At 50.3% G+C, this 69,760-nt stretch overlaps 3 protein-coding genes across 5 annotated transcripts in view; all 3 read left to right on the top strand.

The window, feature by feature from the left end:
- LOC144270089 (cytochrome P450 2J6-like) overlaps positions 1–11,177 on the top strand; it is a 21,029-nt gene extending 9,852 nt beyond the window's left edge. The window contains exons 5-9 of the mRNA XM_077826313.1: positions 1,954–2,130; positions 4,010–4,151; positions 6,840–7,027; positions 7,902–8,043; positions 10,999–11,177. Of these exons, the coding sequence (XP_077682439.1) occupies positions 1,954–2,130; positions 4,010–4,151; positions 6,840–7,027; positions 7,902–8,043; positions 10,999–11,177 (828 nt within the window). The remainder of the gene's footprint in view (positions 1–1,953; positions 2,131–4,009; positions 4,152–6,839; positions 7,028–7,901; positions 8,044–10,998) is intronic.
- Positions 11,178–18,451: 7,274 nt separating this feature from the next.
- LOC144269929 (cytochrome P450 2J2-like) lies at positions 18,452–41,718 on the top strand. Of its 2 annotated transcripts, none has more exons than XM_077826006.1 (9): positions 18,452–18,745; positions 24,199–24,361; positions 25,211–25,360; positions 31,666–31,826; positions 33,785–33,961; positions 34,481–34,622; positions 39,211–39,398; positions 40,036–40,177; positions 41,511–41,718. In XM_077826006.1, exons 1-9 carry the CDS (start codon positions 18,575–18,577, stop codon positions 41,687–41,689), a joined length of 1,473 nt encoding a protein of 490 aa, XP_077682132.1. In that variant the 5' UTR covers positions 18,452–18,574; the 3' UTR covers positions 41,690–41,718. The 2 variants fall into 2 exon arrangements, with proteins under 2 accessions (XP_077682132.1, XP_077682131.1); XM_077826005.1 differs by having other exon boundaries at positions 39,193–39,398.
- Positions 41,719–47,486: 5,768 nt separating this feature from the next.
- On the top strand, positions 47,487–69,355 carry EIF4E2 (eukaryotic translation initiation factor 4E family member 2). Of its 2 annotated transcripts, XM_077826121.1 has the most exons (8): positions 47,487–47,636; positions 49,052–49,166; positions 49,910–50,044; positions 53,607–53,711; positions 55,989–56,141; positions 56,317–56,453; positions 66,009–66,085; positions 68,888–69,355. In XM_077826121.1, the coding sequence occupies exons 1-7, from the start codon at positions 47,617–47,619 to the stop codon at positions 66,052–66,054; spliced, it is 711 nt and encodes a 236-aa protein (XP_077682247.1). In that variant the 5' UTR covers positions 47,487–47,616; the 3' UTR covers positions 66,055–66,085; positions 68,888–69,355. The 2 variants fall into 2 exon arrangements, with proteins under 2 accessions (XP_077682247.1, XP_077682248.1); XM_077826122.1 differs by lacking the exon at positions 66,009–66,085 and having other exon boundaries at positions 47,506–47,636.
- Positions 69,356–69,760: the final 405 nt, after the last annotated feature.

Here is a 69,760-nt window from a genome sequence, read left to right as displayed (position 1 = left end):
TATAAAGAGGGCAGTGATTCCATCCACCCATCCATCCGTTAGTTCGTTCGGAACAGGCAGTGAACCCAGATTGCACTCAGTGGCCTTGGCATGTCCCTCGTCAGTTTTTCTTGGCCCCTTTGGGGACTTATTTTTGTTTTTTCTTACTTAGATTGTCAGCTAGTCGATCGCCTTTTCTGGGTTTTTTTAAAAAAAGGGAGTGCAAAGAAAGCCCTGAGGGTTCCCATATGCTGTGGGCATTGCCTAGATCCACCTCAGGTCCAGTAGGCTCAGTCTGACACTGTGATGCTCCAGTACTGATTTAGGAGATCTGCTTCTCAAAGTAGTTCTGTGCCAGTCTTTATCAGTCCTGAAACCTCTTCTTGCTCCTGAAGGAAAAGCAAAAGCAGTTCTTCAACAGAGCAAGATGCACAGTTCCTGGAGAAACTCCTCCCCCTCTGTCTGCAGCCTGGCTGTTGATCCACCCTCAGCAGCCATCTCCCTAGGATGACTAGATTGCCAGTGTGAAAAATTGGGACACCTTTTTTTTTTTTTTTTTTTGGGGGGGGGGAGGGAATATAGTTGCCTATAAAAGACAAAGCCCCCAATATTGAGACTGTCCTGATATTATCAGGACATCCGGTCGCCTTAAATCTTCCTGCCCCTTATAATTGCTCCAGGCTGGAGACCCATCACTTTTGACTTCCACCGCGCTTCTGACCATCATAAGTGTAGCAGTCTCCATCACAATTGACTTTTGCCCCTACTTAATGTTACTGGGCTAATTTCCTGTAGGTATCAGATTAGAAGTGGGCCTTCAGAATATGATAGCCCTATGGACTACCTTGGGGAAGGTATCCTGTATGTAAGAGGTGGCATGAAAGAAAGCATGAGGGCTGCTTTGGGAGAAGCCGATAAACCGGTGGTTGAGGCTGGCGTTGCTAGCAGAGGCAGATAACATGGTAATAGACAGGAGTGGATCAGTAGGGAGGAGTGAAGTTGAAAAGGGCCTTGAATCCTCCCGTCACTTGTGTGACCACAAGAGGGGGCAGAACCTGATCCCCGGACTTCAGGAACACGTTCAGTGCCTCTGGAAAGCTTGCTAGAAAAATCAATTCCAAATGGACTGACATGTAAGTGAAGTATAGCAAGCAAAAATGAACAGCGATGCATTGAGGTGCAGAGAAATATCTAATGGGGTGCTGCAAAGAGCAGCGTTCCATCTTGTTCCATGTACTCTTTGTTAAAGATCTAAACAAAAGATTTTAAGTACACATTACCTTTGTAGATTATACAAAGGGGAGTGTTGAGAAAGCAAGTAGATAATACAGGGGGCTGGGGGTGGCAAGATTGGTGATATGGGCAAGACTGATAAACTGACATTAAATACAAGGTTTCAGAGTAGCTTATGCTCAAATAAATTTGTTAGTCTCTAAGGTGCCACCAGTCCTCCTTTTCTCTTTATTAAATACAAGCAAATTTGTCAAGGAAAAAATACAATATCTAGTATTTAATCAGAGTCAGAAAGCTGAAAAGCAGAAATGACTGAAAGAACTCGAGGTGCTAACAAACAGCAGGAATTAGTTTCCAGCTGGCAGTAGGATATCGTGGCAGAAATGACTCTCTGGCCCCATAGGGCTTTTTCGGTCAGAGCAGAGGAAGCAGACAGCTGACGCAGAGCCTCTCTTTCTGAATCTGTCTCTGTTTACACTCAAAGGGTTCTCCTCCCTAGACTCTAGGGTTACGTTTTCCAAACGTTATACAATGGAGTTTTAGCCATATGTCCGAGTAATACCAACTGGAGTCCTGAGGCTGAAATCCCCGCACATGATGCTGAAAATGTACCCTGCTGAGTAATTAACTCACTGATCTCACTGGCTAAATTTCACCTGGATATTTTAACATTTTGAGAGACCCACCATGAATTTGTTAAAAGCAACGAATGAAAGCATCTCACTTGTGCCTCTCTCACAGCTGTATGATATTTTCCCCTGGTTCATGAATCATCTCCCAGGCGCTCACCAGAAGGCATTCTATTGCCAAGAGTTTCTCCGGTCTTTTGCAAGGAAGGAGCTCAGAAGCCACCAAGAGAGTGGGTCACCAGACGAACCCCAGGATTTCATTGATTTCTACCTGGCTCAGATAGACAAAGTAAGTGTCTGTGCTGTATATGACGACTGTGCTTTTGGGGCTTCACTGCTGTCCTCTGGTATAAACACAAACTTCCCCAGGATAAGATGGGAAAGAACCCTCTGAAATGTTTCATATGATTTTATGGTTCTAATCTCCTCCCATTGAAGTCATTACTTTTTTGGAAGTAGGATCACGTTCTTTGATTTTATAGACAATCTGTGAAGAGTTTATTTTAAAAAAATTCCAAGACCCTAATATTATGTGAATGTAGACTTAGAAATGATGACCCAAACAAATTGCCATGGAGACCAGGGTGATATCAAAGTAATGGGAAAAAAGCAAACAGGTGGTAAGGAGATTTTAAAAGATGGAAGAGAGCAATTACAGTAACTGTAATTTAAACTCTTAATAATATCATGGAATTAACAGTAAGGAGAAAGATATGCTGCAGTCAGTGCTCAGAGACATCAGTACTGGGAGTAGTAAATAGAATGGGGATTTAAAATATACATCATACTAGACAAACGTCATTGTTCTTTTTGAATGAATCACAAAACTATTGGATTCAAGGAACACGTTGGATCAAATATTTGATACGATTGAGAAAAGGCCTCATGAACTTTCACTTGAAAATGAAAATGTTGTTGGCTACAACAACACTGCACATGGTAAACAATGCCTAGCAGGGTTGGAAATAGGCCCTATCACATGGAGAAAAAACTGATGGAAAGATCCTAAACAAGTTCACTTTTGCACTGCCTTACAGAAGTGAGCGAATAATTGATATTGTTTGGTTTGGGGGCCAAACCAAAAACTCTGGGGGGGAAAAAAATCCATTTAGGCTGAAAAAGAAATGAAAACCTGAAAACAAAAATTATTTTTGGGTTGAATGAAACATTTTATTCGACACAAAATGGTTTATTTTTCAGTTTTTCATTTTGTTTTGGGATGTTTTGCACCCTTTAAAATTAATATAACTAGTTTTCAAAACAAAAAGTCAAAATATCTAGACCATCCTTCATTTTCTTGTCTTTTCCCCCCCCCCCCCCCACCCCCCGTTTCTTTCTTTGGCTGAAACTTTTCACCAAATTTGACCTGAATTCACAAATAGTTTTGGTGCCCAAAAAGATCCATTTGTCAGCAAAATTACTATCTGGAAAAAAAATATTTTTTTGGCCAGATCTACTTTTTTATTATTACCACAGCACCGAGGAGGCCTCACTATCTACCCCAACTAGGGACCATTTTCTAATCGGTCAGCGTGTCAGGCCTCGAATAGAATGTCTCCCTCTGTGAGGCACTGCCAGTCACATCCAACCATGCCCCCAGTTCCTCTTCCCTGCCTTTTACCACCCAAGAAAGTCAGAGATATAATTCGCTGGTCATAGCACAGATATCCCCACAGCACTTCACGAAATTCATGAGCTTCCTCTGGATTCAAGTCAAATAGAGGAGACTCTGCATTTGTCTTTTTGAGCCCTATCAAGTTCTGAATTTGAACAATGTTAACTGCAAAATAATTAGACAAATCCTGGCACTGTGAGATTCTGCCAGCAGATGCAAACAACCCAACTAAACCGCCCAGGACTATCTGTCACACAGAACAGTTCAGATGAGCAGGATTTTGCAACTCGTATGCTGGAAGCAAAGAAACTTTTCTTCACCTCTTGCTTGAGTGACAGGGCATGGCGTGTGGAAACGATGAAGGAGCATGGAGGGATGAAATCCTCATTCCTGTTTCTCAGTGTTCTTTTAAAAATACAGGTTTTTTTTGTTTTGTAAAGTTATAGACATTGCACACTGCTGGGCATCAAAACAGTACAGAGTGACCCTCATTATTACCCAGATTGTCCTACCTTCTGCACCCTAACCTCAAACCTCTGACTGTCACCTGCAGAGCAAAGCTGACCCTGATTCTACCTTTGATGAAGACAACCTGGTCCAGACTATTTTCGACCTTTTCTTGGCAGGCACAGAAACCACAACCACCACCATGCGCTGGGCAGTGCTTTATATGGTGGCTTACCCAGACATCCAAGGTGAGGGGGTGCACCATACATAAGATCGTGCATTTATGTAGAAAGTACCCACTTCTGCCCAATTTTATTAGGTGATTGTAAGTCTAAAACTGGCAGTTGGTGGCTGCAGCTCCAAGATGGGTCCCTGATATAAAAGCAGATGCCTAGACTGAGCTTTTAGTCAGGCCGCTTTGATTTCTGACCTCCCACTGCCCCTTGCTTCTTAGAGATGTAGGGTTTTCCACAGTTTGTGTCTGGTTCTCAAGCCAAGCTCTATCACCTTTCCACAAGATACTGGTGCTTCATTCCGATAAACTCAGACGTCCAAATAAACCACAAAGTCCCAACGCAAACAAACTTCACTCACTTGGGGCTTCTTCTTCCCAGTGGTTCCCTGAGCCACAAGTATCTAAACATTTTTTCCCTCCTTGGGATTCCTTCTCCAGCCATCTGACTTTATACACAGGTTCTCTCAAGGTCCTTTGAAGAGACTATCAGTAATCATGTCACCCTCTCTCTCTGTTATGAAGGAAGGGAGCTACTTATATACGCTGCCTCCTTCCCAGCATGCCTTGCAACACAGTCTAACTCTCAGGTGTCCCTCTGGGCCACAAGTCCCAGTGTGTGTTGGTGCTGCCAGGAACAGGGTAATGCTGGTGTGGAGGCCTCCTTTAGAGGAACATGATATTGTAGTTATGGTCCTCAATGAGGAAAATGCCCCTGGCCAGGGACTTGCTTTCAGAGTTGTTAGCTGGTAAAGTTGTCTTTGTGATTGCGCAAATGCAGGACTTTTAATTCACTAAACGCTAGTGTCCCCTACAGCACATGCAGATGGTACTTCCCAAGTATCTCTCTCAGTTATTGCTGCTCAGTCCCTTCCATCTTCACTTCCAGGCAGAGGTGATGTGTGGGTGGGGCTTGGGGGGATAAGGGGTCACATGCCCCCCACCCTCAGATTTGCTGTTTGGCTTGTACTGAGCATGCTCAGTAACACTGCTAAAGCTGGCTGCCCTCACTCCTTCTCCCCCACCCACTATTGGCAGGCACAGGTCATCTCTGCCTCCAGGATGGAACACCAACTTGCATTTCATACACACTGTTATGCCGGAGGGTGTTGGTAGCTGCCAGCAAGTGTGGCTTTGATCTATAGGCAATCACAGACCTTGCTGAGGCTGCTGGGTGTGCCAGCTGCCTTTCCTTTTGGCCAACTGAAAGAAGCACATTAAACTCCTTTATGGAGTCAGATAGCTGAAACAAGAGAAGTCACTGCCCAAAGCACTGGCCACATGGAACAGCGGAGCAAGAATTAATTCTGGGTGAATAAGAGGGGATTCCTGGGAACTGATTGAACATGTGGAGGTTGGTGCATTGATTGGCTTGTATCTGTGGGCTTTTGTCAGAAGCAGAAAGCAGTGAGAAAAGCCAGGAGAAATCAGAGAGCAATGGTAAAAGCATGGCCTGGAGTGGATGCAAGGAAAGAGCTTCTTTTGGTCAGAGTGCTGGAGTGGTCAGAGTGCTGGCAGGGAAGGCAAGCGTGGAAATTATGAGCAAGGGAAACTGCCTCTGGTTTGATCCTACGTGTTCAGGGAAACAGGACTTGGTGTACATTACTTGCAAATCTACAGGATTGCACCAAAGAAATACCGTATTTGTATAATCAGCTACTCTTAATGGAAACGAGCAGCGAGGCCCTGCACACTGGCTATCTGCTCAAGCCAAAGGGCAATGCTATGAAGCCTTCTCATCCTTCATTTATAAACAGGAACATCATTCAGATGCATGGCCAAAAGGGGGGCCTTGAATCCTTTGGCTGCCATTCTATATCCCAGCTATTGCTTTCATCTTGCAAGGATGCTTCTTTACTTTACATCTGTGAATGTCATTGCACTTTGCTAGCACTAGAGGTCTCCTGTTTCCAGCTAAGATAATGTCTTGATTGCTCTACATTTTGAATTCCTGCTCTGCTAAGCTATACTCCCAGCTGATCCCACTTCACATAAAACTGTGTTGTTCTCTCAGTACCTGAAATAAACTGTATGGGACAGGTGCTGGGCACGGCATAGAAACAGGAGTCTAATCTGTGAAACAAAGCTAGAGAAAGCTTTCCCTGTGCAGCAGCCTTGTTCCTGGCTGCCTCAGAAGCAAACATCATAGAATCGTGGGACTGGAAGGGACCTCAAGAGGTCATCTAGTCCAGTCTCCTACACAGTGCACTCCTGGCCATGAGTAGTTACTGAGGGTGCTGCCCCCACCATCAGTCTTTCTCTCAGAGAAAAGAAAGGGAAAAGCTCTTTACCAGGGCCAAATTTGGCCCTGACACTGGGTTTCAGCCATGTGTTGTCTGGGTCTCTGTGGAATGTGCTGATAATCTCTCCCAGTTAGTTGCTACATCTGTCCTGCTGGCAGGGCTTTCCCCTCGCACTAATGTTAACCCAGCAATAAAGGAGAGATTCAAATAAGATTCCAGCCAGGGAAAAGAAAAGGCTCCATGATTAGGGTGACCAGATGTCCTGATATTATTGGGACCGTCCCAATATTAGGGGCTTTGTCTTATATAGGCAACTATACCTATCCCCGACCCCAAAAAGAAAAGTGTCCCAATTTTTCATGCTTGCTGTCTGGTCACCCTATCCGGGATATAGAGACACTCACACACACTCTCTCTCTCTCTCTCTCCCCAAAATATGTATCCTTAATGTTTCTCTTTAGAGAAAGTCCAGAAGGAGCTGGACGCTGTGCTGGGTCCTTCCAAATTAATCAGTTACGAGGATCGGAAGGAACTGCCGTTCACCTACGCCGTGGTCCATGAGATCCAGCGCTACAGCAGCATCGTTGCCGTGGGAGTTCCTAGAGAATGTGTAAAAGACACCGTGCTGCAGGGCTTTCCCATTGAAAAGGTACAGAGCCATTCTCTATCTTTATAGCCCCTCCTTCCATCAGAGGGCCAATGTACCAGGAATCCAACTAATTGGTGTGTCCACATATACAGTGAACCTGATTCTCTTTTGCTTTACAGCTCCTTCGCTTTCTTCCAACACCTAAATAATAAAGCTGATGGATGAGGTCACTGGGAAATATCTCTGACTTTAGGGAGTTCCTCAAACATTACAGAATCAGCAAAGAGCTTGGGGTGACCCCTCTTGAAGTCTGCTGTGATTTGGCTATTCTCAGGTGCCAGTATGTCCCTTAGGGGCCTTGGCAACATTATGCTTTGGGCAGAGCCAAGAATAGGGAAAGCTCAAAGGTGACTTTAAGCCACCTTTTAATTCCCCCTCCTACATCCTACCTGATGTGTTTCTTGGCCAGAAAGAAGGCTTGGACTGTGTATCTCTTCTCCATTTATAAATCTCACACTGAATGTCCTTGCTTTTCAAATTCTGTATCAGCCCATTGAACTCTTGTCAGTGTCTTGCTGTTTTAACATCAGAAAAATATAACTTTGTCAATTTAAAGCAATGGCTTAAAAATGTTAAACATCACTCTTTTTGTTTCCATTGAGGAGTCAATATTAAAGCAGGGAGGATTCTGGGTATAAGACTTTTGCACTGGGCTCTCTGTTGCTGGTGTTTCCAGCAACATGACTGCTGTCATCAGATTCAAAAGGGCAAATAGAAATGTATTGTCCAGCAGACTCCCAATTTGTTCCTGAGGACACAGGGTTTTCTCTAGGTGACCTTCCATGCAAGGTAATAAATGAAAATTAAAAACTGTCTGTCCTTACCTATCTGTCTGATGGACAGACACCCAACTGAGTCAAATTTTCCCTTGCAGGGCACCATTATTCTCCCAAATTTAACCTCCGCCTTGTTTGACCCTGAGCAATGGGAGACGCCTCGACAGTTCAACCCAAATCACTTCCTGGATCAGGATGGAAATTTTGTGAACAAAGAAGCTTTCTTAGCATTCTCAGCAGGTAAGAGCATTTCAGGTAAAAGCAGGGCCGTCCTTAGGCATACGCCGCATATGCAGCTGCATAGGGCCAGAAATTTGGGGCACCACCAGGACAGGGTGTGCTGCAGCCTCCATAGGCAGGGGCCGTATTCACAGAGCCAAATGCACCGGCCCGGCGCATTCTGCATGAGGGATAGGATACGGGGGTCTCTGCAGGGAACTGTGACTCTCCATCGCTGTGAGGTGGGCCGGGTGGCTCGGTATCCTTGGCTGCCTCGTCTCTCCCCCTCCCCAGGCTACCGCAGCTGCTCCGTATGAAGCTCATTGTGTGTCAGCAAGGGGGAGGGGATTTTTTCTGGGGGTCTGCGGGCCCCAGTTTAATAATACTGCTTAGGGCCCCATAAATCCTAAGGACAGTCCTGGGTATAAGCTTCTTATTGCAGGGTGGACAAACTTTTTGGCCCTAGGGCCACATTGGGTCCTGAAATGGTATGGAGGACCGGGTAGGGAAGGCTGGGGGAGGCTATGCCTCCCCAAACAGCGAGGCGTGGCCTGGCCCCTGCACCCATTCCAGCCCCCAAGAACTCCCACCCCCATACAAACCCCCGTGCTCCCCACCCCGACCACACCCCGAGACCCCTGTCCAGTGATGAGCTGCCAAAATCTTAACAATGTGTTCCTTCCTCACCCCACGAGGGGGTCGTTGCCCACCCCCGCCCCCTGGGACTCCTGCCCCATCCAACCCCCCTGCGTTCCTTGACGCCCCCCCCCAGGACCCCTGCCTCATCCACCCCCTTCCCCTGACTGCCCCCAGAACCAGGCAGGAGGGTCTTGTGGGCCACCGTATGGATACCCACCCCATCCCTAAGAGCCAGAGGCACCTGCCGGGGGGCAAGATGGGGAGTCCCGGTGGTGCTTACCTGGGGCAGCTCCCAGGAAGCATCCGGCAGGTCCCTCTGGCTCCTAGGGGTGGGCGAGCGTAGCTGGGGGGGAGCAGGGGGAGCGGCTGCTCCTCTCACTGATCACATCAAAAGTGGTGCCTTAGGTGCCGACTTCCTGGATGCTCCGGGGCTGGAGCACCCACGGGGAAAATTTGGTGGGTGCAGAGCACCCACCGGCAGCTCCCTGCCCTGCACCTGGCCCCAGCTCACCTGCGCTCCGCTTCCGCCCCGAACGCGCCGCCCCGCTCTACTTCTCCGCGCCGCCCCCCCGCTTCCCACGAATCAGCTGTTCGGCGGAAAGCTGGGGAGGGCTGAGAAGCAGGCCGTGGCTTCACACTCAAGCCGAGAGTGGCGGAGGTGAGCTGGGGCGGGGAGCCCCTTGCGTGTCCCCCCCCACGGGTTACCTGCTGCAACGTGGGCGGCCCTCCTCACGGCCCCCCCTCCCCCCCCCGCCCCAGCTCCCCTCCGCCTCCCTGGGCCTGAGCGGGAAGCTGCAGCCTGCTTCTCCGCCCACCCCGGCTTCCTGCGCGAACAGCTGATTTGCGGGAAGCCTGCGGGGGCAGAGAAGCAGGGCAGGGCAGTGCGTTCAGGGGAGGAGGCGGAGCGGAGGTGAGCTCGGGGCGGGGAGCTGCCGGTGGGTGCTCTGCACCCACCACATTTTCCCCTTGGGTGCCCCAGGGCTGGAGCACCCGTGGAGTTGGCGCCTAAGGCGCCACTTTTGGCCGGTTAAATTTAGAACCCCTTTTAGAACCGGTTCTCCCTCGCGGAACAGCTGGTTCTAAAAGGGCTTCTAAATTTAACAACCGGTTCTAGGGAGCCGGCTCCAGCTCACCACTGCCCCTGTCCCTATCCAATCTCCCCTGCTCCCCACCCCCTATCCAACCGTCCCTGCTCTCCCTGCCCCAAGTTACCTGTGGGGTGGGGGAAAGAGGGACTCAGTCCTTTCCCTGTGCGTTTCCCCTGCTCGTTTGGCTGCTCTTCCTGGCAGTCGGGCAGGACTCGCTCCCTGTCTGGGCCTGGGGACGGGAGCCAAGCATGCTGGAGTTGGAGGGGGGCCCTGGCTTGCTCTGCCCCTGTCCCTGGTAGTAGGGCCCAGGCCCCTTGACCGCCCCCCCGCAAGCTCCCCTGGTCCTTGCCTCTTCCCCCAGCCAGAACTCCCCCTGGCCGCTCCGCCCTGGAGCCCCAGGGGCTAGCCTCCGCCCCGCTCACCATGCTGCAGGGGAGTTGGGCTGGCTCCTCTGCAAGCCTGTCCTGACCCCGCTCCCTGGCAGGAGCTCAGGGGCCAGAGGGAAGGGTCCTGCGGGCCGGATGTGGCCTGCCGACCGTAGTTTGCCCCCCTCTGTCTTAGTGGGTTTGATTGTGAGGGGTGAATTAATGGATTAGCAATGGGACCCTGCTAACCTTCAGACTTCGTAATTTACACAAAAACCAGCCGTCTCACCCCATTTCTCAGCAAAGATTTAATTACAGAATGCTAGCTGGACCATTGGTCTGGCCTCGTATGGCCGTTTTTATCTTCTTACTAATACTAAAATGAGAATTGTCAAAACAAAGGAAGGGTATATTTTGTGATGGATTTGAATTGTTCAGTTGGTAATCTGCAAAAATCCTTATTCTGCATTGGATTTCCCAATCATGAACACAAAGTAGTATAATTCTATTGTATTTAGAAATCAGAAGGCAATAAATAGGATCCTCAACCGTACAGTAACAGTTATGTGGAAAATGACCTTATCTCCTGTTCCTACATGGTTACTCAACAGCTGTTTGTTTCAGAGCCAGAATATATGGAGCTGCATGTGCACAGACCTACCCTCAGATCTTGAGAACTTCTGATGTACTAAATGCCTACACTTTACACAGATGGTGTTTTTCTTCCACCAGGGAGAAGTAGGATTTTGCCAGCTTTGAGCTTTGACCAGATCGGATACACAAGGATTAGAATACATTCAATCCAATTGTAATTCATATTTTCAAATGAAAAAAAACCCAATCCCTCCCCTCCCCCCCCAATCACTGTCCCTTTGTTCTTGCAGGGCACCGTGTGTGTTTGGGGGAGCAGCTGGCAAAGACTGAGCTCTTCATCTTCTTCACCAACTTGCTGCGGGTGTTCTCATTCAGGCTACCAGAGGGAGTGAAGGAAATCAACACCGAGTTCATTCTGGGGGGTACATTGCAGCCTCATCCCTATAAGATCTGTGCTGTTCCTCGTTAGGCTGCAGCACCCCCCAAAGCACGGGAGGAGCTATTAGGCAGGCACGCATGCCGTTGTGAATTTCCACCTTGTACCTCTTCCCCTCTTTCTACTTCCAGCTTTGACGACAGTATCGGTTCAGGCCAGTGGAGCCAATTTCTCAATCTGTTAGACCAGCGGTGTCCAATCCGTTCGCCACTAGCCACATGTGACTAATAGGCTATGGAATTGTGGCGAATGCATGTGGCTTTTTTATAATGTGGCTCATAAGAAAAATTCAGAACCACAAGAGTGGCTAGCCGTGTGGCTAGCACCGACCTTCTATTGGGCCCCGCTGTGTTAGACCTTGGGAAATTAATCTGCAAACCACTGCCACTTCCTTATTGGTCTGTGCCCAGGCTTTCCGTTTAATAGATTGCAGAGAGAGAAAATGTAAAACAAGGAATTCCAGAGTCAGGCTTTAGTTGGGTGGACCAGGAATGTGTTAGATGCGTCGCACTGAAGTTGGAGTTGTGGCGGCAGGAGAGAGAGGAGGGGAAAGGAGGGACATATCACGGTCTGTTACCAGGTTTAGCTTTATTCAGCAAGTTCTTAGCCACAGCTGTAATCTCTGCCAGAGGCTGAGACATCTGATCTGCTGCCCTGATTGTGTCTTATGCAGTGAACACGCAACCCTGAGAGTCATCTCCAAACTGAAGTGAGCTGTAGCCCACGGAAGCTTATGCTCAAATAAATTGGTTAGTCTCTAAGGTGCCACAAGTCCTCCTGTTCTTTTTGTGGATACAGACTAACCTGGCTGCGACTCTGAAACATCTCCAAACTGGTAATGCTGCCTCCGAAAACCTTTCCCTCTCTCCACTGTTCGTTTTGTACATGGATTCTAATGAAAGGCAGATTGTTGCTTACCAGTACTGCAAGCAATTTCCCATGAATACTCCTTTGAATTTTTCATGAATCTGCTTTAGCTGGTTTTGCACCTTTTGGTGGTTGCTTTTCACAGATGATGTAGTGAATAAGTTGACTGGCAAGAATGACAAAGCCGTTAGTTTTAGGTAAGTGTTGCAGAGTATCCACTGAGCGTGAATTTCACATTCATAATCACAGGTATTAGCATCGGAAACCTGATCCTGAAAGTGAACTCTTGCTGAGTCAGTGATCAGAGACATCCCATGTAACCTACTGTCATGGAGTCACAGTCTCCTGAAGTCAGGCAGGTCTCTAGTGCTGTGTGTGTCCCCCTCACCCACTCAACAGGGCAAGAACACTCCTGGGATTCAGCGCTTCCTGGGTCTGGCCTCAGAGCATTCAGCCCCCTTGTTCACAACGTAACTTCCTGCAGTGAGCCCACCTGGAAGGCACATCTGAGGAGGCCTTACATGCCCCCCAAAGGGATCACGCAACCCAGCTTGGCGGTCAGCAGTGACTCCCAGCCAGCTTTGTAAAACAAGTGTTTATTAGTCGACGGGAACACAGCGTAGAACAGATCTTGTTAGCCCGGAAAGCAGGAAGTTACAGCAAAGTCTATCTGCGGGGAGGAAGGGGAATCCAGAGCTCTGGGCTCTCCCCACTGAGTCCCAAACCAGGAGCCAGCCTCAGTCAGGACCAGCTGCCCTGCCTCCTTCCTTTGTCTCTTCCCCAGGTAAACAGGTTGCCTGGCCTCTCACTTTGTTCTCCAACACCCGGGTCTGATTCTTGTAGAGGAGGGCCCCCTGCCCCGGCCATCAGTTGTCAGGATACAAAGTGTCTCTTTGCCCAGACAGCCAGTCAGCAGTCACCACATCGGCCCTTTCTGCAAGGATCACACACCCTTGTCCCACCAACTAGATACCTGAGTAACACATAGAAGAAACTGAGGCACACACACAATATTCAGACAAAACATTAAGAACATTCCCACGTTGTCACACCTATATGGCCACTCAGAGTGAGCTTTTTTTATATCAATTATACACAACAAACGGCTTGTGAAGGATACACTGACCAAGAACTTATTCACAAGGTCAGTTCTTAGACATCTCACAAACAGAAGAGTGCTGATAAATTGTACAGTCAATTGCTTGACCACACTTTGGTTCATTATTTTGTTATGAAATATACTCAAGAGACCAAATAACCAATGTCAGTCATCTTATTATGGGACAGGGAAAAGATTCTATACCAGGGATGGGCAAACTTTTTGGCCCTAGGGTCACATCAGGTACAGAAACTGTATGGAGGGCCGGGTAGGGGAGGCTGGGGGAGGCTATGCCTCCCAAAACAGCGAGGCGTGGCCTGGCCCCTGGCCCCATTCCAGCCCCTGAGAACTCCCAACCCCATCCAACCCGCCCTGTTCCCCACCCCTGACTGCCCTCTGGGACTCCTGCATCCTATCCAAACACCCCTGCTCTCTGCCCCCTGACCATTGTCCCCCCCGGACGCCAGCCCCCTATCCAATCCCCGCTGCTCCCCACCCCCTGACCCCTGCCCCATCCAATCTCCCCTGCTCCCCACCCCCTGACCGCCCCCCTGGATCCCCCCATCCAACCCTCCCTGCTCTCCGCGCCCCACATTACCTGTGGGGTGGGGAAAAGGGGGGCTCAGTCCTTTCCCTGTGTGTTTCCCCTGCTCGTTTGGCTGCTCTCCCTGGCAGTCGGGCAGGGCTCGCTCCCTGTCTGGGCTTGGCTGCTGGGGACAGGGGCCAAGCATGCTGGAGGGGGGCCCTGGCTTGCTCTGCCCCTGTCTTCAGCAGCAGGGCCCAGGCCTCTTGACTGCCCCCTGCAACTCCCCCACCCCGCTCCCCAACTCCCCCTGCCCACGCTGCCCTGGAGCCCCAGGTCTGGCGGCGCTATAGCCGGGCCACCCGGCCAGAGCTGCAGCCATGCTGCCCAGGCGCTGGGGGAACTGTGACTGCAAGGGAGGGAGGCGGGGAGGGGACAGGGGCTAGCCTCCACCCGGCTCACCACACTGCCGGGGAGTTGGGCTGGCTCCTCTGCAAGCCCTGTCCTGACCCCGTTCCCTGGCAGGCGCTCGGGGGCCAGAGGGAAGGGTCCTGCGGGCCGGATGTGGCTTGCGGGCCATAGTTTGCCCCCCTCTGGTCTACGTCTTCTGAACCACATGGCCTCATGCACATCCAGCATGCCAGTCTTCACCTGGGGCCCATGCAAGTCTGGCTTGGCTTGGTTTACAAGCCAAGCAAACACCCTCTGGACCTGCTGATTTGCGTACAGTACCTGCACGAGTGGCCTCTTCCCTGGACTGGTGGATGGGTCCAGACGACGTCTGTAGGGGGGGTTCTAAGTACTGCCCACCGTGAGATCAAAAGTCCTGAGGTTTTTTTAAAGACTCTAGTGTGTTTCTTCAGTCTGTTTGAACTCCCCCAGCCCACCCCCAGTGCGTGTGTGTGTGTAATTTAGGGCTTGTCAACATGGGGAAGAAGCCCGGAATAGCTAATGTGGAATAGCTATTGCTGAATAGATTCCTCACTAGCTACCCATGTGGACGCTCTGACTCCACACTAAAAGTGCCTTTGTGCAGATTAGGTTAATCCATTTCCAAAGCAGATTAACTTAACCTGCACAAAGGCATTCACCGCAGAATAAGAGTGACCATATGGTTCGGAAAAGCTACTGTGCTTTAAATTCACAATCTAGCCACTTTGCACCAACTTCTCCATGAGCCATAGAAGGGAGCTGGAGCTGGGGAGAAGAGGGAGCTCAGGGAGCATGGAGGACAGTTGGAGCGAGGCTGAGGCCAAGCGGCAGTGAAGGAGAGGAGGGGAGGAGATTGGAGCAAACAGTTCATGAGCTCAGGGGACCCGGCCCTGTCACCAACTCTCAAGATTTGATCCCAAGTCTCATGTTATGTGGTGGTTTTCCTAAAGCCTCGGCTGCCAGTCACAGGGTGACAGGAGAACCTTTCTCTGAAAGGAGAACCTCAGTTTTCATTTCAAATAAGAAGGAAGTTCTCGCCTTCGTGGCTGTGGAAAAAGCTTGAAACTCGGGTCCAAGTGCACCCCAGAATCAGAGGGCAAACCAACAGAGACCCACCTTTAATGTTCTTTATAAATGTGATTTTTGAGCCACTCATGATATTGGGACCCTGGCGTGTGAGTTTTGAATACTCCATGTGGGCAAAAAGAGAGGCGTTTGGCATTCAGTGGGCAAAGAAATGTGATGGCATAATCCGGACCCGAGAGGCCCTGCTGCAGAACCAGCTTCTGTTCCTGTTCCTGCTGGCTGGAGCCTCTCTGGACCCCAGGGCTGGCTCCTCCCTCTTATTGCTTGTTCCCCCCAAACCATAGAGCTTGTTGTGGGAGGTGCGGTGAGCCCGAGTGCCTAGCGGAGTGAACCTGAGTGTCAAGCCTAGGGTGTGACTGGAGAGCCTGGATCAGCGATGATGCCAACAGCTCCTGCACGTCACTCGCGCAATTCTGGAGCCGGTGGCTGCATGCGCCTCCCCCCTACTCCCAGCAGCCACTTGCTCGCTCACCCCTCCCTGGCCTCTGCAGGTACCTGCTGCTCTGGGCCCTTCCCTCCAGCTCACCCTGCTCTGCTCACGGGTCGCTGGAGCTCCTGCTCCCCTGATCCTTTCCTTCTTCTCCCTTCGGTCTCACTGCCCCAGTGGCCCCTTAGTTCCATCCCCTCCCTTCCTTTTCTCTGAGCGCCCTTGTCTCACTGCCCCCAGCCCTGGCAGATACCCGTTCCCCTCCCCACCCTCCACCTCAAGCCCTTCCTATTCCAGAGTTTTTGCTCTCAGCCATCTCTGCTCCTCAGCCCTGGTGATACCTATCTTCTGCCTGGCTCCTTCCTTCCCCACTCTGGGTTCCCCAGCGGGTACCTGCTGCTCTGAGCGTCACCCCACTCCCGGCTCCCCAGCCCCCACAGCCACTTGCTCCTCCAACCGCCAAAGCTTTGTCCCCCCAGCCCCACTGTGATGCTGGCAGACCAGGTACCAGCTCATGCCCAGGCCTCATAGCTGGAAACCAGTCTGGCTCGTCTGTGTGTGAGCGCTATCAAAATAGATATTCGATGTTAAGTGGCTAAGAATGTATTTAGCTTTATGAAATGCTTGCAGGATGCGGCATGTACTGATCTCACTTATAAGCGCTGTAGCCCATGGTATCAAGTTATAGTGAGTGTTTGCATCATAAACCTCTGTAACCGTGTAACTCACCAAACGGGAAAAGAAGCGTTCACTCAGGTAGAGCGCTCGTCCTGCATATTCGCTGGCCCATTGAAGGCAAATGAGGCATTGATACGGGGCATTGCGTGGCACCAAAGGACAGAGGCTGTGTTGACTGCATTCCTAATTCCCGCCAGGAAGGCGAGACCTGAACTCATCCCATCAGTTTGGACTCTGGTGTTGGGGAGATAACAATCCCCGACAAGGAGAAACTGGATTTTTTCCTGCTGTCTGGACTCTGAGGGGCAAAGATTCCTAAACATAAGCAAGAACTCCCCATGCTGCTTGGCCTGGGGGAGCCCCAGAAGACATTCAGTGCGGAAAGATTGCTGCACTCTGTCACCTTTGGAAACCACAGACTGTAACTCGGCTGCGTATATACGCCTTCTGCTTTAACCTGGAAATAACTCTCATTTCTTTCTCCAGGTGAATACATCCTTAGTTAGTTCACTACAGGATTGGCTACCAGCCTTGTCTTTGGGGTGAGAGCTGAGGTACACATTGACCAGGGATAAGTGGCTGGTCTCTTAGGGCTGGAAGTAACCTGGATCTTTTGTGGTCATTGGTGTATGGCAACCAACTGCTGCCTGATTGTGTACTTCCAGTTCCAAATGAGGTGTGTGGTTGACTGGCAGTTAGTAATTCTGGGGTTCGTAACGCTGAGGTTCTACTGTATTTCATCGCAAACCAAAGTGTGGTCAAGCAATTGACTATACAATTTACCAACACCAGGAAGATGCTGGCAGGGACTGGTGGGCATGGCTCTTTCTTCAGGTCCCTCCTCAGCTCATCACACAAGTGCCTGATGGCCTCAGGGGTTAGCCTATGGCACTGTGAGGCTCAGTGAGTCAGAAACAGTGCGGCAAGGCTCATAGGCCCTGTCAGGAAGGGTTGTGACACTTTCATCCTGGCCAGCTCTGAACTTGCAGCAGCCTTCAGTCCTGTGGAAAGATGGGAGCAAAAGGGCGAGAGCACCAGCATAACCAGCCAGTTGAAAGGACACTGGTTTTACTCTCTGACAGCTTTGTTTCAAACGCTTTTTGTAAGGATTCCAAGCACAGTTTGAAAAGCTTAGTTTGTTGTATTCCGTGTGAAGGTTGCACACTAGGCAGCTGGGTGCTATTTCCCTCTTCACGGCGACTGGTTGGCATTAATGAGACCTGGATTCAGGTTTGAATGCAGTGGCCCTGGGTTTGATGCTGCATAATGCCTTGTGAGAGTACAGAATTCTGCCCTGTGCTCCATCACAGAGTTCAGCTGAGCTGGAGGAAGGTGAGTGTAAGAGAAAAGAGAATTGCATCTAACGTGCCCTGGTATCCCCGGTATGTATGCCAATCACAGCTGTGTTTTCAGGCAGTGGAAGGCCTGAGACTGGCATTGGTAAAAAAGAACCTAAGAAAGAGAAGCTCTGGCCAGGGAAAACTGTTTTGCCCTTTGCTTAGTTTGCCCTGCAAGGAGCCGCAGTGAGATCCTGGGGGCTCTGCTTAGGGGTAGGGATTATCTGGCAGGTTTGGGACCTATAGTTAGCGGATGTTTAATTAGGGAGGGGAGACCCAGAATGTGGGGTGTTGGATATGGTGAAACTTTTCTAACAATGCTCCAGGAAGCATTTTGGAAAATAGTTTCCCCTCGTTTCAAACTGTCTTTTTCTCACTAAATTGAAGCCTGTACTATTCAAACCCTAAAACCTCTGGTTTGAATGTAATTCATGGCTGCTTCTAGTGCAGCCGGGGAATACAATTCTAAACAAAGCATGCAGCAGCCCAGAACGCATGTTTTGCCATAGCCCGAGAGAACGCCCAACTCAGACGCTTTGAGGGGGGTTTAAAATCAGAACCCAATGATTTCGGGGGGAATTCCGCATTTGGCCAATAAAATCTCATGCCTGGATTTAACTATTATGTAATCAAGGTTTAAAATAGCTTTACGCGGAGAGATCTCTCCAATCCACTCTGCTTTTCAATGACGAGGAGGCTGCTGTGGTTTGGAGCTCAAAGGTTAAGGTCTGGTGGGAGTGGTTTGGCTGGCGAGGACAAGGTATGTGGTATAAAAGTCTGCTCAGATAAACTTGAGCCTGGCATATCTCCAGACTCCAGTGTGATGGTGGGTCTGAAGGAAGAGAAACAAAACAGGAAGTGAGGCTCATAGGAGGGTTAAAAGCTCCCTGGGAACTGTTAAGACTCCAGCAAAGTGAGAGCTCAGCCTGCGAGCTCCAGCAGGTTTGCCCAGCGCCCGACAATAAAGGCAGCGGCAAGAGGATGTTGGGGATCAGTGAATTTTTTGTGGCTCTGGTTGCGTTTCTCTTGATTGTGCAGTTTCTGAAGCTGCAATGGGTAGGCAGGCGGCTTCCCCCTGGACCAACTCCCCTCCCCTTCATCGGGAACTTGTGGCTGTTGGGATTTAAACTTCATCCTGAGACTCTCGAGAAGGTAATTATTTATTTTCGTATACTTGATTAACTTACTTCTCAGACTCTCCCCAGGCAGCAGCTGAGATCAGCAGAGGCAGGGGAGGCTAGCAGACTGCTGTCTGATGGGCCCCAACCTTTGGGATGTGCTCCTTTCTTGGTCTGAAATCTGCCCAAGTTTGTTGATCTTCTGGGGACACAGCAAAGCCCATCTGTTCGACTGGACTGGGCTTTCAGACTGTGTGAGCTCCGCTAACTGAGGATTGCTGCTGTGAAGGTGCGGGAGAGGAAACGTCCATTGATTTTTGGTTTTGTAACACTCCTTTTATATATTGTGTTTTTCATTTATGTGACAGGCATCTGGAGCCCCCTGATGGGAGATGTTTGGTGTGGAGTTTTGAACCTCAATTGGATAAATACATTTCAGTCATTTTCTCGGTTATTAATGTAAGCAGAGTCAGGATGAGCTCTGCCCTAACATCTGGTGGTGAATGGTGGCGAGTTGCGGCAAAGAACTTCAGGGGCTGATCTTGTTTGCATAGGCATGCCCACCCGCCTAGCGTGAGCCCACAGCAGCCCAAATGCTGCTATCAGTGGAATAAGATATTTTTCATGCTCAGGAAATTTTATCCAGTGTCTAGGCTTGTGCAAATAAGTCAGGGTCATACATTTCATTTCTGGTTTGCAGGGAAGGTGTGACAGTGACATGAATCCTGCTGAGCACAAGATTTAATGGCAACTGAGTATATAGGACTTGACAATAAAAAGTCATCTCATGTGAAGAGAGCGACTTTCAGAGAGCGGGAAATGATCACGCAAGATGTAAAACCTAAGGCCAAACGTTTCAGTCCTGGGAGCCTAACGTGGAGCTCCTAAATCTGCATTTAAATGCCTAAATGAAAGGCCTTCTGGGGGGGGTCTGAGCACCCAAAAACCTCACTGTCGTCAGTGGGACATGCAGGTGTGAGGACCCTGGGAACATAAGGCTCCTTTTAGTTAGGTGTCTGAATGTGTATTTAGAGTCTCACTTTAGGCTCCCAGAATCCTAGGCTCCCCTCGATCAGCTACATTGAGGGAAAACTACCCTTGCCTAGTCCACACCAGTATTTTGTGCCTTAGCTTTCTTGCAAAAAACACAGCTTTTTCTAGCGTAGACGTGGCCAGAATAGCTGCATCGTGTAAGTCTTTTCTGCTCCTTCCCCTGACCTCAGGCGCTGTCCACCCTATCTTTGGAATGGTCATAAAGCCAATGTGCTTCAGGGAATAAGCCAACTTCTAGCTGAGGAGGGTTAGGGAAAAACCTTCCCCTATTGGCAGGCACAATTGTCCACTTTGGGACTTCTTGCATCTTTCTCTGAAGCTTCTGGCGCTGGTCTTTGTCAGAGACAAGATGCTTGACTAGATGAACCCTGGGTCTGACCCAGTTCCTATGTTCTGTCTTCATCATTTCTTGCACCATGGCATTGTGAAAGATTCTACAGAGCCAGGCACATCTCTATCACAGAGTCCCTGAGGTGGCATCCCTGAAGAGAGCTGGGATACTGGTTTGTATGGTGTTCCCAAAGTGGCTCAGTTCCCTGAAACCAACAGCTTCTAGCAACACAAGCACTGCCTTCCAAGTCTCTGCAGACCTCACTCGCTCTGTACAGGTAGCGACAGGCACAAATCCCAAGACTGGGAGCGTTCCAGGTAGTATCTAGCCCCTTATCTGCTGAACACTCACAGAATTACCATGTCTGCTATGCCCAAATGACCAGAACACGCCATCTTGTGAGATTCAACTCTGGACCAGCACTTTGCTTAACACCACAGCACTGAGATATATTTATAGTGAAAACAATAAGTTTATCATCAGAGATTCAAGTAATAGTAAGTAAGAATACTGGAAACCAGACAAAATCGTTTCTAGAGACTAAACTTAACTAATAGGTCCTGTCTAAAGCAAAAAGAAAAGGAGTACTTGTGGCACCTTAGAGACTAACTAATTTATTTGAGCATGAGCTTTCGTGAGCTACAGCTCACTTCATCGGATGCATACCGTGGAAACTGCAGCAGACTTTATATATACACAGAGAATATGAAACAATACCTCCTCCCACCCCACTGTCCTGCTGGTAATAGCTTATCTAAAGTGATCATCAGGTTAGGCCATTTCCAGCACAAATCCAGGTTTTCTCACCCTCCACCCCCCCACACAAATTCACTCTCCTGCTGGTGATAGCCCATCCAAAGTGACAACTCTTTACACAATGTGCATGATAATCAAGTTAGGCCATTTCCTGCACAAATCCAGGTTCTCTCACTCCCTCACCCCCCTCCAAAAACCCACCCCCATACACACACAAACTCACTCTCCTGCTGGTAATAGCTCATCCAAATTGACTACTCTCCAAGTTTAAATCCAAGTTAAACCAGAACATCTGGGGGGGGGAGGGTAGGAAAAAACAAGAGGAAATAGGCTACCTTGCATAATGACTTAGCCACTCCCAGTCTCTATTTAAGCCTAAATTAATAGTATCCAATTTGCAAATGAATTCCAATTCAGCAGTTTCTCGCTGGAGTCTGGATTTGAAGTTTTTTTGTTTTAAGATAGCGACCTTCATGTCTGTGATTGCGTGACCAGAGAGATTGAAGTGTTCTCCGACTGGTTTATGAATGTTATAATTCTTGACATCTGATTTGTGTCCATTTATTCTTTTACGTAGAGACTGTCCAGTTTGACCAATGTACATGGCAGAGGGGCATTGCTGGCACATGATGGCATATATCACATTGGTGGATGTGCAGGTGAACGAGCCTCTGATAGTGTGGCTGATGTTATTAGGCCCTGTGATGGTGTCCCCTGAATAGATATGTGGGCACAATTGGCAACGGGCTTTGTTGCAAGGATAAGTTCCTGGGTTAGTGGTTCTGTTGTGTGGTATGTGGTTGTTGGTGAGTATTTGCTTCAGGTTGCGGGGCTGTCTGTAGGCAAGGACTGGCCTGTCTCCCAAGATTTGTGAGAGTGTTGGGTCATCCTTTAGGATAGGTTGTAGATCCTTAATAATGCGTTGGAGGGGTTTTAGTTGGGGGCTGAAGGTGACGGCTAGTGGCGTTCTGTTATTTTCTTTGTTAGGCCTGTCCTGTAGTAGGTAACTTCTGGGAACTCTTCTGGCTCTATAAATCTGTTTCTTTACTTCTGCAGGTGGGTATTGTAGTTGTAAGAAAGCTTGACAGAGATCTTGTAGGTGTTTGTCTCTGTCTGAGGGGTTGGAGCAAATGCGGTTGTATCGCAGAGCTTGGCTGTAGACGATGGATCGTGTGGTATGGTCAGGGTGAAAGCTGGAGGCATGCAGGTAGGAATAGCGGTCAGTAGGTTTCCGGTATAGGGTGGTGTTTATGTGACCATTGTTTATTAGCACTGTAGTGTCCAGGAAGTGGATCTCTTGTGTGGACTGGACCAGGCTGAGGTTGGTGGTGGGATGGAAATTGTTGAAATCATGGTGGAATTCCTCAAGGGCTTCTTTTCCATGGGTCCAGATGATGAAGATGTCATCAATATAGCGCAAGTAGAGTAGGGGCTTTAGGGGGCGAGAGCTGAGGAAGCGTTGTTCTAAATCAGCCATAAAAATGTTGGCATACTGTGGGGCCATGCGGGTACCCATAGCAGTGCCGCTATCACAGGGCCTAATAACATCAGCCACACTATCAGAGGCTCGTTCACCTGCACATCCACCAATGTGATATATGCCATCATGTGCCAGCAATGCCCCTCTGCCATGTACATTGGTCAAACTGGACAGTCTCTACGTAAAAGAATAAATGGACACAAATCAGATGTCAAGAATTATAACATTCATAAACCAGTCGGAGAACACTTCAATCTCTCTGGTCACGCAATCACAGACATGAAGGTCGCTATCTTAAAACAAAAAAACTTCAAATCCAGACTCCAGCGAGAAACTGCTGAATTGGAATTCATTTGCAAATTGGATACTATTAATTTAGGCTTAAATAGAGACTGGGAGTGGCTAAGTCATTATGCAAGGTAGCCTATTTCCTCTTGTTTTTTCCTACCCTCCCCACCCCCAGATGTTCTGGTTTAACTTGGATTTAAACTTGGAGAGTGGTCAGTTTGGATGAGCTATTACCAGCAGGAGAGTGAGTTTGTGTGTGTATGGGGGTGGGTTTTTGGAGGGGGGTGAGGGAGTGAGAGAACCTGGATTTGTGCAGGAAATGGCCTAACTTGATTATCATGCACATTGTGTAAAGAGTTGTCACTTTGGATGGGCTATCACCAGCAGGAGAGTGAATTTGTGTGGGGGGGTGGAGGGTGAGAAAACCTGGATTTGTGCTGGAAATGGCCTAACCTGATGATCACTTTAGATAAGCTATTACCAGCAGGACAGTGGGGTGGGAGGAGGTATTGTTTCATATTCTCTGTGTATATATAAAGTCTGCTGCAGTTTCCATGGTATGCATCCGATGAAGTGAGCTGTAGCTCACGAAAGCTCATGCTCAAATAAATTAGTTAGTCTCTAAGGTGCCACAAGTACTCCTTTTCTTTTTGCGAATACAGACTAACACGGCTGTTACTGTGAAACCTGTCTAAAGCAGTTGCCTAATGTTCTCTTCAGCATTTTCAAACAAGACTGGCTGAGACCTCTATTTCATTAAGTAAAAAGCACTGTCTTCCTCAGTGAAGGCTGAGGTGTCGTCTTTGCCTTGTAGAAGTACCCCCAAAGTTCACTCTCTTTACTCATAGACAGGACAATTCCCCCATGGCTAGTTTTTTCTTGTGTTGATTTCACATCTCTTTGCTAACCTTTAGCTTTGTATGGAAATGGATAGCCGCTGTGTGTAATTTAGATCCTGACATCAAGTTAGGTGAATAAACAACTCTGACAGAAAAACCTGTTTTTCACCTCCTCTGGTGACTAATACTTTCATACATACTTAAGAACATATTTCCAGTTTGTATATCCATAGTTTGTTACATAATATCTGTACACACATTTCACACTGATAGTAATAAAACTATTATTTCATGCCAGATTTCATGGAAGACCTCACAAGACATTCTTGGGTGAACCACAATGTATAGACCAGCATAGGTGCCAACTCCATGGGTGCTCTGGGACTGGAGCTCCTGCGGGAAAAAATAGCGGGTGCTCCCCAGCCACCCATAGATCAGCTATGCCACTGGTGGCCTTCCGCCAATCAGCTGTTTGGTGGCGGCCAGGAGGCACTGGGGAAAGAGGCAGAGCGGGGGCAGGAAAAGGTGGCATGAGGGTAGGGCCTTGGGCGAAGGGGCGGGTTGGGGCAGGGCCTCGGGGTGGAGCACTCACCCAGAAAAATGAAAGTCAGTGCCTGTGCATACCAGAATCAAGACATTCCTGTAACACCCTTACCAGCTGGCATGAAGTGGTTCTTGGGTCACAATTTGTTGTACACAATTTTTCAGCCGTGCTTTGCTGACACTGATCATGTCTCTAGTTGGCACAGATTCATGGGAAGATCTTCACCTTGTGGTTGGGACAGAGCCCTGTGATTGTATTGCATGGATTCCAAGCAGTGAAAGACGGTCTAACCACCAACCCTGAAGATGTTTCTGGCCGGCCAGCAATGCCTTTCTTCAATGAAAAGGCCACTGAAAAGGGTAACGTTCTCTTTCCATGGACACCGTACAAAAACCTGGGGTGCCCATTGTAAGTGTGGCTGTTCCGTTATTCCATAGCCATCTTCCCCATGGAGCCGCATCTCCAGACTGCAAAAAAAGCTACATGGATAGCTGGTCTGGTGATGAGTAATGGGGCAAGCAGCCACTGAATGGGACTGAAGGGTAAAGTCCTGAGTGTTAAGGAGCTTGTTTGAACCATTCATTGCCTCTTGGGCCCAGATCCTCAAAATCAGTGGGAGTTAGGCATCCAAATAACTTTGAGGATCATTAGTTCTTTGCTGTCCTGTGAACATCACTATCATCAACAGGCTTTCAGCACGGAGCATGAGCATCACTCAGTGTCCCACTGGACATGACGTTGACACAACGCTAGTTTTTGATCATTCACACAGTGTGAAGGCTTTTGAAACCTGGCCAAGATATTCCTTCCTGCTGGGTTTCAACTCATAGTCCTGCACTGTCATTCAAAAAAATGCTCTTTTATCCATGCCCTGCGTTGCAATTGGCCTCACCCCACATCTCTGTGTGCGTCCGCAGGTGTGAAATTATCCTCATATTTTCAGGTGATGTGTGAATTATGAAACCTGTATCCTGCGTGTTTGAAGCCCTGCTTTCTGTTTCACCTAAAAAATGCAACAAAACCCTCCATAACGGGGAGTTTTCCGGAGTTGTCACAATCCATTCAGGCCTGAGGCCCCAGATAAAGCAACGAATAATGCGCTCACTCTTCTGGATTTCTCTCTCATGTTAGAAAATATATTTTAAGTTGAACTCTTACTTGGTGAATGATTTTGCTTTATATAAATAACGGATTCTCAATGGCCTCAGGTATCGTTATGACAAGTGGTCACACCTGGAAGCAGCAGAGACGCTTTGGGCTGATGACCCTGCGGAACCTGGGGCTGGGCAAGAAAGGTCTGGAGCACCGAATCCAGGAGGAGGCCCGTCACCTGGTGGAGTACTTTATGAATGAGAGAGGTACATCATTGCCAGCATAGCTGGGGCTTTTCACTTACCATAACCTTATTTTCATAGAATCATAAAATCATAGGACTGGAAGGGACCTCGAGAGGTCGTTTAGTCTAGTCCCCTGCATTGAGACAGGACTAAGTATTATCTAGACCAGGGGTCGGCAACCTATGGCACGCGTGCCAAAGACGGCACGTGAGCCGATTTTTAATGGCACACTGCTGCCTGCTGCTGAACCCAGGCCCGGGACCCCAGCAGGCAGCAGCGAGCCATTAAAAATCCTCCCCCTGGCCTGCTCTTCTCTGCCTCCGCCCCCTCCCCCACAGGGGTAGTGTGAAGAAGCTTGGTCCTGCCGGCTGCTGCTGCAGGGAAGGCAAGTTCCCCCTCCCCAGCCTCTTCCCACAGTGTGCTGGGTTCCTGCCCCTCCTCTGCTCCCTTCCTGCCACCCATCAGCTGACGGCCCTTGCAAGGGAGGGGAAGAAGCGGAGCTGCAGCGAGCTCGCTGCTCCGGGGAGGAGACGGAGAAGAGGTGGGGACGGGGCTGTGGGGATAGGGGGTGGAATCAGGGCATATCCCCTCCAGCCCCCTGCCGTGAGCTGCTCTGGGCAGGGGGCTGGGACCACCCCCATGACCCTAGCCCACACTCCCAGCCCTCTGCCCTGACCCCTGCACCCCCCCTCATACACTCTCAGCCCTCTGCCCTGATCCTGGCACCCCTCACACACACCCAACCCTCTACTCTGACCCCTGCACCCCCCCATAACCCCAGCCTTGACTCCAGCACCCCCCACACATACCCAGCCCCTCCACACCCCATGCCCTGGCCCCTGCACCCCACCACCACCCTAGCCTTGACTCCAGCACCCTCGACACCCCATGCCCTGACTCCTGCACCCCCCTCAGATGCCCCCAGCCCTCTGCCCTGATCTTGGCACCCCCACACATACCCAGCCCCCCAACACCCCATTCCCTGACTCTTGCACCCCCCACATTCGCACCCCTACCCTGAGCACCAAACAGGAGCTCCTGCACCCCCCCTCCACATTCCTACCTGCACCCCTCACACCAAATGGGAGCTGCCCATGTAGGCACTCCACACCCAAACCTCCTGCCCCAACCCTGAGCCCCCTCCCTCATTCTAGCTCCTGGCCAGACCCTACACCCCAACCCCCAGCCTGCTCCTTCACCCCCAGCCCTGTGCTCAGTGCTCTCCCACCCTCAGCTCAGTGCAGAGAGAGGAAGAGAATGGGCTAGAACCAGGGAGAAGGTAGGTACTCACTCTATGTAGGCAGGGCCGGGATCCCAGACCGGCAGCGGGCTGAGCGGGGCCAGCAGCCGGGACCCGGGCTGGCAGGAGCCGGCAGACGGAACCTGAGACTGGCAGTGGGCTGAGCCACTCAGCCCACTGCCAGTCTGGGGTCCCAGCCGCCAGCCCCACTCAGCCCATTGCCGGTCTTGGGTTCTGGCTGCCAGCCCCTTGCCAGCCGGGGTTCCGGCCACAGGCCCCGCTCAGCCCGCTGCCGGTCTGGGGTTCTGGCTGCCGGTTCCTTGCCAGACAGGGTCCCGGCCACAGGCCCCGCTCAGCCCGCTGCCGGTCTGGGGTTCTGGCTGCCGGCCCCTTGCCAGCCGGGGTTCTGGCCGCAGGCCCCGCTCAGCCCACTGCCGGTCTGGGGTTCTGGCTGCCGGTTCCTTGCCAGACAGGGTCCCGGCCACAGGCCCCGCTCAGCCCGCTGCCAGTCTGGGGTTCTGGCTGCCGGCCCCTTGCCAGCCGGGGTTCCGGCCACAGGCCCCGCTCAGCCCGCTGCCGGTCTGGGGTTCTGGCTGCCGGTTCCTTGCCAGACAGGGTCCCGGCCACAGGCCCCACTCAGCCCGCTGCCAGTCTGGGGTTCTGGCTGCCAGCCCCTTGCCAGCCGGGGTTCTGGCCGCAGGCCCCGCTCAGCCCACTGCCGGTCTGGGGTCCCGGCCGCCAGCCCCGCTCAGCCCACTGCCGGTCTGGGGTTCTGGCTGCCAGCCCCTTGCCAGCCAGGGTCCCAGCTGCAGGCCCCGCTCAGCCCGCTGCCGGTCTGGGGTTCTGGCTGCCGGCTCCTTGCCAGACAGGGTCCCAGCCGCAGGCCCCCCTCAGCCCGCTGCCAGTCTGGGGTTCTGGCTGCCGGCTCCTTGCCAGCCAGGGTCCTGGCCACAGGCCCCACTCAGCCCACTGCCGGTCTGGGGTCCCGGCCTCCAGCCCCGCTCAGCCCACTGCCGGTCTGGGGTTCTGGCTGCCAGCCCCTTGCCAGCCAGGGTCCCAGCCACAGGCCCCGCTCAGCCCGCTGCTGGTCTGGGGTTCTGCCTGCCGGCCCCTTGTCAGCCGCGGTCCCAGCCACAGGCCTCATTCAGCCTGCTGCCGGCCTAGGTGAACGGAACCCCAGGCCGGCAGCGGGGTGAGCGGGCCGGCGGCATAAGATCAGCATTTTAATTTAATTTTAAATGAAGCTTCTTAAACATTTTGAAAACCTTGTTTACTTTACGTACAACAGTAGTTTAGTTATATAATATATAGACTTATAGAGAGAGACCTTCTAAAAAACGTTAACATGTATTACTGGCACGCTAAACCTTTAAATTAAAGTGAATAAATGAAGACTCAGCACATCACTTCTGAAAGGTTGCCGACCCCTGATCAAGACCATCCCTGACAGGGGTTTGTCTAACCTGCTCTTAAACATCTCCAGTGATGGAGATTCCACAACCTCCCTAGGCAATTTATTCCAGGGTTTAAACACCCTGATAGTTAGGAAGTGTTTCCCAATGTCCAACCTAAACCGCCCTTGCTGTAATTTAAGCCCATTGCTTCTTGTCCTATTCTCAGAGGTTAAGAACAATAATTTTTCTCCCTCCTCCTTGTAACAACCTTTTACGTACTTGAAAACTATTATCATGTTCCCTCTCAGTCTTCTCTTCTCCAAACTAAACAAACCCAATTTTTTCAATCTTCCCTCAAAGGGCATGTTTTCTAGACCTTTAATCCTTTTTCTTGCCTTTTTCCAATTTGTCCATTGAAATGTGGCACCCAGAACTGGACACAACACTCCAGTTGAGGTCTAATCAGCATGGAGTAGAGCAGAAGAATTACTTCTCATGTCTTGCTTACAATACTCCTGCTAATACATCCCAGAATGATATTCGCTTTTTTTGCAAGTGTTACACTGTTGACTCATATTTACCTTGTGATCCACTCTGAGCCCCAGATCCCTTTCCCCAGTACTCCTTCCTAGGCAGTCATTTCCCATTTTGTATGTGTGCAGCTGATTTGTCCTTCCTAAGTGGAGTACTTTGCATTTGTCCTTATTGAATTTCACCCTATTTACTTCAGATCATTTCCTCAGTTTGTCCAGATCGTTTTGAATTTTAATCCTATCTTTCAAAGCACTTGCAACCTCTCCCAGCTTCGTATCATCAGCAAACTTCATAAGTATACTCTCTATGCCAATATATAAATCATTGATGAAGATATTAATATTTTCCGGCATGTGATCTGTCAGACCCGCGGGAAGAGTGAATTCCAGAGGGGAGGCCTCTTCCTGGAGGTCATTTGGCTCCAAGCCCCAGAGGGTTTAATATTATTCCCCATATCAATTGTCAGAAGCAGGTCGCTAAGGTAGCCAGCAGCCAACCCACAAGGGCTTTACATGTCAAAACCGACACCTTAAATTGCATCCAGAAATGAACTGGAACAGATTTTGGCTGTGGAGCAGGGGTGTGTTTCCTGTAGGCACCATCACCAAGTAAGCACTCAGCTGTGTTCTGCGCGAGCTGACATTTCTGCACTGTCTTCAGATGCAGCCTCCCACCCCCATGGAGTGCATTTCAGTGAGCCATTCCTGAGGCAGCAAAGGCTTGGTGTGATGGGGCATCTGCCCCACACAAGCCCTAGAAGGGGTTAAGGTGGCCAGGTAGGTCAATTAACTGCCCAGGCTGCACCTGCAGGAGGAGCCAAGGAGCAGGGAACTGATTAGACAAGGCTCAGCTGGGCAGAAACAGGAGGGGCCTGAATAGAGCCCAGGAGCTGAGAGCGGAAAAGGGGCTTCAGGGAAGTGTGTTGGGATTACAGAGGGAAGTTCACAGATACTCCCTGGGAGTTCTGGCAAACCCAGAGTGGGGGAAAGCCAGGAAGGTAGGAGAAGGCTCGAGGGAAAAGCAGCAAGGAACAGGAGTGCAGAGCTTGGCTGCTGAGTAGAGGGCCCCTGAGTGGGAACCCGGAGTAGAGGGCGGCCCCAGGTTCCCTGGCCAGTCACTGGAGGAGTGGCACAGTCAGAGCAGTAAAGGGAAGGCTGCCATTTTGTATGGTGGGACTTTGATACCCGTCCAGATGGAGACAGCTGCAGAGATGGGCAGGGTCCCTTTAACACACGTAGTGACCTGGCTGGAAGGGTGAGTCACGAGGAGGAGGCTGTGGTTCCTGGAGCGAGAGGGGTCCACAGGGCAAGAGAACAATGGGAGAGACATCTCCAGACTTGAGTACCTGGTGTCTTTTGCTCATAGTTCTTGACACTAGTGTTTGGTGATCTGCACTGGGTGGGGGGGTCTGCTGGCCTCTGGATAGAATTTAAGGTGTTGGCTTTGACCTACAAAGCCTGGGATCTGCGAACTTCATAGACTACCTCCCTCCCTGTTCCATGTTGCCACTGTTACGGTCAGCAGTGTCCATGTGAGTTGGAGTGCCCTCGATTTATGGGAAGGGGTGCAGTTACATCATTTTCCAGGAGAGGCCCTCAGCTCTGGAATTGGTTTCCACCCTGGAAATAGCTTGGTATTGTTGACCAACCTTCATCCTTTTTGCCTGAGTGTTTGGGGAGGGAGGAGCCTGATGGTGGTTATTGGCTGTAGGGGATGGGAGTTTGGCACAGTACGTCCCTTTTGACTTTGTCAGGCTGGGGCCTGAGTGTTTCGTGGGCATTACTGCTGGTTTTAGTTGCATAGTTTCTTCTGACACTATGTCAAAGGCACCTGGAGTAATAGATTAACCAAAAACAGGTGGCTGGTTTTAGTGTGAATAAAAATTAATAACTGTGTCAAGGTCCAAATATGGGAGGAAAATCACAAGCTCCTTTCCAGACATAGGTAAAAATACACTCTTGGCTATTGCTTTTATAGCATCCAAACACAGCAGGGAATCCAGGAGAACCCAAGCCTGAGCCCCCTCCCAGCACTCTTCTATCAAAGGGGCAGATATCAACTCCACTATCCCCTCGACCTGTTTTCTCCAATCAACCAGCTTGTCTACATAGCTAATTCATTGCATTTCTAATGCACCCTATCATCATCATTGTAGCTAATCATCATTCCTAGGATCTTGTCTGGGGTAAGAGTCAGCCAGCTAGCTGCCTTCATCCAGGCCTCAGTTTTGCAAAGCCCCTGCTCTCTCCAGGATCAAGCCCATAGGCCCAAATTCCACCCTGCCATCACACCCTGTGCAACATGAGTGAAGTCACTCAGGTTCTGTGGACTATACGTTAGGACAGAAGTAGCCCCAAAGTCTTAGCCCACTGCTAAGTGAGATCATCAACAAATAAGACCCAGTGCTGTGTTGGTACCATTACCTGCTCTGTAACTAGAGTGAAAGGGGTCCTAGAAGTGAATGTAAAATAGATACCAGTGACTGTAATGACTGGGGAGAGAGCATAGCAACTTGGTGACACATACAATGGATCGATGTATAGCCAAGCTATCCCATAGCTCATTACAAAACAATGGGGTATATTCACAGCCTTGCTCTGCTTCCTTTGCCCTGCTGGAATAGTTTAGAGAAAGAGCCAAGCAGAGAATCCAGGAGCTGTAACCAGCTTCCTGAAGCCCCTCCCCACTCCTATCTGCTGCACCAAGCAGACCTCAGCCACCGGAGAGAATCCAGCCCAGTGAGTTTAGTGGGAATTCTGCAGCTGGGAGGAAAAAGCAGCCGTCAGTGACGTGCCCAGCAATCTCTCTCTCAGCCTGGGACAGGAGAACCTGCTGGCATGTGAGGGGTGTTACTGGGCAGGAGCTCTGCTCACGTCACCAAGTTTCCAGTGATGATCTGCTACCGCCTGGACTGCTGCAGAGATTGGCAGGGTCCCTTTAACACACTGAACCTTCCGCAGAGAGTTGGTTTGTAACCAGCTTGAGTTTTCTTTGACTGCTTCTTTTAAATGTTTATTAGTGAATGATGCTGGATACCAGAATCACAGGCTCAGAAACGTTCACGACTGAAAAGACCTGCTAGATCCCAGGCTCCTTCTCGTGCCAGGAGGGGGAGACACAGTAGCAGGCAACATTCATGTTAATAACTGTGTTTGCAGGACAGCCCTTGGACCCGAGCATCTTCTTCAGCCAAGCTCTGTCAAATGTCATTTGTGCTGTGGTTTTGGGACATCGCTTCTCCGCTGACGATGAGACCTTCCAGCAGCTGCTTAAAGCCAATGCCTGTTTGCTCTTATCTGCGAGCACCCTCAGCGAGAGAGTAAGTTCCCAATTTGTCGCTGTTATTTCATTTGCCCTCCTCCCCAAATGCGGGCTGGGCCCCTCCCTAAATAGAAGATGTCGGACAGGAACTCCTCCCTTAACGTTGTAGTTCTGTTCCTGAAAAATGCGACTTTAAGTGAAACGATGTTAAGCAAATCCAATTTCCCCATAAGAATGAATGTAAATGGGGGGGGGTTAGGTTCCAGGGACATTTTTTTTTGCCATACAGTCCAGCCCAGTCCTATAGTTGGGAGGTGCCCCCGCCTCACCTCACATAGGCACAACCTACTGGCACTGGAGGCAAGGAGGCAGCCAAGGAGGCTGAAGGAGCTGTAGGCTAGGAGAAGCAGGTTGCACAGCAGCAGCGGCAGCTTCCCCTACTCTGCAAGCACCAGGGGCGGGGGGCTCCACCCTCGGCCCGCCCACTCCACCCCTTCCTTCCTCTCCTTTTGTTTGTTGCTCTGCCACCCCCACCTTGAAGTCCTTCCATTGGCCACCCCTCTTCCACCACAACAAACACAAGCTACTTGTTCTTCCCTTCAGAGACTTTCACAAGTTAGCTCTTTCCTACCTAGCCAGCCTATTCCCCCCCACAAGCTTTCTCCTCGACTGGCCCCTATGAGTAGGAAAGGTTACCATTCAGCATCTGTATCCACCACTGTACCCTCTTTCAAACCACTCCTATGTTAAAAGCATGTTAAGTTTGCACTGTCAAGCACTCCAAAGTTACGATATGCCAGAATTAAGGTTGTCCATGCAATCTTAATTTGGTCCCCCTTGTGCATATACATTATGATAGTGCCTTTAATTACACGATCACTTCCAGTTTTTTCATGAGACCCCTGTCTCCTTTAGCACACAGGATGAACAATGCTCATGGAACGAGCCACTATTCAAGGTTTCTTTTTATCATCCTCATGCAGTGTGTGGGTCCGTGCACACCACTCAAACCCTGCTCTAATACAGAATTATTCATTTCCTCCTGGGCTTTTCTGTGGTGCTTTCGTGGTAGAATCTTAGCGCTTTATGAACATTAATGAGTTTATCTTCACAGTGGAGAAAAAAAGCCAAAATTGCCACCACGATCAACTAAATTTGGGGGCCCAATCTGAGACGCCCAGGGACTGATTTTTCAGAGTATTTAGCATTGTAGAGCACTTCAGATGTTCAGAGCAGAGCTCCATTGACTTCAGTTGCAGCTGTGAGTGCTCAGGTCTTCTGCAAATCAGACCCCTGGTATCTTAATTTGGATACCTAGAAAATGAGAATCCAGTGGCCACCTGTTAACATTTTGGGCTATGTGACTTGCCCGGCGTCACCTAGGAACTCAGTGGCAGAGGTAGACCACAGGTTGAAAATCTCTGAAACCAAAATCAACGAGGAGTCCAGTGGCACCTTAAAGACTAACAAATTTATTTGGGCATAAGAGTTCTTGAGTAAAAAACCCACTTCTTCAGATGCACCTGAAGATGTGGGTTTTTTATCCACGAAGGGTTATGCCCAAATAAATTTGTTAGTCTTTAAGGTGCCACCGGACTCCTCGTTGTTTTTGTGGATACAGACTAACGCAGCTACCCTCTGATATCTGTGACACAGTGTCAAAACACCAGTGTCTTTGAACTCTTTAGCTCAGTAGACCTTTACTTTCCGTCTGTTCCATGATTCTAAGCCCAGAAGAAGCAGACATCACAAGGGGAACTTGGAGCATCTCTCTCTCTCTCTCTCCGTGTTTGTCTATATCCAAATATCTTTCTGGACACTAGCGCTAGGTTCTAAAGAGTTTTAACCATCAGTGTCTAGGCTGAAGCCCCATACGTGATGCTGAAAATGTGTCCTTCAAAGCAATTGATCCAATAGCAAAATTCCCCACACTGGGCATTTTCGTCTTTGGAGAGCTCCTCCAGGAAAGTGTTAATTGCAAAGAATGAAAGCAGCTTCTTTGTGTCTCTCCTACAGCTGCACAATACTTTCCCCTGGCTCATGGACCACCTCCCAGGACCTCACAAGAAGGTGCTGTCCTCCCATGGGTTTCTGTATTGTTTTGCAAAGGAAGAGATCAGACGCCACGAGGAGAGTGGGGTACCAGATGAGCCACAGGATTTCATTGACTTCTACCTGGCACAGATGGTCAAAGTACGTTTCTGCACCATATGTGACTATAACGTCTCTACAACTCCATTCCACCCTTCTAGCACAAACCTCTGCAGACTAAAGCGGAAAAGCTTCTTGTGATGGGATCAGGTGCGTGGCTGGGTGGGAGAGTGGCAGAGTTAGAAATCTATAGGGCTCCAGCCTGGGCAGGCAGACGGTAAATGACAGCTCAGTGTCAGCTGCAGCTCAGCAGCTTCCTAGAAACCCGGTGATAAGGAAGAGGGATCCCTTGTCCAACGGGCCCAGGCCAAGCGGTGTCTCAGAAGGGTGTTGCAAAGCAGCACAGCACAGAATTGGGATTGAAGGCGGTGACGGGAAGTAACAAAATCAAGAACCTGGAGGGCATCAGAAAAAACATTTCTGTTTTGTGATTTTCTGAAATCAGAAATACTAAAAAGACCTTGCAAATGGCAGGGAGTCAAAGGAATGAGCACGTTCTGCTCTTTATCACATTGACTGTCCTGCCTCCCGTGTCCTAATTTATCCCTCTGTCCCCTGCAGTGCAAAGATGACCCCACCTCTACATTCGATGAAGGTAACCTGATTCAGACTATCCTGGACCTCTTCATAGCTGGTACAGAGAGCACAGCCACGACCCTGCGCTGGGCACTGATCAGCCTGGTGCTTCATCCCCACATCCAAGGTGAGGGAGAGGGAGACGGGAACACACACCATGGATGCGAGTCTGCATGTATGTGGAAAATTACCCGGTTCTGCCCGTTTTTATTCGACAAATGTTCGTTCTAAAACTGACCATTGGCGGCTGCTGCAGCCAGCAAAGCAGTGAGATTTCTGGTCCTACAATCATCGAATGACAGACATTAGAAGTGACAAAGCCTCATAGAGATGCCTAGGCCCCCCACTTCCCCAGTCCAGCCCTACTGCGGGATTGTTAGTCCACCTGCTTTAAATGTCTTGGGCAATGGGACTTCCACCACTTTCTTTGGGAGACTGGCCACAGGCTAACAGATCTCACCAGTGGGAAGTTTTCTTTCCACAGCAGAACCTTCCTGATTCACCCTTTGCTAAGCCACAAACCTCATGATTCACACTCTAAATGCACTGGGATGGGATTTCCACCCCACTCAAGCAGAGCTCAGGTTCAGTGGGGAGGAGGGACTGCAGCCTGCAGGGACCTGTTAGGTGCTTCTGGGTCATCAGCCACCCAGCCCACCTGGGTGCAAGTTAGAGCTTCACAGGAGCAGCTCCGGGACCTTACATCAGCAGAAAACTAGGCCTAGTGGAGCTCTGCTCGTCCATGCTTCTTCCTCTCCCTGCCCTGCCTTCACCCCGCCCCTGATCTGCCCCCTTTCCTCTCCAGATGCCGAGACGGGGGTGGCATGGGCGGTGGCTCTGCTGCCTCGGTCAGCTATCTGCCCAGTGATAAGTTGCCCTACACTGGTGGACTTTTCCACTGGCCACCTCCAGTCACTGTGGGTCTGTCTACACTGCACACTAAGCCTGGGTTCTGATGCAGGTTTGCCCCAAACCCCACTTCTGCCCATATACAGATCAGTCTGACTCAGGTCAGCAAGCACTCAGAGCCCGGGTCCTAGGACCTGGCCGGGGGGATGTCAGAGCCTGTGTCATGTTGTAACTCAGGTCCTGTCATTTGGTGGGGTGGAGGCAGCTCAAGCCACAGACCCGAGTCAGAAGGTCTGCGCAGTGCAGTCTGGACACGTTAGCATGGCCATGAGCCTAGGTCTAGCAATTGTAAACCCAGGTTTACAGTGCAGTGCCGACGATCAAGCGTTTAGAAACACCAAGTCCACAAGTCCAGGCCCCGCATACCTTGGCTTAGGGTTCAGTAAGACCACTTGTAAGACCACTTTGTGCTGTGTGAGCCCAGCAGCCCCTCCTCACGTCTCAGCAACGCTCTGGTAGCAGAGATGGTACGGTAGGCAGGTCTCATTACCGGGACGTCATGCATGTTATTACAGAACACTTACCCATGTGGGTTGCAGTGTTACCATCCACACCTAAAACTCAGTTGCTCTTGCCCAGTTAATGAACAAAGGGCTTTTTATGTTTCTCGTCCATGAGGCATTGAGCGGAGCTCTCTTCAGCGCCCGCCCCCCCTTCAACCCATCCCCGTGTCGTATCAAATATAAACAGCACCATGTCCCAGATTTCTCAGGGCCCTCGCTGAAATCAGCATCTGGCTGGAGAACAGCTGGCTGGAGCTGAACCCAGGCCAGACTGAGGTGATGCTGGTGGGAAGTGCTATGAAGAACTTACCTTCTCGACACCCATCGCCCAGTACTGGAGGAATGTGCCTTCCGACTGAACGGGTCTGCAGCCTTGGGTCTGCAATGGCAGGTACAGATGCTCTGGAGCCCGCCCTCGTGGCCATGGTTCCCTACATCACAGTGTGACAGTTCTCAGGGCACCCAGGACTGTGAGTTTCCTAGTTACCCTCCTGCCTCCAGAAAGGGATGGGCTTGCTTGAACTTAGCTGAGTGTCAGCTACCTGACCCCACCAGCCTGTTAGCCATCCCAACAACCTCCTCGGGAGCAGGCCAGCCCTTCCTTTGCCTTGCAGGCTAATACGAGGTGCACCCCGCTCCTGGAGCCCCTCTGAAGGGTTCCCCTGTAGCATCCAGCCTCTTATCCACTGAACACTCAGAAATACCAGGGCTGCTGTCCCCAAAGACACAACGTATGCACCAGCTTGTTTGATTCAACTCAGGATCTGCTCCTTGTATCACACCACAGCACTGAGCTGCATTTCTAGTGAAAACAACGATCAGTGTATTATCAAAGACTCGCGGTTCAAGAGATCGTGAGTACAGGTAATGGACACAAAGGTTGCATACAAAACAACATCAAGAACACACTTTCTAGAGACTCAACTTAGTTTACCAGGCCAACCTTCTGGCTGAAGAAGTTTATCTCACCCCAAAGGTCTTTTGCAGCATTTCAGCCAAGGTTGGTTGTGATCCTGTTTTCAGAAATGTAACCACACTGACCAATGACTTCCTAGGTGGAGGGTAAAGGTGTGTCTTCCTTGTCTTCTCTTTATATCCCCCACTCATTGTCTGTTCTTAGGGTCACAATAACCCCCCCTAGCTTTTTCTCCAGTGTGCTGCCTTCCTGTTGATTTCACATCCCCCTGTTGACTTTGTATGTAAATGCGGCTTCCATTGTGTCAGCTTACAATGTTTAGAGCAGAGGTTTCCACACTGTGGGGTGCGCACTCCTACGGGGTGAGGAATCTTTGGGGAGGAGTGGAGGCCCCAGGTCACCCCGCACAGGGGTTGGGGAGGGAGCACCACCCAGCACAGCTCCACTCCCAGCTCTGCTTCACCTCTGGCCCCAGCTCCCAGCCCCGCGCCTGGCCGCAGTGCCATTCCCAGCCCCGGCCCTTCTCCCTACCCCAGACCTGCCCCCAGCCTCTGCCCCCTTACTCCTTTCCACATCCTCCCCTGCCCCGGGAGCTGCGGCCCCAGCCTCTGTCCCCTTACTCCAGCCCCGAGTGCCATGGTCCCAGCCCTGGCACCAGGGGCTGGGGGGGGAGACAGACAGGGGTAGGGGGATGTGACCCTCAAAAGTTTGGGGACCACTGGCTTAGAGATACAGGTGAATACACACCTTTTGTAGGGCACCAAACCTATTTGTCAGCTCTGCCTTGATACAGACTTCAGGACCATATTTTCAGCTCACACACACACACTTACTCAGGCTTGGTCTCGGCATGAGGCAGTTTACATCGACCTAATTATGTCAATGCCTACACTGCAGCCTGGCTCCCACCAGTGTAAGTGCCCACCTACACCGACATCATAACTCCACCTCCAGGAGAGGCGCAGGGCTTATGTCTGTGGAGTTAGGGTGACGCAGTGTCCGTGTAGACACAGCGTTCCTTGCATTGGCTGTTGGCTGTCAATTTCAATGACTGCGGTGGTTATAAATTGACCTAACATAGGTTGACTTATGTTTCCAGTGTAAACATGCCCTCAGTATGTGCACAGACATTTCACAGCGATAGTGTGACCAGCGGGACCCTGGCTTTTGTTTCAGACCTCCCATGACCAATGTTCCCTCTAATTTTTCCCACGCATGTGCGGAATGAATTTTGTTCTGTGCACCAATATGGAGGTGATGCATGGCGGGGCTGGGGGGTTCGGAGTGTGGGAGGGGGCTCAGGGCTGCGGCAAAGGGTTGGAGTGCGGTGGGGGTGCGGGCTCTGGGGTGGGGTTGGGGTGAGGGGTTCAGGGTGCGGAAGGGGGCTCAGAGCTGGGACAGAGGGTTGGGGCGCAGGGGGTGAGGGCTCCAGCTCGGGTGGGGGCTCTGTTCTTTGGGGAACCAGAATGTACAGTCCAGGATCAGGATAGTCTTGCAACCCCCTTTACCCGTTGGCACTGAGGAGTTCTTAGGGTCACACCCAGTTGCCCTCACAAAACAGGGATGGCTATTTAAGCCTGGAAAACAGGGCAGCTGCTCCCAGCTCATATATAAAGATACAAGCCTGCTGCCCTAGGGAGAACCAGTTTGCTGCTCGCTGATAGTGTTTTTTCCTTGCGTTAACATTTTCTAGGCTTATTCCAATCCCTGCAGGTGGTTCCCTTTTGCCTTGGAAGGTTTGTGCTCAAGCTATTTGGCCACTTTCAGGTTAAGGAACTGTGAAGAATATACTAGGCCTGCTGTAAAACTACAAATCTGACATTGTTCTGGGCCTGGCTAACTCCTGAACAGTCTATTGGAGCCCAATTCCCCCCCAGTGGGTACCATTTCCATTTCCCTGAGCCCGTGGGGCTTCCAGTGCTGGGGGCAGGATTTTCTTCAGGCTGCTAGTGCGCCCCTAGGTGCATCAGACAAACAGGAGTTTGGTCTGGGGAATGAAGTGAGAAGAAACTTTCCCTGCACTTTGGGATGCTCCTGCTGCACCTTGCCTCCAGCACCCTCTCACTGCAAAGAAAGGGAACGCTGTGCTCCAGGGCTGAATTTGGCCCTGATGCTGAGTTTCAACTGGCATCTGTGAGTCTGCTGGGAAAGTGCAGATCTCCCTTAGAGATAAAGATGTAGGAATCACCAGCGTAGCTATTCCCTTGGCATGGCTTTCCATCACCCACTGCAGTTAACCAGCATTAAAGGAGTAATTCCTCCTTCAAGCTAAAGGGAATCCTGCAGGGAAGCGACAGAGCCCCAGAATACGCACACATCTCTGGGCTTGCACTCACTGCCTGAATACGTGTCCTTCCATTTGCATCAAGCTAAATGTGTCTCCTCAGAGGAGGTCCAGAAGGAGCTGGATGCTGTGTTGGGTCCTTCCCAATTAATCTGCTATGAGGATCGGAAGAACCTGCCCTATACCAATGCCGTGATTCATGAGATCCAGCGCTACAGTTGCATTGCCCCGGTCGGAGTCCCCAGACAATGTGTGAAGGATACAACACTCTTGGGGTTACCTGTCCCAAAGGTACAGAGACATTCTCCATGCTTATACCCTCCTCTCCCACCAAGGGGGTCAAATGTACTAGGAATGCAACTCATTCGTGTTTCCAGATATATAACATGTCTGCTTCTCCTTGCACCCTCTGAAGTCGTCAGCACTAGGGCAAAGTGAGACAGCAGAGTACAGCCGCTTTGTACACGTCCCGGTAACATGGTACAAAGTGCAAGGAAGTGGATAATCAGGCGCTGTGTCTCTTTATCGATATGTCACACCGCCCTGAATTTGCAAATGCTCCATCAGCCCCTTTAAACCTCTCACTGGCTTTGCTGCTTCGACATAAAAATATTACTTTGTGAATCTGACACATTTAAAATATGAAGCATTAACGTTTTTCTTCCATTAAGGAATCTGTATTAAAGCAGGGAGAATCCTGGGAAACTGCCTCTTCTTTTGGGCTCCATCCTGCTAGCAGATGGCTCAGAAATGATGAACAGAAATAAAAATATACCATCCAGTAGTCTCCCAGTTTACTCCAATAAGACAGATCTCTCCCCGGGGGACATGCCATGCCCTACAGTACATGAGAATTGAAAACTCTCTCTTTAAGCACTGCTCTGAGGGAGTGACGGTGAGAACTAAGTCAGATCCTTCTTCCTCGCAGGGCACTGTCATCTTGCCAAATATATGTTCCGTCTTGTCTGATCCTGAGCAGTGGGAGACACCTCACCAGTTCAACCCGACTCATTTTCTGGATAAGGATGGAAACTTCATGAGCAGAGAAGCATTCTTACCATTCTCAGCAGGTAAATGCACTGACAGCTAAACCATTTTTCACGGGGGAAAATTGTGAATGCATAATTCAGAGAGATTTACAGTTAAACCTTGCTAATGTGCACGCTTTATCATTTGCACTTAGAATGGCAAACTCCCCTCGCTTCTCAGCAAAGATTTATTTGCAGAATGCCATGGGTGGGTTCTTCTACTACACAATTTCATTATTTGTACAAAAATCACAGCACGCTGGCCATCATTAAAATGACAACATTTACAGCTAGTTGCCACAGTATGACATCTGAGATACGACAGGGTTTTCCCCTATACTTCAAAATTCAAATGTTGACTTTTAATGGGAAGCGCTGTATAGACTCATAGACTTGAAGGCCAGAAGGGACCATCTTGATCATCTAGTCTGACCTCCTGTACATTGCAGGCCACAGAACCTCACCCACCCACTGCTGCAATACACCCCTAACCTCTGGCTGAGTTACTGAAGTCCTCAAACCATGGTTTAAAGACTTCAAATTATAGAAAATTCACATTTGCACTAGTTTAAACCTGGAAGTGAACCGTGCTCCATTCTGCAGAGGAGGGTGAAAAACCACCAGTGTCTCTGCCAATCTGACCTAGTGAGAAATTCCTTCCAGACCCCAAATATGGCGATCAGTTAGACCTTAAACATGTGGGCAAGACCCATCAGCCAGACACCTGGGAAAGAATTCTCTGTAGTAACTCAGAGCCCTCCCCATCTAGTGTCTTGTCTCCAGCCATTGGGGATTTTTGCTACAGGCAGTCGCTGATGGGTCACAGGCTATTGTAGGCAGTCCTGTCACACCATCCTCTCCATAAACTTATCAAGCTCAGTCTTGAAGTCAGATAGGTTTTTTGCATTTTGTATAGACATGAAAATGGAATGGAAGTTGTCTAAATCAATTTTGTGATAGATTTTAAGTGTTTGCTTGCTTATTAATTTGCAAAATTCCTTAATAAGCAATGGATTTCTTGGTCATTAGTGCAAATTAGCCAAGTTCTACTGTACTAAGAATCTGTGGACCGTGCAAATGACCCCCTCCATCCTTTTGGGAATAGTCATGTGAAGAATGATTCCTAATGCTAATTACCTCAGAAATGCAAATTCTCAGATGCACATATGCAGGCCTAGCCTCAGACCTTTGACTTCAGAGGTAAAACATGATTTTGCTTTTAAGCAGATCTTATTTTTCCTTCCTCACTGAGGACTAGAATCCTGCCAAGTCTGAAATTTCTCATGCTGTCATTTTTGAGTTACACAAGCACTAGAAGGGAAATGTTGGGTTTTTTTCTTAACTCACTAACTGCCCATCCCCTCTCCCCCGTTAGGGCACCGTGTGTGTTTGGGGGAGCGCCTGGCAAGGACTGAGCTCTTTATCTTCTTCACCAGCCTGCTGAGGGCATTCACGTTCAGGCTGCCAGAGGGAGTGACTGAAATTAACACTGAGCGTATTTTGGGGGGCCTATTACAACCGCACCACTATAAGATCTGTGCTATTCCTCGCTAGGCTGCAGCAAGTCACAGACGACCAGGAAACCCAATAGGCAGGTGTTTCTCATAGTGAATTTCCATAAGTAAACAAACTATAAAACAAAGAATTGTGGCACCTGGCGTTATTTATGGCTGACCAGGAATTGACTGCTGGGAGGGAGAATTGAGAGAGGGTTAGTCTATTGTAATGCAAGGCTGGTAGGGTTTTTAAAAATCTCCTAATTATGAGATTAGCGTAGTGGGTGTGTGTGGTGGGTGAAACCCCATCATGGGCTAAAGAAGGTTAAAAGGTAGCTAGTCACATTGATTACACCTGCACCCTGATTAATTAGCTGCTTCTCAGCGAGAGGTGCCGGGAGGGAGAGGCAACAGGTGATAACTTAGTGGATACCTGGCCCCCATAAAAGGGGCAAGAGCTTGGTCTGATGGGAGGAATAACAGAGAGATGTCTGTGAGGGGGCCCCGAGCCCCAGTCTGCAGGAGAATAGATGTCTGGGGAAGGCTCAGTACTGGAGCTGGGGAGCCAGCCCAGAGAGGGACACGGAAACAGAGCTTGGAGGGTGACGTGGGGGCACGTGGACGAGAACCCTGGCAAGGAGAAGCTCTAAGGATGGGGGCGTTACGACAGGGAGTTCGATCCCTCGCAGCTGCGAGATGAGAGCTGACCAGAAGTTGGAGAGAAGGGCAGCAGTCAAGAGGACGGGAGGCAAGAACCAGAAGGGAAAAGAGGAACATATGGCCCCTGTTATCCAGGCTGCATTTTAGCTGGCTAATTGTTATCTAGGCCCTAATTGCCACACAAGGGGTTGGCTGGAGCCTGTCCCTGGAGAATTCCCCCTGCTGAGAGGGACTCTCCATAGGCATGATTCTGGCAGGGACAGTCTTAGTCAGCTGCCCTTCCCCTACCAGTGTAATGGGGTGAGGAGAACGGGGAGGGGGCATGTGCCCAAGCCTCGACTGGCGCAATCTCAGTTATCGAGCAGTAACAGTTAGCATAGGTCACAGTTACTCTAACTTCCATCAGAGCAGGGAGGCAGAGGATCAGGGAGCCAGGACCAGCTCCCTCTGGCTGCTGCTGTCCTACAGCACTGCGCAGCGTCGGTGGACTGGAGATCTGGAGCCTAGCGTGTGTGGTTGGAATACGGTTTCAATCTGCCACACGCTAATCCATTGTCCTGGTGCTGCCAAAGCCCAGAGGCTCAAGAGCTGTCAATTCTATTGGTTTTCAGATGCCTGCTAGAGCTGGGCAAAATGTGGGGGACGAATCGCTTATCTGGGGACATATGCCATTTCAGTCAACTTGGAATGATTTGTGAATTTGATACAAATTCAGTGTAGTTTTGGCCAACACCATTTGGGAGTTGGGGGAGAGGACTTAGGAGCTGTACAGAAAATGGGGGAAGAAGTGATGTGCCAGTGACCCCTTTATAATCTTTAGCCCCGGGGTCAGAGCTGTCAGCTGGGATGTGTGAAACCTGGGTTCAATTCCCCCTTCCACCCAATGTGGCACAAGGATTTGAACTTGCCACATCCCTGCCCATCTCAGGAGCATGCCCTGGGCTATGGAGCATCCTGGGATAGGGGGGGAGAGGGGTCTTTCAATCTCTCCCGTCAATGCTGTTCTACTTGGTGTAAATAAATAGTTGTTGGAGCAGGGACTTGGGACCCCCCCATGTCTTAGGGGTGTGGCCTAACCATCAGCTGAGTCCTTTTCACTTGCGGGTCCAATGACAAATCTTTTATCTGAAGTGGAACAGCTTCCAAAGGAGAGATTGTGAGACCATCTGTGTCTAGCAGTTTGATTGCTCACCTGTGAAGGCTGGAAGACCTGGGTCCAAGACCCTGCTCCAGAGCAGGGATTTGAAGCTGGGGGTCTCACACAAGCCAGGTAAGTGCTTTAACCACTGGGCCACAGTCGTCTCACTCTTTGTCCCACTGACTATTTAAATTCATACTCAGTGGAACGGCTTCAACATGAACCACTGAGAGAAACCTGCCCCCGAATACCTCATAGCCCAGCTGCCAGGGCATTTTCCTGGGATTGGAAGACAGCAGGGCTCTAGGGAAGTCCTGCCTCCTTCCCCACACATGCTCGGAGAAGCAGTCCTGCCTCTGCCAGTGCCAAGCTGCAGAGGCACGTCCAGCATTAAGAGAGCATGTTGCAAAAGCCAGGACGTGCTAAGACCACACATTTGAAGCTCTTATCACTTTGACAGGTGTGACCTGTTTTCCCCAGCTCGCTGGAAGTCCCTCGGTCACAGATGTGCCTCTCTCCCTGGTAGATGTCAGGCTTCCATCATACAGCGTCCATGTGCTGGAGCTGTTACAAATATTTTTCTTTGCAATTTTTTTAATGCATATGTGGAGGTTTTTTCCACTTTTCAGCCCTGAAAATCACTGACCCTGGCGGTCCCTTGTAACCCTATGATTCTACGACCCAGCCTTCCCAGAAATTCTTCTCACACATGTCCTAGTAGATGTGGTCACTCCCTGAACTCTTATCCCCTGAAACTAGCTGACTCTACTCTGTCTTCTTTCCCCACCAGCAATATTGTTTATTGTGCCTCTCTCAGGACTCCGAGGCCAAAGAGTTCAAAACCGGCCATGGATTTGGGCCGTCTCAGATTTTGGGAGCCCAGCTTGACACACCTAGGACTGAGTTTTTTCAGAGGCACTGAGAACCCAAAATCAGCAGAAGTCATGGGAGCTGTAGACACTCAGGGCTGCTCCAAGATATGCGACCCAAGACAGCTCAAGGAGAGCTGGGCCAAATTTTTTCATGCAAAATCTTTTTCCATTGCAAAATGCAGATTTGAAAAAAAATCAGGAATGTCAAAATAGCTTGTTTGGCATTTCAAAAAGGAAATCTTTTGACTTTTCATTCTGGAAAGGTGTTTTGCTTTGGCAATTCCTCCAATTCTACTTCTGATAAAATGTAAAATCTCTCCCAAAATTGAAACAAACCGTTTCTTTGGTCACCATGAAACATAACCTTTTTTTCTTTGGACATTTCAGCTTGTCTAAAAGTTCGCAACGTTTTCATTTCAGGTTGCCCTGAAACAAAATTTCATTCCTGATTATTTTGCCCCCCCAGTTCTGCCACCAAACCAAAAAAAATAGTTTTTCACACAGTTCGAACCACAAAGAAGGCACCCCAAGCCCATGGCTGCTCTTGAAAGGTTTGGCCTGACTGCCTCTCAGAGAGACAAGGTGGGTGAGATAATATATTTTATTGGACTGACTTCTGCTGGTGAACGAGGCAAGCGGTCGAGCTGCACATTAGTCCACATACAGCAAGCAGTCACAACCGCAAGCCAATATCACCATCTAATGACCAAAGTTGTTAGTTAAAAATAAGGTTTCTTTTTACTTATATTGACTTGCAAGATTACACACAAGAAGTAACATGGAGTTGAGAGAGGAAAAAAAGATAATCTCTATTATCTAGCAGCGTCTGTTTGTCCCTTGGATAATCTAAGAGAAGAGGGAAGAAAATCATTTTTAAATGCGTTTCTGGCCTGAGGTGTTAGCATGAGTTATGCTAGCATATTTTGTAATCATATATATACTGTAATCCCCGGGGTGGGGAGGGCACAGGAGTGAGGATGAAAGGTTCAGAAGGACAGCCAAAGGGGAGCCTGGGCAGAGACCCGGTCAGCACCCACTGCTGCAGCATGCTCCTCAGTAGCAAAGAACTTCCCTACTGTGCTTCCTGCTCCTGCATTGGTGAACGGCCACCGTAGCCAGCCCCAAGAGGAGGCTGTCAAGGAGATCTCACGGCTCTGCAGGGTGTGCGTGGATGAAGAGATGCGGGGGAAAGTGCAGCCACAGCCTCAGCAGGAGGAGCCCGAAGAGGGGCTACAACTCGGCGCACGCCAGGCGTATGTGCACCAGGGGCTCCCTAGCGCTGCAGAATGGGCAGGGGTTGGGGCGATGGAGAACCAGGCCTGTGCTCCTGGCTCCATGAAGGAGGCGCCAAATGATGTCCCAAGCACCCCCGGAGCTAATGTGACACGGACTGGCCCTGCCAGGGCCCCTCGGCCTCTGCAGGTGTGGAAAAGTCCTGGTGCTTTGTATCGGGGCCAGACACAGGGGTGAGGAAGTGGGTGGAGGCTCCAGCATTTCCACTGGCTAAAGTGGGACGGATCCTGCCACAGGGCAGTGGGGGGGGGTTTTTCCAGTGCTGGCCATGGGTGTGTGTGTGGAAGGCCCAGGGGGCAGCTGCTGGCCATGGGGGATGAGAGGCCCAAGGTGGGGGCAGGGTGGGGTAGGTGCTGGCCGTGGGGGGTGAGAGGCCCAAGGTGGGGGCGGGGCGGGGGGGGGCAGGTGCTGGCCATGGGGGGTGAGAGGCCCAAGGTGGGGGCGGGGCGGAGGGGGGCAGGTGCTGGCCGTGGGGGGTGAGAGGGCCAAGATGGAGGCGGGGAATTGGGGGGGGCAGGTGCTGGCCGTGGGGGGATGAGAGGGCCACGGGCAGGGTGGGCAGGTGCTGGCCGTGGGGGGATGAGAGGGCCGCGGAGGGGGCAGGTGCTGGCCGTGGGGTTGAGAGGCCCAAGGTGGGGGGCGGGCAGGTGCTGGATGTGGGGGGATGGGAGGGCCAAGGTGGGGGCGGGGCGGGCAGGTGCTGGCCCTGGGGAGTGAGAGGCCCAAGGTGGGGGTGGGGCGGGGGGGGCAGGTGCTGGCTGTGGGGGAATGGGAGGGCCAAGGTGGGGGCGGGGCGGGCAGGTGCTGGCCGTGGGGGTTGAGAGGCCCAAGGTGGGGGTGGGGCGGGGGGGGGCAGGTGCTGGCTGTGGGGGGATGGGAGGCCCAAGGTGGGGGTGGGGCGGGGGGGGCAGGTGCTGGCTGTGGGGGGATGGGAGGGCCAAGGTGGAGGCGGGGCGGGGGGGCAGGTGCTGGCCGTGGGGGGTGAGAGGCCCAAGGTGGGGGTGGGGTGGGGCGGGGCGGGCAGGTGCTGGCCGTGGGGGGTGAGAGGCCCAAGGTGGGGGTGGGGCGGGGCGGGGCGGGCAGGTGCTGGCCGCGGGGGGATGAGAGGGCCGCGGGCGGGGGCAGGTGCTGGCCTTGGGGGGTGAGAGGCCCAAGGTGGGGGCGGGGCGGGGGGGGGCAGGTGCTGGCTGTGGGGGGATGGGAGGGCCAAGGTGGAGGCGGGGCGGGGGGGCAGGTGCTGGCTGTGGGGGGATGGGAGGCCCAAGGTGGGGGTGGGGCGGGGCGGGCAGGTGCTGGCCGTGGGGGGATGAGAGGGCCGTGGGGGGGGCAGGTGCTGGCCGTGCGGGGTGAGAGGCCCAAGGTGGGGGCGGGGCGGGGTGGGGGGGCAGGTGCTGGCCGTGGGGGGATGAGAGGGCCGCGGGGGGGGCACGTGCTGGCCGTGGAGGGTGAGAGGCCCAAGGTGGGGGCGGGGCGGGCAGGTGCTGGCTGTGGGGGGATGGGAGGGCCAAGGTGGAGGCGGGGCGGGAGGGGCAGGTGCTGGCCGTGGGGGGATGAAAGGGCCGCGGGGGGGGGCAGGTGCTGGCCGTGGGGGGTGAGAGGCCCAAGGTGGGGGCGGGTCGGGGGGGTCAGGTGCTGGCTGTGGGGGGATGGAAGGGCCAAGGTGGAGGCGGGGCGGGGGGGGCAGGTGCTGGCCGTGGGCGGATGAGAGGGCCGCGGGGGGGGCAGATGCTGGCCGTGGGGGGCAGATGCTGGCCGTGGGGGGATGAGACGCGAAAAACCCAGGGACGGGCCCGGCGGGGGCCGCGCCTCCTGACTTCCGCCACACTCAAGATGGTGGACTGGCTGCCCCCGCCCCCTAGCCGCGGCGCCCGTCCCGGTCTCGCGAGGACGGCGCGCGCATTCATTGCGCCGTGCGGAAACTTGCGTCGGTGCTGTGGAGTTCCGCCGCTCCCGGAAGTGGCGGAAGGGTGACTCGCGCGGAGCGGAAGTCACTGGAGAGACGGGCGGAGGCGGCGAGCGAGGATGAACAACAAATTTGACGCGTGAGTCTGAGGTGCCCCCCCCTTCCCCCCCCCCCGGTCTTGGCTCCCTCCGCTTTGCTCTGCGGGAGCGGGTGGCGGGCAGGCGGCTCTGAGTGACACCCTCCACCCCCCCCGGCCCCGGCCCCGGCTCGCCGCCCCTCCTCCCTCCGCGGGGCGAGCCCCCAGCCGGCCCGGGCCCGCACACGGAGTCGGCCCACGTGAGCCTCTTTCCGTCCGCCTCAAGCCGTCAGTGGCTGGTTGTGTAGCCGCCGCCGGGGGCAGGGGCCTCGGGGACCAGACGCCTCTCGGCCAGGGCCAGCCGCCAACGCCAGACGGGGCCCCGGTCAGAGCCTGGCTCCTGTTCCCCCAGCCTGCCCGCTGGCCTGTCCCGGTGAACGGAGAGCAGCGGGCTCCGGCACCGACTGCCACTTCCCCGGTGGGAACTCGACCCCCGGCCCTGCCCCGGCGCCACCCTTTCCGCCAAGGCCCCGCACCCAGCCCGCTCTGCCCCCTCCCCTGAGCGCACCCCGCCGCGGCCCGGCCTGCTCCGCCCCAGCGCCTCCTGCATGACGCTGAACAGGGGGCGGGAGGCGCTGGGGCGGGAGGAGCTGATCGACGGGGCCGCTGGGGAGTGCTGAGCACCCACGATTTTTTCCCTGTGGGTGCTCCAGCGGCACTGGGAGACCTGTTTGGTGCAAGATGCTCCCTGGGCTTCAACTGACTAACTCCCCTTAGGCCTGGTCTATATCTAAAGCATAGGACAACCTGGCTATGATGCTGAGAGGGTGGAAAATTCACCTCCTTGAGAGATGTAGTTGAGCCAGTCTGACCTCCAGTGTAGACACTGCTCTGTTGACAGAAGAATTCTTCTGTTGACCTTGCTACTGCCCCTTGAGGAGTGGATTTACTGCAGCAATTGGAAAAGCATCTTCCCTTGCTGAAGTAAGTATCTGTGCTATGGCAGCATAGCTGCGGCTGTGCCATGTATCACTTGTGGTGTAGACGTACTTTTAGAGACTCAGTCTCTTTTCCATTCCCCAGTTGACGGTTGTCAGTATTAGTTGGTGCATAGGTCCCGAAGTGATGGGTGTGCTATAATTATCTTCAGTGGTACTTCCCTATTTAATGATCTTTCAAACAGATCTCAATGTAGGAAGAAAACCTGTAGTTGTCCTAAAAGTTAATCTGGTTTTTAAGAGTCGATGTGCTTGAGCTTGGGGTTCTTGTTGGCCAAGTGGTCCGTGACAGGGGTAGGGCACATAAGCTTTCTCATGTGGTTCTCCCTGTAAGAATCTGTTGTCAGTAGACTTGCAGCATAGGCTCCGTTGTGCCAGCGGTTTGTGCCTCGGGGAGAAGTCAAGTAATATAAGTCTCACTTTTGTAGGATGGCACCTCAGCCATGAAACATATAAAGCTCATTCTTTTGCCCTTGCCAGTTTGAAAGATGATGACAGTGGGGACCATGACCAGAACGAAGAGAACAGCACACAGAAAGATGGTGAGAAGGAAAAAAATGATCGTGACAAACCCCAGAGTAGCACCAAGAGGAAGGTGAGTTCTTGATGCCCCACTGCCATCATCAAGGGATAATACTGGCATCTGCATGAGGTCAATCTGTCCCAGTGTAAGGAGTATGTCTAGGAATGCTGTCCTGGCTTAGTGCTATGTTAGCACCGTGATGGGGAGCCATATAAGCTGTTGGGTAAATAGACTTTGGGTTATGGGTACATGAGCCAAGCTTCAGTATCCTCTCTACTAGTGCAGCCAGAGCTCTTTGCCTAGGAAATTGGGCTCCATATGGAGACGGAAAGCAAAGGTGGACTCTTTCCCCAATCAGATTTTCAGAAAGCCTTGGTTGGGGGGAGCTTCCCATCGCTTTACCAGATCAGCTTTGTGCTTTTTAAACAGTCTGCATTTCTTTGCTGCCAAGGACAAAAGGGAATTTACACAGAGATTAATGCTGCTCCTAAATTGGCAAGAGGGGTTCCTATTGAGAGACGGTCCTCCTGGGACTGAGCTGCAGCCTCTTTAGCACACCCAGTCCTACCAGTTTGGGGAATAAATGTGCTATGGATTTCTAATCTCCTATTTGAATTATAGTCAATTGCTGCCAAACTAATGGTCTGTGTCAAGCTATTAAAGTGAGATGAGATTTTTCTGCGAAAATGAGCCTAAACTGTTCATCTTAGATTGTGATGGCAGCAACGTGTGGGCAGCTAATGCTCTGAATGTAGCTTGTTCAATCTCCTCTTGAGAGAAATATGGGAGAATAAATGAGCTTATCTGTTCCCCAGGCTGTTGTCCCAGGGCCGGCCGAGCACCCCCTGCAGTATAATTATACTTTCTGGTACTCCAGACGAACACCCGGGAGACCCACCAGCTCTCAGAGCTATGAACAGAACATCAAACAGATCGGCACCTTCGCCTCAGTGAGTACATTCCGATTGTTCTACCTTTTTGACTAAACACGATGCAGCTTCTCAGTGTGTAGCTTTTCTCTATGGCTATGTGTTTGCATGTGTGTGCCATGTTTATATACCTACCACCAGACGTAAAGGAGAGTGGTTCATCTGCCTTCATCTGAGTCTCACATTCTGACTCGCCTACAACAGAGGACAGCCCTAAAAGAGACCAGGAAGCAGCACTGCCTTTCCTGTTCTAGAGATTGGTGTCTTTGCTAATAGTAGCAGTGGAAACAGAACTCCCTGAGCTTGTAAGTAATGGCAAGTAAGAAGCATTTCCGTTCTCCTTTATGTCTCGCAGTAGATATGCAGCAAGTCAGGCTCAGGACTTGGCAGGTGGGTAAGAGAGGAAGTGATTTTTCCTATATTTAGAAATATCGAATGGCTGTATCTGATGTGCGAATCATAAACCAAAAGCTTTTCTGTCCACTGCTTCTGGCAATAATGTTGTAGATTCCCATCTACATGCATCCCCTTCATGAATAATATACTTGGAGCAGACATTTGTCTGTTTTACACATGTAAATAGCTGATGGGCTTGTATCTGTTGACGACGTGGTTCCTTGTCTCTCCATGGAGTTGAGGACTGAAAAGCAAAGCTGGGTGGCACTGGCCCTCTGAAATACTGTTATAAAGCCAGGAGACATGGGAAACACATATAGAAATCACTGCCAAATCTTGCAGAAACAGAAATACAATGTCACCATCCAGGCAAGTAACCCTAAATTCAGACCTAGCCACTGCCTTCACTTGTGAATAGTTTCAGAAACAGTCTCCAGGATGATCAGGACCGCAGAGGGTACAAGATAAGTAAACTTGTTGCTCCATGAATTTTCCAAGGGTCCCTTTCAGTGTGTTTATTTATCCTGTCCACTTCTGAACTTTCTACTGGACCATTTGAAATGTGAAAATATCCTATTCCAGTCACACAGCTTTGGAGGCAGGTTGTTGAAATAAGTCTATTAGTCTATACATGTTCAGTGTACTGAGGTGTCACATGGGCCTGTCCAGACATCTGGATCATATCATTCCACACACAGGGGGGCAGGAATGGGGAGAAGGCTGGTCATGGGCTGACCCCTAGGACTCATCAGTTTCTCTTACTTCAACAAGTAAAATTTGCTTATCTGCTCTCCCAGCTGTGGAGAAAGGAAACAGGTCTAAATAGTGAGGAACCAGCATAACTGTTCTGCATGTGGTGAGAGAGGCAGTAGCTGTCAAACCACTTTAGTTTAAAAAAACAAAACACTTGTTGGAATGATTTGTGAATTTGATACAAATTCAGTGTAGTTTTGGCCAACACCGTTTGGGAGTTGGGGGAGAGGACTCCCCCCCGCACTGCTTTTTTTTTTTTTTAAAGGAACTAAGAACCTGTGAATCTTTTGCTTTCGCTACAATAAAGAACAAGGAGAAACTTATTGATTCTCCATTGTAGACTGGAAATGACGCACTTTCATGTGGAATAGGAGATATTAGCTTAAGAAAGAAACTTGTTGACAGGCAGGTAACAGTTTTCTGGTGCTGGGTTTCAAGGAGGAGGGAGAATAGGTTTAGGGAAAAGCATCATTTTGAGCGCAAGCCTACTGTGTGTAGTTTTGGCTAAAAATCACTAGGCATTTGCAAATACAAAATTAGCCACTAGAGGGCATATCATACAGTTTGGGGAATCTAATGTTAATTTAAGCTTAAATAGAGACTGGGAGTGGCTAAGTCATTATGCAAGGTAGCCTATTTCCTCTTGTTTTTTCCTACCCTCCCCCCCCCAGATGTTCTGGTTTAACTTGGATTTAAACTTGGAGAGTGGTCAGTTTGGATGAGCTATTACCAGCAGGAGAGTGAGTTTGTGTGTGTATGGGGGTGGGTTTTTGGAGGGGGGTGAGGGAGTGAGAGAACCTGGATTTGTGCAGGAAATGGCCTAACTTGATTATCATGCACATTGTGTAAAGAGTTGTCACTTTGGATAGGCTATCACCAGCAGGAGAGTGAATTTGTGTGGGGGGGGTGGAGGGTGAGAAAACCTGGATTTGTGCTGGAAATGGCCTAACCTGATGATCACTTTAGATAAGCTATTACCAGCAGGACAGTGGAGTGGGAGGAGGTATTGTTTCATATTCTCTGTGTATATATAAAGTCTGCTGCAGTTTCCACGGTATGCATCTGATGAAGTGAGCTGTAGCTCACGAAAGCTCATGCTCAAATAAATTGGTTAGTCTCTAAGGTGCCACAAGTACTCCTTTTCTTTTTGCGAATGTCTACACCGTATTTTAATGACAGGCTGTATTCAACAAGATTTTTTTCCCCTCATTTCTTGGATCCATAATGAGTTCAGCTCTTGAAAGGGATTTTTCCCCCCGAAAGATAAGTACAGACATTTTAAGTATAATTCCTGGGCATAAATTGGTGGCCATACTATTAGGTTTTCTCCTAGTCTTTGTGGCATTGCTCTTGTTCAACTCTTTTGACAGCCCTACCAGAACTTTTAATTAGCTCATTATTGGACAGAATCCTTTAAAATGCAAATGATGGCTTTTTGTATGAAAACAAATCCATCCTTATCTTCTAGCTGGGCCTTATCCTGTGCCATTGAACCAAGTTGGGGAGCTTTACTATTGAATTCAGTGCTTGCAGGATCTGGTCCTAAGTGCTTTATTTAAGGAGAAAACTCTCTGTCATCCAAAACAGCTCAAAGGGCCAGAATAAGGCATTCAGGAAAGTTTTAAGTGTCAAGAAAAACTTTACAGATCTAAAAAAAAACCCACAAAAAATCCCCTAATTCACTGCTGCCTGGGACACTGAAAGTCAATTCAAAGAGTGCTGCAGCAGAAACCAGTGCTCAAAGGGGTTAAAATGTACAGTGGTGGTTAATCTTAGCGGTGACTAGGCAGCCGTATGAATACGCACTTTAAAAGGTGGTTTAAGATCCTAAACTAGCACCAGAATATGTGTATTGTCCTTCAATCACCTATGGTAAAACCCAAACTGTTCCTTGGTTGAGGGCTCCTGTGAGGAATAATTCCAGGAGTTCCCACTGTTGTAGAGAGGAAGGGTATGAAATGCTAATGAGACTCTGTGTAGTGTGGAGAGAACTATCAGTAGCTTACCCCTGTGTTGAGAAGCTTTTCACCACTGGCTGCAAATTGAGGGTGCTTGGGTGGGACTTGTGTATCTCTTCTCGCTCTCCTCCAAAGCAGCCTTCATCCCCCTCGGGTTTTCTTTACACAGATAGACTTTCCTGAATTATTTGCTGTGTCTGTTGCGCTCGCAACAGGCCAGACGCTAATAATTGGGCTGTGTGCCGGTCACACAGCTGTAACCACTCCCAGAAACACCTGCACAAGGCCTATCAATGCCACTGCTCTGTTTCTGAATGTCCTGAAGGCTACTGTCCTTACGTGCAGTCTGACAGGGAAGCAGCACAGAGCTGCCTCGCTGGAGGGAGAGAGACTGACATTGTGACGCCCCCTTCTAAAGTGTTGGGAGCCATATTGGATGACTTGTCTTTGACTGCCTGGTGCATGTGGCGTTACAGGTGGAGCAGTTCTGGAGGTTTTACAGTCACATGGTACGTCCCGGGGACCTGACAGGCCATAGCGACTTCCATCTCTTCAAAGAGGGAATCAAACCCATGTGGGAGGTGAGTTGGCGCTCAAGTGTCTGCCTTGTGTTATCGGGAATTTTCTGGCAGAGCAGTGACTGGTCTCCTAGCATTAAATGTCAAGCCAGGCTGTCATTCCGGCTGCAGTTACATTTGTCCTCCTGCAGAGCCCCGTCTCCTCTCACATAGCGGCTACTGACCCAACTAATGAGGCACTTGCCCTGCATGCAGAGGAGGGGCGTTCAGGAGCAATGCAAGCTGGCGCTCTCCCTGAGACTAAGAAAAATTGCCTCTGGTGATCAGCTGTCTCCAGTCTAAGATGGCAGATTCCAGAGAGACTCCCGAAGCTGCGGCCCAAGAGAAATTGGCTACGTTACTGTGTGCTGTTTTTGTGACACATGCACCTTGTTCTGGCTGATTCAGTCAACTGCAGCCTGAATGTAGGAGACTAACTTCTCTCCTTGTGGAAGGAAGAAGCCAGTGGGTGAAAGCTCAGGCACTGAGAATAAACAGAATCATGATAAAGAATCTGGGGGTGGGTTGGGAGGCTTGGATCTGATTTCCTGTCTTCTTTTTCTTGGAGTTCAGCTTGTTTCTTTGTAGTAGTCAGACAGTAGGTCTGCATGGAAATTGCCACACCCGACCAATTTTCCCTCTAGCTTGCTCACCTGTCCCTAACAATGACCAGTACCAGGTGCAGTCTGAGAATTTTATGCCTTGCCATGAGGCACCTAACTGTGCTACTCTGCCTTGAAGAAATTATTTCTGACCCCAGTTGGCAATTAGTATATGCCCTGAAGCATGGGGATTTATAGCCTGTGTTGCCACAAATACTATTCTGATATAAATGTCTATCCTCTTTGGACTCTCCGTAACCTAGATGCTTTCATAAGATGCTGCAGCAGAAGATTCCACCTGTCAGTATTTAAACTTTTTTAAAAAGCATCTTAAAATGGTTCTTTTAATTTCGGGTACCCACTTTGTTCGTGTATTGAGAGAGGAGTAACTTGGAGCTCACTACTACGCTTCGTTTTTCCACTAGTTTCCTTGTGCTTTTTCTCCTTTCTAAATTAATCCTAGTCCACTGTCCTTGTATGGTCATATATAAAATACCACTCCCCGCCTCCGTGTGATGCTAATCCATTACCTGACCCTACCTTACCATCTAGCAGGATATCAGAAGCCTCAATCGTAATGTTTGTGGTTATTTACTGTGCTGGGAGATCGAGCTGCTCATCTGATAAAGGGAAATTAAGCAGCTTACTGAACTGAGGTGCACTCAACCTGAAAGAAAACTGACTCTAACCCACAACTACAAGACCCAATCCCTCACTCCAACCACTGTTCGTTCTGGCCCCGAAAACCACCTAAGTTCTTCTGATTATTTTCAGCAGTCACATTGGCTCCTTTTTGCTTCCTTGTCCACCTTAGTCAATGTGGAAAGGTCTTCATGGGGTTAAACTAAACTTCCTGCTAAGGACTGACTCCTGGATAGCTCATTTCTTAAGGGGAATGGTCTGTTCTCCCAATCCTGAACATTTGCTCCAAAGGCAATTTGCCTCCCGTCGGTAATTTCCCACATTACTGGAGTTTGTGCTGACTTCGTTTGTCCTCCTTGCGTGTAGCTGTTTTTGCCACCTTCTGCACTGAAATCTTCAGCCTGCATCTGTGATAGCACCACCAGTCATCAGGACTAGGACTGTAACGTCTCCAATCTTACTGTGACTCACTCCAGTACTGGATAGTCTGAGTGAGGGAGCCTGTATTTGTAACAGTTCTCTCTGGTAACTTGCAGAAATAACCTGTTCTCTGCAGTTCTTCCTCTGCCTTTAAGGAGCACTTTACAAACATTTGTTCCCTTAACATCCCTGTGATGTAATTGGGTATTCTCCTCCTTTTACAGCTGGGAAAGCTGAATCACAGATTGCGAGGTGACTAGCCTAAGTCTAGAGGGGGAATCAGTGTTCAAGATGGAAGTAGAAGTCAGGAGTTCCTATCCCCTAGTTGCATGTGCAGACCCCCAGATCATGGTGATATGTTGTATCAATTTAACCTCGTTTAGAGTCAGTACACTGTGAATAGAGGGAAGATCTGTGGAATCTCTGGGGAGAGTCATTGTCTCAAATGTTGCCTGACATTCAGAATACCTTTGTCATGCCTCCTTCATCACTAAACATGACAATGCTTTAGCATGAACATTCCTTCATTCTGTCCCTCTTGGTCCTATGTGATTGATATTTGCTCATTTGTGAGCTTGTTGTTTTAGCAGCAAAATAGCTGGGAGAAAACGAATCACTTTCTCACCCCTCTTCCCAGGACGATGCCAACAAAAATGGTGGCAAGTGGATTATCCGTCTGCGCAAGGGCTTAGCGTCCCGCTGCTGGGAGAATCTCATTCTGGCGATGTTAGGAGAACAGTTTATGGTGGGGGAAGAAATCTGTGGGGCAGTTGTCTCTGTCCGATTCCAGGTAAGCCTCCATTGGGACTACGTTGGGCATGTGTGCTGACTTGGGGGATGGCATCTGTGGGGCAGTCATCTCTGTCCAGTTCGATGTAAACGGCCCTGCACACTATCAAGCATATGTTCTGGCTGGAGCACACAAACACCCATCGGTTTACCCCCCCATCATCATTGTTTTGTAGGAGGATATTATCTCCATATGGAACAAGACTGCTAGTGACCAGGCTACAACAGCTCGGATACGCGACACATTACGCCGAGTGCTTAACCTACCTCCGAACACCATCATGGAATACAAAACGCACACCGACAGCATCAAGTACGTGCGGGGGCAGGGGGAGGGAGCGCTGTCAGTTGAATGTGTGTTGGTTGGAGCAGTTTTCTGTAGGATCCAGGTGCAGAGAAAAGTGGTCACACACACTGATGCTTTGGGGCTGTTATCTGCTAATGATACTGTAAACAGCATGGCCTCAAAAAGCCTCTCGCTGCCCTACTGTTGTTGGGAATATACGAACTTACTAGTAAATCCCTCGGTTTGCCTGTAGCCTGCACTCCTAATCTCTTTCTTAGTGACCCGCCCTGGTCTTCATCTGGGAATGAGCTACCCATCATGGGAAGGGGCTTTTTCGATTAAGAAACAAGATTGCAGTGGGGAACAGTTCCTTTGAATGAGGAGGAATTATGGAGAATAAAATACCAAAGCTAACTGGGATTTATAGAATCATTAAGTTAATAAATGTTCTTGGGAAAGCACTGTGTAAATTTACAGTGCTGTACAACTGATTTCTAATCATAATAAATCTTTATAGTAAATCGTCTCAACCCTTGATAACAGAGGCTTTCTAACAAGACTAGAGGATCATGGTACGTAGAGAGGACAGTTGTATTTTAACAAACCTCATTATAATTTGCCATGCTAGGCCATTCGGCGGACTTTTATTTCTCAAAGTGTCAAAGAGTTGCTGCATATATGGGTACTAGTCATAAGTAAATAACAATAAACCATTTTCACTGAGGTTTATTATAAACCAGGGTTAGACTAAGAACGTTTCAAAGTTTACATACGCACAAAGAAATTAATAAAGAGAGAAATTCAGTGGAGTAGAGGGCTTTCTAGTCCAGCTTGTAACCAAGGGCACAAGTACTTGTTGTTTTATTTTCCTTAGGCTAACCCTGTTTCCATGTCTAAAACTTCCCAGATCTTGGCAAGCCATCCATCAAATTTAAACACCACAGAGCAGTGGTCACGATGACTGGTGAGATCAGCCTAGTTCTTAGTGGGACAAGCGTCTACATCGGGGTGGGCAAACTTTTTGACCCTAGGGCCACATCAGGTACAGAAATTGTATGGAGGGGCAGGTAGGGGAGGCTATGCCTCCCAAAACAGCGAGGTGTGGCCTGGCCCCTGCCCCCATTCCAGCCCTCCGGAACTCCCACCCCTGACTGCCCCCTGGGACTCCTGCATCCTATCCAAACACCCCTGTTCTCTGCCCCCTGACAATCCCCCTGGGATGCCTTCCCCTATCCAATCCCACCTGCTCCCCACCCCCGGGACCCCCACCCCGTATCCAACCCTCCCTGCTCTCCCCGCCCCACGTTACCTGTGGGGTGGGGGAAAGGGGGGCTCAGTCCTTTCCCTGTGTGTTTCCCCTGCTCGTTTGGCTGCTCTCCCTGGCAGTCGGGCAGGGCTCGCTCCCTGTCTGGGCTTGGCTGCTGGGGACAGGGGCCAAGCATGCTGGAGGTGGAGGGGGGCCCTGACTTGCTCTGCCCCTGTCCCCGGCAGCAGGGCCCAGGCCCCTTGACTGCCCCCCGCAACCCTCCCTGCTCCTCGCCTCCCCCTTGCCGAACTCCCCCTGGCCGCGCCACCCTGGAGCCCCAGGTCTGGCCGCGCTATAGCCGGGCCACCCGGCCAGAGCTGCAGCCACGCTGCCCAGGCGCTGGGGGAACCGTGACAGGGAGGGAGGGGAGCAGAAGGGGCGGGGCCAGGGGCTAGCCTCCGGCCTGCTCACCACCAGGGAGTTGGACTGGCTCCTCTGCAAGCCTGTCCTGACCCCGCTCCCTGGCAGGCGCTCAGGGGCCAGAGGAAAGGGTCCCGCAGGCCAGATGTGGCCCGCGGGCCATAGTTTGCCCCCCTCTGATTTACATCATGGAAGCCACAGTTGCTGCATGTTTAGATTGTTGGTCAGCTAGTCAAATTACATATTTTTTGTATTAATGTCAAAGAACCTTTCTTTGCCAGAGAACCTCTCCTTGGATGACTACTGGTGTATGGGGATGGAGGGGGAAAGAGATTTTTCTTATTAACCTAAAGCTGTTCCTGACTATTCTGTTTCTAAAAGATCTGACTTATTTTATTGACTGAATCTCTCATTGGGCTCTGTGAGCCATCTCGCTGTGTAGCAAGCACTCCTCCTCCTGCACATGCTTATGTTAAATGCTTGTGGAGAGCAACATTTCTGTCATGCCTGTTTTATTCCGAGATCTCAGAGGGCTCCTGCAGACCTGCATTTGGCTGTGTTGTGTCTGACCGTTGTTTAGAGACGGCATAGTCTTCAACCTAAGGTTGCGGGACTCTCTGTGGCTGAGGGGACTGTAGAAACTCCTCAGTCACTTTCCCTTCTCTTCTCCCTACCTTCCTCCATGGCTCTGTATAGAAAGGCCCTGCTCTGAGCCAGCATTCCGGCTATCGTGGCTGGAGGCAGCTTGGCTGTCTTGGTGAGGGAGAGAGGGTTTACCAAGCGGTGCTTCCAGTGTAGCCATCCCGGCCTTTCCCCGGAGACTGAATGTGCTCTTTCCACAGCATTCCTAGCCTTTGCTGCCCTAGGAAATGGGAATGCATTGCATTGCCCCAGGCTGCTGTATTCTGCCCCTTTGCTCATGGCCCCTTGTCTCTGGATATTGTCCCTTGCATTTGTTCTGCTGACATACAATCCAGGATGCCAGTGTCTGGGAATAACAGGTGTTTGAGGAACAGATTCACTTAAACAGGGCATGGTGTTGACTAGCTCACATTACAGCTGGGAATGATTCTTAAAAGGGGCTAAATTGGCTTGTCTCCTGCTCATTCTGGTGCAGTTAAGAATGCAGGAAGTGAGCTTGCAGCTTCTTTGAAGCAGGGCTAGGCTATTCGTGGACTTATCCAAGGGAGAACAAGAACTGATTGCTGTTAGCTAGTTCAAGTCTGCTGCTGTGTGTTTCCAACACAGTCCCAGATCTTCCTTTAATAGTGTTGTTTTCACTGCACAGATTCTGATCTCACTTCCACCGTGTAAATCCAGAATCTGGCCTGTTGTGTCTTGCTTTCATACTGTTTGCATTAGTGTGTAGTTGCTGCTAACAACCAGTTTAATTGCTGCAGTTGTAAACTCTCTGGGTTGGGCGCAGTCTTTGGCAGATTAACAACTCTGTTAGTGTATTACAGCACTGGCTGCAGTCTGACTGTATCTGGCTGAGCTGGTTTGCGTTAGCAGAGTCCTTTTGCTAATAAAGAATCTCTTGCAAACCTGCTGTTATCTTCCAGAAAATCTCACCCTCGTTACCTTCCCTGTCTGTCAAGTCCTGTTGAAATACAAGACTACACTCCACTTATGTTGCACATGTACCATCTGATTTATGACTCTAGGGGGGCTTTCTAGCCATTACTCTATTCTCTCACGCTGTGCTGTGTTTTATGAGAGGCCCTAATGGACCTGTCCTGCTGGAGATTGTGTCAGGGCCTCCTTTCCAAGTGGTTTCTGGTGGTTTTGTTTGTATGGACTGCATCTCTCCACCGGAGCTCGGCTCACGTGCACAGTTTGATTGGCATCTCCGCTCTGGGGAGGGAGTGGGTTTCGGGAGAACATGGGCTTTTCTCACAAAAGTGTGTGTGTGTGTTTGTGTAGGGCATTGCCCTTTATTAGCTTTTGACACGTTGCAAATGAACATCTCTAGAAATCTCCAGCATGTCCCTCACTGCAGTTTCTGGGCCCTGTGGTGCAGGATTTATATATTACTTGTGTGACATTAAATGTACATATTAAACTTATTTTATACACCCCAATTCTTCCAGCCACTCAGAGGTGACAAGCCCCTCTGCTGCTGAAGGTACTGATGCTGCCACGTTGGGTTAGAAAAGTATCGGTTATACCCCTGTCGTTCAGAGGGGTTGTTCTACACGCCATTCTTCCTGGGCTCTGGCCGTGTTTTTAGCTAGATAAGTGGATCTTTCAGAGCCTTTTTCCTGTGTCCCTTCATTCTCATGCTTATGATTTTGAGAAACGTCCTAAATCCCAGCAAGTAGTAGGGTCCATTTGTTTCCATATCGTTAGAAGAGCTAGACCAGTCCCTTGCAGCATTGCGTAAGTCCTCGGACCTGCAGTACCATAGACATCAGTGCTGGTCTCTTTTGAAATGCATGTGGCATTGCAGTAGCGGTCTTGTTTTAATGGATGGGGAGAACGTCTCTTACTGTTCCCCAAGAGCTCTTCCTTTTAGCTGTTGTTCTTCAAAACCTGTAATGCTTGGAGAGTTGAGGGAAATTCTGTTGTACCTCTGCAGCCATAACTGCTCCAGTCACCCCTAGGTGTTTTAAACGACCGAGTGAGACGTGGTCCCCAGCCCATTAACCCTGCACCTGGCACAGCCTGGGAATAAAAGTGGATTCTTGACAGTTGCACCCTTCACTTGGCACTTCCTGGCTTTTGAACGTTGTCCCCTTCCCATTACCTTGTTACAACGGAGGCTGTGCCATTTTCCAAGGGAGTGAGGGATTGGCCACCAGCACAGTAGCGTCTGGCGTAAACTACTGCAAATATTGACCCTGGTAGTGGGTGAACCTGGAGCTTGTTGGGGTCAGTGGTGCATTTAGGGAGAACTGGCTGTTGTAGTTGTGGGACATTTGTTTGTTGGTTTAGCAGGGTTCCTTCACTGACCCATATGTTTTCCCCCATGTCTACCCCCAATCCTTCTTTCCAACTCATGCTGTGTGTTTGGGTGGCTGCTCCCACCAGCACCACGCAGTCAGCAACCCAGGGTAATGTAGGAGTGATACCCCCCGAGAGAGGGGAACATATTCCTTGTGTGGCCGCACAGCAGACTTCTGCAGAGCCAGCGGGGCTGGAAATAGTTTTAAGTGACTCTGGAGTATCCTGTCAGAGCTTTGAGCAGGGCGGCTTTTCTGAAAACAAAGCCCCTGTTTGTAGGTGGCTGCTGCTGCAGTGGGAGCTGAGCAGGGTATAAAACTCTGCCTTCCCTTCGGAGTCAGCACTGAGAAATACTGGAACTACTCGAGTCAATTGGAAGAATGGCTGATCTTCTTAGTGCTGGCGTCAGGTCTTTGTCACTGCAGACACTTGGAGAAAATAAAAGGTCTGAGGTTAGCCAGACGATGAGCAGATACAGAAGGGAACAGAGGGAGGGTTCTGCGGTGTAGGGAAATGAATTACGCGGTTATGTAGAGCCCCACAGGACACGCACGGGGAACTAGGTCTTGGATCCACTGGAGACTGCTGGAAAGTGAAATCCCCACAGAGTTTAGCGCGGTTTGGCCAGGAAATCCTAGCAGTAACTGATTCTATGGGAAAGTGCAACGGCAAGTCAGTGGGCTTCGTGTTTGTGGGGGGCATCTCCTTTGCCGCCACATCAGAGCATAGCTAATTCTACAGCTCATTTGACCCACTGGGAGGCCCATTTCCATCTGCTCACAATTTCTCAAGAGCACGCTGGGAAATGAAATAGCTGAACGCTGCAGCCACTTCTACGATTGTCTCTTTACACTGCACTGAATGGGACCTGCCCCCAGGGCCTCTAATTTTTAGCCCTGTTCTTACCATTATGCAGCTGCTTTTGTGGAGGGTCTGTGGAAGGGAACCCGTAGAAATCCGCACTGGACTGACACATGCCTTAGTCTGGTCACGTGTCCAGATGTATGCATTGCTCTGTACTACTTCCCATCGGGCCTAGGAATAGAACCGTGGAGAGCAGCGACAGTCCAGGGCTAAAGATTGCTTCCTTTTGTCTTGAGCGTCTGCAGCAATGGCTCACTTCAGTTATCCCTCCATCCTCCAATCCCAGCCAGTAGATTCTGCAAGTTTAAAGAACCCTTTCTTAACACTAGGTTTTGAAATGGCGGTTCGGCCGCTAGGGTCCGTTCTGTAGCATCACAGCGCATGTCAGGGGTGCGGGCAATTCTGAAAGGTTCCTTTCTTTTGGTGGGTTGTCTTTGTCATCAGAAAAGTGACTAAAATGGAGCTATTCCGCATTTCTTCTCAGTGAGCCCAGCTCAAACACGTTCATTTCAAAACATTGCTTTGTCCCTAGTTGCCAGGGGGGCAAATGTCACCTGAGATCTGAAAAATCAAATTCTGGTCTAACTAGTTTACAAGAGCAAGAATCCTTCTTAGAAGATGTGGGATCTGTCTCCAGCTCTGCTACAAACTTCCGGGGTGACCTTGAGCATGTCACTTAATTTCAGGTGCTTCCATTTCGCCACCTGTAAAATGGTGGTAATCCCAACTGTTAAGGATAAATTCATTTAATGTTTCTGTGCTGCTCAGATACCATGGTGAGGGGCATAAAAATGCCTATAAATAAAAATATCCTTACACTGTGGCACTGTCTGGCTCTGGCCCTGCCGTAGGCCATAAAGATTCTGCAAGCAGAATTCAACGGGCAGCCTTGACGATGCAGGACACAAACTAGATGGCCGCTCACTCTACCCTGGCTGCAGAGATGTGTCAGGGGCGAACAAAACTAGAGAGGTGGTTTTATCAGTAAAGTCAGCAGATCTCTTTAATGCTAATAGCACTATAAAAGGTGTGGTGTTTTATCACTTCAGATCCTTTGCCTGAAGAGTTTCACTCTAAAGCTGTGAGCAGGACTCGGGAGGTAGCAGTACAGCATGGATGCTGTTGTCAAGGTGTCTTAGAATTTGCTGATTTGAAGGGGATGGTGGGTGCTAGGTTCGTCGGGGTAAGGAACTTGTTCCCAAGCACGTTGGAGTGGTGGCATGAGAAGGGGGCAGTTGGGAAAGAGGCTTGTGGGGTGGACATATCCGGGCTGGGAGGTGTGAAGGAAGGCTGACGGGCAGACAGGGGGCTGTGGGCAGCTTCCAGATGGAAGAGCAGACGGGGGGAGCCGGGGAGCACCCACGAAGCCAGGGTGCTGTGTAAGAAGGGCCCATTTTTGTTACCTTTTTGATAACTACACTCTGAATTCAGATGAACATTTGTGGGTTCCGCAGATCCTGGTGTCACACTCAGCCCAGGCAGTGCTCTCAGTAGTCCTGTCTCTGAAAGATCCCCAGGTTGCATAGTCCTGAAGGAAGGTGCTCCCTGGGTGTACGTAAGGAGGGAAGATCTCAGGGGCTGAGGAGATTCTTGGGTGGGGCCCATCCACAGCATGCAGCCCCCTCAGGGGAGGGAGTAGGCTTTTTTCCTCTGGTGTAACTTACACATCTCTTTCCATGCTGTTGCCTTCCCTGTGATGAGCCCTTAGCACAGGGGCCTCCTGAGCAGCAGCTGCTATGCCTGTCCAAATGGAACTGTGAGTCTGTGCGTAAACATCCACGAGAGGCCACAGGCAGGCCCTGTTCCACAGTCGCTCGTGTTTGGTTTTGGACTGCAAGTAGCACCTGCACGCCGCCCCCCCCCCCCCCCCCCCCCGCGGCCAGGTGTCCGCAGAAACGGTTAGTGTGCTGCCCCCTCAGGACGGCGCTGGCTGCTGTGATATGTTCAGCAGCGCTGACCCTCGCATTCCCTTTGTTTGGGAGGCTTCGGATCAGAGGTCGGACTCCAGTTGTGCTCATTTAACATCAGGCAGTGGTGTCTGTCTCTCTGATGCTGTCATCCCAGGGAACCACGTCCGTCACTCACCCATCCTAACAAAGGGAGTTCTGGGAGACAATGATGAGATTGTGAGCTCCCAGGCAGGGGAGAAGAGAACGGATAGAAAACAAGTCAGCTCTACACAACAGCCTCCTTAATTAACTCCTGTCACAACTAGAACTAAGGGCATGTCTACACTGCAATGCAAGATCCGTGGCTGGCCCAGGTCAGTTGATCCAGGCTTGCAGGGCTCAGGCTGAGGGGCTATACAATTGCAGAGTAGATGCTTGGGCTGGAGCCCGGGCTTTGAGACCCCTTGAGGGGGAGGGTCCCAGTACCCAGGCTCCAGTCCGAGCCCAAACGCGCTAGCTGACCTGGTTCTGAGACCTGGTGCTGAGGGTTTGGTACCGCAGTGTAAACATACCCGAAAGGGCACCCTCAGCAGTCTCCAAGAGGCCACCAGCTGAATGGGCCATGGAGGCTGAGTTCCCCTTTTTCCCCAGAAGCGTGGTCACTGCGTGTCAGGCCTGAGGTTCATTGATGGGGTGATTTTGCTACTCCTGCCATATGAGGTCCAAGCCAGGACCTTAGCCTCAAGGACTGTTCACCTTTCACCACTGCTGCGGTGGTTGTCAGAGGGATCTATCCATGTAATGTTCAGAGACGGGGAATGCTTTTTTTAGGAGCGATCAATGTCACAACCTCCAAGAGGTAAGGTGTGTTGGGAAACCCTGCTTGTATTGGGCCAGTTCCCCAAGAGAAACTAACTAGAAGTGGGGGGGGAAAAAAATCTCATGGCAGGGTATGCAGCCATCAAACACAGCCAGAAAAATATCTGGAATGAACCCTTGCTGGTAAGCCCTGGCCAGGGCTTTGGGCAGTGGTTTTACCAGGCAAGAGCAGTTGAAAATGTAGCCTAAAGATTTTATTGCTGAAGAGTTAATGCCCTCAGGAGCTTACAGCCTGGCTTTTAGGCACAGGTCATGTAAATGCATTGGGAGACTCCCAGAGTCCGGTGATAACACGGAGTGTTCTGTGTTGTCTGGACTCTTGTGGGGGAGGAGGCATTGAACTGTCACAAACTCACTACAGAATAAGTGAACTCTTAGGTTGCTGGTAAATGTTTGGCTTTTGGTCTGAAAATTAGTACTGGAGGCAGAATCATGGAACGGAATCAGATTTTACAACTGAAATGGGTTGCTTCTAATCGACCATGCCCCCATGGATTGAGTGAAATGGCATGTACTATAGCAATAAGCTCAGTATTCGGGGGCACTGAGATACAGAGCTCCTTGATGTGTCTGATCTCAGATAATAGTTATGCTCATGTTCACCTCAGCATCTTTTCCCTGGGAGACCCTTCAATATGCTGTCTCTGTAAAACAGACAGTCATTTTTCAGTCTGCTAACTTTGTCCATAACAGATTCTTCGCCAGGGAATGGAACAATAGGCCTATCCCTGTAACTTATTTGAAAACATTTTCATTGCAAATAGCTGTCGTTTTTTAGCGTAGGTGTCATTAACTGAGTAGGCTTATGATAGGAAATGAGGCTCCCTCTCTAATAACAATTGGAATCTGCAGCCTGGTCAAAGAATGGTCTAATAACTAAGCCGTACGGCATGAAAAGCAGTGTATTTCTGGGGGATTACAGCGAGCCCTGGTATGTGCTGGAGAATGAGGCCACAGACTGGGTGAATTTAACCAGTCAAGGAACATGATGATCCTCCAGAAATACACAACCCTGGGTTATTTTATTAGGAATAGGAAATGGCAATTCTAGTCTAAAAACAGCTCAAGGGTCCCACCTTGTATCTGGTGGGTATTAACCTGCTATGATGTCACCGGCAGCCAATCAGAAAGCTTCATGTCTGTGCAGAACTTTAAAGCTGCCTCATGCTGTCAAATGTCTGGCTGTGTTTTAAGGATGCTTCTGTCCACTAGGCCCCGGTGAGAACATTGCCTTGCTCTCAGAATGGCCTTTCAAACACCACTGAATGTCTCTGCGCTCGTTAAGTTAAGAACCCTTTGATCTGAAGTGCTGTTTTTTTTTTTCCCCCTCTGGCTTACCAGGGCCTGGGAGGAGTTTCATGGCCTGGTGAACAGCAGTGGTCGCTGATCGAACGCTCCCCCTCTCTGTCACACCCAGGGTAGGGCCTCATCTTTCTTCTTACATGACTTTATGGCATACCTCTCAGCTTGCCCGCGTTCATATGGGGACAACACTCCACAGCAGACCTGAATACCTTCTGGCCTGGCGTCAGTCCCATCACTATTAGCTGATTTGCTAAAGTCCAAACTCACCTTTGAATCAAAAAGCACTCATAATCTCACCCTGGGAAAAACTGCTCACTTGGCGTTTGTAGCCAGGATGCTGTCAGCCAGTTAGCCAATGCGTCCCCTGTTGGCAAGGCAACTGTGTCCCGGTGCCTCGTCGGCTGAGAGGTATGGCTTCAGCTTGTTTGTATTGTCTAGAGTTGGCGCTCGGAAGTGGAGTCGTAATCTGAAACGAAGAGCGTACCTGTAACACACCTTGGTAACGGCGTCTCCAGCTTGGCAGGCCTTGCTCTTGACCGAGGGCTGAGGTGGAAGAGCTAGACTGTGTCAGTAAAGGCTTGTCCATGAGGGATGCGCAGTAGGTACTATATTTAAAAACAGTGCTTGCTGTGGCTAACAGGATGAGAGTTTCTACAGCCCCTCTGTTAATGGCAACCCTGTGCAGGGAAAATAGCTAGGTACAGTTGTCCATCTTATGGCCAACGTCATTTTCACACTCTGGTCCACGTAGGGGATTGTGGGTGCCTTACTGTTAAGGGGGCAGAGTGCTACCAGAGTGCTACTTAGTGACTAGAGGTGTCTTCCGTTGTCAAGATGCTGTAGACAAGCTGGATCGCTGTCAAGCAATCCCTCCTCTTGCAGTGTATCCCAGTGTGGTGCACAGTAATGTTCCCAAAGGGGATGTGTTGCAAGCTCCTAAATCCCACAAAGCCGCATATGTGACAGCTGCAACTCAGACCGGCTTCCGGAGTTCGTTGGTAATCCCGATTCTGCCACCGTCTCGCTCTGTGGCCTTAGACAAACATTGTTTGGATAAACCCTGTGGCCTTGGGCAAAACGGAAGAGCGTTCTTTTTTACTTACCTCACAGGATTGACTGTTGGGGAGGGTTAATGAGATGATGCTTGTGAAGTGCTACATAAGCACTTAGTAACGTTTTATTATTAGAAGACATTCAAACGACCTTCCAAAGTAAAAAGCTCCCAGCACAGGTTGTGAAATGCCAGCCTTAGAAGACAGTAAATGTGCCAAGTGCATTTGACTATGTGGGGAATGTTGATTTAACTTTCTTAATTGCATGGAGTTGCCTACCCTGGCCAGAGGAGAGTAGAGGCAAGAACAAATATAGCGTAGTCCACAAAGAAACACATTAGGGACCATATAATACTGGGGAATGGTGAAAGAAAGTGGAACGGCAGTACTCCACCAAAGCAAGAACTAACCCAGCGATAGGAGTCCCACCGAAACCTGCTTTCGAGGTCGATGCTTTGCTGTCTGTGTGTTTGGCATGGGCTAGGGCGCAGCAGTAATTGAACTCTGGATTCGAGAAGAGTTTAGACCCATGTTCCCAAATGGCCACGCAGCCCAATTCTGCCATTAGAGCGCTCAGGAGTAGAATGGTTACCACTCTTTTTCTGACGGTGACCTCCAAGCATGTGTCTAAGTAATAGCAGGGAAAGTACTTACTGCCCCAAATCGCAGAAGGGCATTCGGCATGCAATCACCTTTAAATTCACTACTTTCAGGTTGCCCATAGACACACCAGCCTGCCCCACTGGGATATCCCAGCATGCACCATGCTGTGATGTCACAGCCACCACATGGCTCCTTAGCAGCACAGAGGTTGAAGAAACATTTCACAGTCCTACAGTATACTGCCACGCCTTTGGGCTGCCTGCATTCCCCAGCAAGGGGAGCTCTGCTGGCCTGCTATGATGCATGCTTGGGTGTCGCTCGTTTCAGGTGCCCCAAAGGTCTGTTCTGAATGCCCCTGTACCCTGCTACTGTTGTGGGAACTCTGCCCATTGCCATGCAGTTACAGAACCTGCCTTCTCAACAGGTATCCCTCCCTCCCATCCAACTTCCCTCCTGTCCGAAAGGTCCCTCTAGAAACCTGACATTATGACGTGTCCATCGCTGTCAGCCCCGCTCTAGCAGTCGCCTGGGTTGCTGCTGCTGAGGGCGGTCAGAAAGCACCACCGCAGAGGCTAACCATCGGTTTAGGTTATCCGTGACCAGGCCATGTGCCCCGAGCGAAGACAGACAAGGGGCTGATCCTGCAGCAGCAGGGGTACTAGTCACACAAGGAAGGGCTGCAGGATTGGCCCCTCTGTGTTTGAACTCTGAGAACTTCCCTTCCAGGGTACGGGATTTTTAAGGTAGGGCGCATTTGGTGCCTAGCCTTCTTGCCAGTCCCTTTACAAAGAGACCCCTGGGTTAGGGGCTAAAGGCAGGAGAGCTAAGAGCACAGATGCTAAACAAAATGACTTGTCACTCGTTTGAGAGCAGAATAGATGTATGGGAAAGAGACTCTGCAATGAGCCAACTTAGTCCAGTCCTGAAATCTACCAAGCTGGTTGTGCAGGTCTAACACACCCGTTACTAGCAATAATATCCTGTCTGTTTCCGAATGGATGCGGATGAAACCAGGATCTTCTCATTTTCCCTCTAAGTATACTAGCGATTGGTAGCAGCTTGGAATAAACAGAGACGCTGTTTGGGTGTAGTGTGGACGTTTAGCGGTTAACTAAAGGTGATTTGGGAGGTGAACGTGAATCAGGTGGGTTGTTGCTTGTTGCCCTCAGTGTGGTGGGACCGGTCAGGCTCTGTGTCTGTATCTGGGGCTATGTACTTACCTACGTATTAAACTTCTCATTCTCTCCCCCTCTCTTCCAGGGATAATTCGAGCTTTCGAAACACCAAAATCACATTGTGAGAACAAGGCTGGTGGTAAATTCCTCTCTTGGTGTGAACCCGCTGAGAGGTCTCCATCCGTGCCCTGCCATTTCTGGAGGGCCGCGCAGGCTGGATTGACCACGCCACCCTTTTGCACTCAACCCCAGAGGAAGGATTTCATTCAAAGCCCTTCTGCATCGGTGACTAATAAGCGGCTGACCTAGTCACACGAAACTCTTTGCAATGGCAGGGCGGGAGGCCGACCTTTCAGTTATCAGAGTGCCCTCCCAGTGCCTCCTTCAGCACTTTCTCTCCTCTTTCCATACCCTGTGCAGAGGATATTGTGATCCCATGCGCTCGTGCTGAGGGGTACCAGTATTAATGAATCTCTGCGGTCAGGAGAGATGACCCATTGGTTTGCAAATGCCCCCTTTCAGCTCTGCCAATAAATTATTGGGTCTCTGTTTCTTTCAATCTCTCTGGCTTGGTTTGTTTAAGAATAGCTAGGGTGGTGATTTTCTAGCTTGGCATCTCCTCTGCCCTTTCACCCCAGAGAGGGGGCCAGCCTGCCTCCTTCCCCTTCCCCATCGACCACACAGGAACTGTCCCAACAAAGGGCTGGCTTTGCAATCTGCTCCTCTAGAGGAGGAGTGGAGGGCAGCCCTGCCATAACCCCACAGTATTCATTGCAGTCACAGCAGGGATGACTTCAGCCTGAGGTGTTTACCTATAAAAGCACAGGCTCCGTACCAAAGATTGGTGAATTATAACAATGCTTGGGATGGGTCTAGGTTCCTGCCACCTAGTCAGGCTCTTACAGGTGCTCCTGCCCGTGCCACCATCATACATGTCAATTAGCTGTCCCTTAAATGA

This window comes from Eretmochelys imbricata, chromosome 9, assembly GCF_965152235.1.
Source record: "Eretmochelys imbricata isolate rEreImb1 chromosome 9, rEreImb1.hap1, whole genome shotgun sequence".
Taxonomy (NCBI): domain Eukaryota; kingdom Metazoa; phylum Chordata; order Testudines; family Cheloniidae; genus Eretmochelys; species Eretmochelys imbricata.
The sequence above is the reverse complement of the archived record's forward strand: the minus strand, read 5'-3'. Positions and strand labels throughout refer to the sequence as shown.

Coding starts and splice junctions, on each gene's coding strand:
- LOC144269929 (XM_077826005.1), top strand. CDS start 18,575: ATGTTGGGGATCAGTGAATTTTTTGTGGCTCTGGTTGCGTTTCTCTTG. Junction 24,362..25,210: donor TGAAAAGGCCACTGAAAAGG/GTAACGTTCTCT, acceptor CAATGGCCTCAG/GTATCGTTATGACAAGTGGT. Junction 39,399..40,035: donor TGGGGTTACCTGTCCCAAAG/GTACAGAGACAT, acceptor TCTTCCTCGCAG/GGCACTGTCATCTTGCCAAA.
- EIF4E2 (XM_077826121.1), top strand. CDS start 47,617: ATGAACAACAAATTTGACGC. Junction 47,637..49,051: donor ATGAACAACAAATTTGACGC/GTGAGTCTGAGG, acceptor TGCCCTTGCCAG/TTTGAAAGATGATGACAGTG. Junction 53,712..55,988: donor GAATCAAACCCATGTGGGAG/GTGAGTTGGCGC, acceptor CCCTCTTCCCAG/GACGATGCCAACAAAAATGG.